The sequence below is a fragment of the Schistocerca piceifrons genome, chromosome 5, assembly GCF_021461385.2.
Source record: "Schistocerca piceifrons isolate TAMUIC-IGC-003096 chromosome 5, iqSchPice1.1, whole genome shotgun sequence".
NCBI classification, from domain to species: Eukaryota; Metazoa; Arthropoda; class Insecta; order Orthoptera; family Acrididae; genus Schistocerca; species Schistocerca piceifrons.
This window is the reverse complement of record NC_060142.1, coordinates 616,119,231-616,191,319: the sequence shown is the minus strand read 5'-3', so window position 1 is coordinate 616,191,319 and position 72,089 is coordinate 616,119,231. Positions and strand designations below refer to the sequence as shown.

The 72,089-nt window shown below is 40.5% G+C and overlaps 1 protein-coding gene across 1 annotated transcript; it reads right to left on the bottom strand.

Moving 5' to 3' along the window:
* Nucleotides 1–12,318: 12,318 nt before the first annotated feature.
* Nucleotides 12,319–66,782, bottom strand: LOC124799167 (luciferin sulfotransferase-like). Its single transcript, XM_047262705.1, has 7 exons — nucleotides 66,719–66,782; nucleotides 66,510–66,609; nucleotides 60,756–60,892; nucleotides 57,194–57,316; nucleotides 43,909–44,003; nucleotides 43,230–43,395; nucleotides 12,319–12,851 (listed from the first exon to the last, which is right to left on the bottom strand). Exons 1-7 carry the CDS (start codon nucleotides 66,780–66,782, stop codon nucleotides 12,319–12,321), a joined length of 1,218 nt encoding a protein of 405 aa, XP_047118661.1.
* Nucleotides 66,783–72,089: the final 5,307 nt, after the last annotated feature.

Genomic DNA, 72,089 nt, shown 5'->3' with positions numbered 1-72,089 from the left:
CCGCGAAGAAACCATGGGTAAAAGGAGAAATACTTGAGTCGATCGATGACAGGAGGAAGTGCAAAAACGTCCAGGGAAACTGAGGAACACAGAAATACTAGTCAATTAGGAATGACATGAACAGGAAGAACAGGGAAGCTAAGACGATATGACTTCCTGATAAATGTAAAGAAATCGAAAGGGACATAAATGTCGGAGCGACGGACTCAGCCTGTAGAAAAGTGAAACTAAAAGCAGGGTAGGTAACATTAAGAGTGAAATGGGCATTCTACAGTTAAATGCCCAGGTGAGAGCGGGTAGGTGGAAAGAATATCTGGTCAAGGGACGGAAGAAGATCTAGGAGTTGATACAGCAGTGATACGAGATCCAGTGTTGGGATCAGCTTTTAAAAGTGATTTGGAAGACATAAATCCAATAAATGAGTAGAGATAGATAACATTCCAACATAATTTCTAATATGATTTGGGGAAGTGGCAAAAAGAGACGGTTTACATTCGTGTGTAAAATGTATGAGAATGGCAATATACCATTTGCCTTTTGGGGAAAACATCATCCATACAATGTCGAAGATGCAAAAGCCGACAAGTGCAAGAATTGCCGCGCAATCAGCTTAACAGCTCATGCGTCCAAGCTGCTGAGAAGAATATTATGTAGAAGAATGGAAAAGAAAATTGAGAATGTGTTAGGTAACGAACGGTGTCGCTTTAGGAAAGTAAAGGCACCAGAGAAGCAGTTCTGACGTTCCGATTAATAATCGAAGCAAGACTGAAGGACAATCAAAACTATTTCATAGGTTTTGTCGACCTGCTGGAGCGTAAGAAAATGTAAAATTTTACAAAATATTCGAGCTTGTGAGAAAAACAGGGTCCGCTATAGGGAAGGACGGGTAACGTTCAATATGTACATGAGCCAAGAGGGAACAGTAAAAGTGGAAGACCAGGAAACGATGTGTTCAGATTAAAAAATCTGGGAGAGGGAATATACTCTCTCGCCCCTACTGTTTTATCAATACTTCGAAGAAGCAATGACGGAAATAAAAGAAAGGTTCAACTGTAAAACTAAACTCAGTCCTTAGTGAAAGTGAACTATCTAATGAGTGCAGAATATGGATTGAGAATAAATGGAAAAAAGGCAACATTAACAAAAACTAGCAAAAAGGAGAATAGCGAGTAGTTTCGTATCAAAAATGGTGATCACGAAATAGATGAAGTTCAGGAGTTCTGCTAACGTAGACAGAAAAATAATCAATGACGGACGGACTAAAGTGCAAATAAGAAGCACACTAGCAGCAGTGGCAAAAAGGATATTTCTGGCAAAGAAAAGTCTACTAGTATCAAACGCAAGCCTTAATTTGAGGAATAAGTAACTGATGTACGTTTGGAGCACAGCATTGTATGATAGTGAAACATGAACTGGGGGCAAACAGGAAAAGAAGGGAATCCAAGCATTTTAGGTGCGATGCTACACAAGAATGTTGAAAACTTGGTGAACTAATAAGGTAAGAAATGAAGAGAATTTCCGCAGATTCAGCGAGGAATGGAATATATGGAAAACATTCACCAAGAGAATGAACAAGACGGTAGGACATCTATTAAGACAACAAGGAGTAACTTGCATGGTACTAGAGGGAGCTGTAGAGGGTAAAACTGTAGAGGAAGACAGAGCATGGAAAACATTCAGCACATAATTGAGGAAATAGGCCCGCATGTACTACTCGGAGATGAAGAGATTGGCACAGACGAGGAACTCGTGGCAAGCCACATAAAAGAACCTATTACATTATTTAACTATTAGTTTTTAACAGTATGATAGTGGAAGAGGTTGCCACAGGCGCCAGGATAAATCTGCTGCAAGATAGTTTGGTGTAACCTGACGATGTCTACCTAACAGATCTGCAGAGCATTCTAAAATCTTGCTTGAGACGATACCCGATTTTCTTAGGATCATTCGTCTTTCACTCCGCAGCCGAATATTCAACGTTTCGGAACCACCAAAATGACTAAAATCCTGTGATGTACCGGATTTTGAATCCGCAATATAACTTGTAATGTGAGTGACGGATTGATAGGGGAACAGATTCCTAGCTGTAACTAAGCAGTCACTTAGTGGCATGTTTCCTCTGGCAGCCTTAGTCCAGTAGAACATGCAAGAGACACTCTTCGAAGTACGTCAAGTTGGAGGGAGGTAATAGCTGACGTGAAGTTGAGAGAGTGAGTGATAAGTCGTGCGTGGATAGCTCAGTTGGAAAGAGGCAGATAGTCTCCTTGTGGCACCCAATTTTAATCACCATTCGGTACATCAATAGGAAGAGCTAGCTAATATTAGCATCTTTTCGGTGACAAAATTGTTATACAGACCCAGTACAATCACGCAGCCTTCGTTGTATCAGCTATCTGCAGTAGCCAAAGTCTGTCGTACGTGCCGCGTACTCTTCACATTGGACATTATGCTAGGTGTTATATTGGTGAGAGTCTTAAAATGCGATTTAACGCACTCAATGTAGCAGAGCCCTCAGCATAGATCACGACGTTACCCACTCATGAGAAGTACGTTCCCTGGAGATTTATGTGATCGAAAGATAAAATCTTGACTAGACTTCGAGAAGAAAACTTGCGAAACTTGATGATCGATTTTTGAGCCGTCTGATATCAGTCTAAAATAAAAATTGTCTTAAATCTCACAGAGTTTTTGTTGCAGTACTTAGTCTCCCGTTTTGCTTACAAGTCCATGATTAACCACGGTTAATCAGCGTTACAATTCACTGTTTGATTCACACACCTCCCTTCCTCACGTTTCTTCGTTTTAGAAGAACTGCAGGGCAGAGTGAACGGATGTTGTTGAATATAATAACCGCAGTGCGCCTTTGCTTTAAAAGAAACGGAAAATATCGTACATTTACTGCACTACCTCATTGCCTGGATAACATTTCATGCTCTGGAAACTACTGGAATTTTTGCTGCACTTCACATCTCAGCTGAGTGAAGATGATGTTTCAAATTGGAGGCTGGAACGAGCAACAGCAGGTGCTGCAAGTACAAGTATCGTGAGGAACTGCACCAACCGAATAGTCTTATAATCTGATTAGCTCCTACGACGGAGTACTCGTACAGAGGAATCACTGTCCGGTTTAAGTTTCCATTCATATACGTGTATATTTACTAATGTACAATTCAGATTTCTATTATGATCGTTGGGAAAGCCCTGTCAGTAAAAAGCTATCAACACATAGTGAAAACTTTATATCACTTTTTGAATATTTGAATAACGAGAAAGAGCTGTAAGTACCGTTTGTATTCAGCTATCACTCAATAATCGAGCAGTAAACCGATTCGTGCTTAAGAGCCGATATGGATAGGTTGAACAGTAAACTTGGTATTAACATCCCGAAGAGACCAGTAGAATGGATTTCGTGGTTGCAAAAACGCCATTCTGCGAATACAGCAGAGAGTAATTTGTGCTTAACAAGAGTAGTTTTTGGTTTGTGAAACAATTATTTTACTTTGAACATGTGTGTTAGTGCTATAGTATCGGAGTTGTGCGTAATATGGGGGATTATTAATTTAACTTCTGATCCTTATAAACGTACTTGATATCTTGCAATTTCTGTGATCAGTTTTATCTGATGAAATTTTAAATTAAAAACCGATGCTATACCAAGATTTTCTGAATTTTTGTTTTAGAAGTGGTGTGCCTTAGTCAGCTGCTTAATAGTTCATTTACAGTCTCAGAGCAAGAACAGCAAACTCAAGTTGCAATTGCTACCGCTGTACAAGGACGAGAACATTACTTCCACACTACGGGTTGCTGGACATTTTCAGAGCTTCAGTGTTTTTGATGTGGCAAGGCACAATTAGGGGTGTTACACCTCCTCTACTCCAGTAGAAATGTACGAAGTTACGTGCAGTCTGCTGCGACAAGAGGGCCGCTCTGATGTGTATTTTACATACACGAGTGTAGCAGACAATTGTAGTACTGGAGATCACATGAGCAAGGAGATGACGTAATCTACATCAGATTGACTATATATCGAAGGTGGCAAGAAAATCTTGGCTATGGAGAACTGATGATCATTCAGTTTCATCGGGCCCTTGTCGGACTCCAACAATGGGTCGGACGTATTACTATGGATTTGGCGACATTAGTGTCGGAGGATGGCCGGATGCCCTTCGTGCCGCCACACCCTACCCCTTGGGATGGAATTAGTGTACCCCAGTTGTCTGCGTCTAGTGTAAACCAGGAAATAGTGCGAAGGTTTTTCAAATGTCTGCGAGTTGTGTAACTGAGGCGGGACATGGGGACCAGCACGGTATTTACCTAGCAGGATGTGGAAAACCGCCTAAGAACCACATCCAGGCTGGCCGGCAGACCAGCCTTCGTTGTTAATCCGCCGGGCGGATTCGATCCCAGTTCGGCGAGTCCAGGAAGCAGCGCATTAGCCTTCTCGGCTAACCTGGCGAGCAGAGAACTTATGATCAAGGTGCATGATTAAACCTGGAAGTCATCTATACTTAACAGTAGACTATTACTACTGCACATGTATGTTGATGAATTTCTTTAATATCCAGTGATTTAATTCGAGTTTCTCATAATGAGAAATGAGAACAAGCAGTTTCTATGTCCATAAAAAGTTTGTATGTCCATAAAAGGGAATTTGTGCTGCCAAGATCCCATTCAAAGACTGTTTATTATTGAATATTTCCACGAAGTGAGGCTGTCTTCTTCAAACCTGTAACATTATGCATTCACGTACAATTCATGTATCACCAACATTACTTTTAATAGACACCAAGCGTACTGTCATATCGCGGGCAGCCACGTCTGCAGAGTCGAGAATGGGACACGGAACTGTTGTGTTGTGGGTAGCTCTGCATATGAGTGGCATTGTTATTATGGACGTTCAAGTGTTGCTGCAAGTATAATTACAGTGAAGTACTGTGATATGGAAAGTGGATTCAGAGTAATGTACGTAAGGTAATAATGAAATATGAGTAGTGCCACCGATAAAGTGTTGGGGTGTTCGCTCGTTGCGTGTCGTACCGTGTAGGATCAATCATCTGGGCCGTGTTCGGTCTCCCAGAATGAACTAACGTGAATCAGTACAAATTCGTTACCACAGAAGAGTGCAATCAAGTGCCAGTGTCTTGTAGCGAGCGTGAGAACATGCGTTCCGTCATCGCGTTTCCACATCATCAACAATGAGCCGCGCTGCAATGGTTACGCACGCGCAAGTACACGTGAGAACTGAGAACTGAAAAATTAGCTCTATGAACAGTGCTATTTCATTACTAGTGTCAAGGAGGACTAGTACCAAAAGAAATCCGTGTATGCGTGGCTACTGTAAGAACTTTCACTCGATTATTCGGCTTCCGCATCAAAACAATCATCCGTACCATGTTCGGTTACGCGTACGTTCGTCCAAGTGATATTGTGGACAGATAATCATCTAGAGGTTGGCATCAAAACTCATGACTTAGAATGTAAGCAGTGCAACCTGTGATATCTTATCGTCTCAGAATGTAGATGTTTATACCAGATGTAGGATAGTGTTGTGCTTGACGTCGAGTGGCTCCCCTAAACCCACTCGCATAAGTAGATTCATAATTTCAGGCAAGCCAGCAACAATGTGGAGCAGAATAATACGACCGCCGAGGGATTATTAGGTGCGTGGTGTGGACACGGCGTACGATCCGAAGTGAGAAAAACAGTTTAAGGGTCCCCCATCCATTTGTAACCACGGGCGTGTTACATAGCGACGTGTTATAGGACCTGCAACTTCGGATAAGAAGTACCGTGTAATTAATTTGGACTTTGAACTATTTTTGTATAAACAATGACTGTTAATTTGGACTGTTGAGTGACGTCACGCGATCTTTAGGATGTGTTCGCCAAAGAACTAGTGACGCATTGTATATACTGGTCCGATCCATGACAGTGCAAAGAACTAGTGCTACAAAGTAAACATACTCGACGGTGGTGCGCTTTTGAAGACGTTAGCGGCACCTATGGGTAAGAGTTATAACTTTCTTGCAGGTATTACCCTATACGGCGTCAGCAGCGTCTAGGATCGACGCTGTAACGATTACCTCACGTTGCAGAGAAGGCGCAGCGCTGACAGCGGCACGGCGCTACGGAGCAACTGCGACTGCGAGGCCACCAGACAACGGAAAGTAAGTCGCGCATCACAACGTTACCTCACGGAACTGAAGCAACGCGAGTAATTAACTGGCAGCATAGATTGCGTTCTATAAGTACCTAATTACAAACTGTGACAGTTAAAATTGTTTTGTATCATTAATTAATATCAGGACACATTATCTACGTTGCCGGTATACAGTAAAATAAATGTCACTGTCAGACCCTGCTTACTTAGTAGTCAAATTTTTTAACAATAGTTAATACAATTGCAGAACTACACTCCTGGAAATTGAAATAAGAACACCGTGAATTCATTGTCCCAGGAAGGGGAAACTTTATTGACACATTCCTGGGGTCAGATACATCACATGATCACACTGACAGAACCACAGGCACATAGACACAGGCAACAGAGCATGCACAATGTCGGCACTAGTACAGTGTATATCCACCTTTCGCAGCAATGCAGGCTGCTATTCTCCCATGGAGACGATCGTAGAGATGCTGGATGTAGTCCTGTGGAACGGCTTGCCATGCCATTTCCACCTGGCGCCTCAGTTGGACCAGCGTTCGTGCTGGACGTGCAGACCGCGTGAGACGACGCTTCATCCAGTCCCAAACATGCTCAATGGGGGACAGATCCGGAGATCTTGCTGGCCAGGGTAGTTGACTTACACCTTCTAGAGCACGTTGGGTGGCACGGGATACATACGGACGTGCATTGTCCTGTTGGAACAGCAAGTTCCCTTGCCGGTCTAGGAATGGTAGAACGATGGGTTCGATGACGGTTTGGATGTACCGTGCACTATTCAGTGTCCCCTCGACGATCACCGTGGTGTACGGCCAGTGTAGGAGATCGCTCCCCACACCATGATGCCGGGTGTTGGCCCTGTGTGCCTCGGTCGTATGCAGTCCTGATTGTGGCGCTCACCTGCACGGCGCCAAACACGCATACGACCATCATTGGCACCAAGGCAGAAGCGACTCTCATCGCTGAAGACGACACGTCTCCATTCGTCCCTCTATTCACGGCTGTCGCGACACCACTGGAGGCGGGCTGCACGATGTTGGGGCGTGAGCGGAAGACGGCCTAACGGTGTGCGGGACCGTAGCCCAGCTTCATGGAGACGGTTGCGAATGGTCCTCGCCGATACCCCAGGAGCAACAGTGTCCCTAATTTGCTGGGAAGTGGCGGTGCGGTCCCCTACGGCACTGCGTAGGATCCTACGGTCTTGGCGTGCATCCGTGCGTCGCTGCGGTCCGGTCCCAGGTCGACGGGCACGTGCACCTTCCGCCGACCACTGGCGACAACATCGATGTACTGTGGAGACCTCACGCCCCACGTGTTGAACAATTCGGCGGTACGTCCACCCGGCCTCCCGCATGCCCACTATACGCCCTCGCTCAAAGTCCGTCAACTGCACATACGGTTCACGTCCACGCTGTCCCGGCATGCTACCAGTGTTAAAGACTGTGATGGAGCTCCGTATGCCACGGCAAACTGGCTGACACTGACGGCGGCGGTGCACAAATGCTGCGCAGCTAGCGCCATTCGACGGCCAACACCGCGGTTCCTGGTGTGTCCGCTGTGCCGTGCGTGTGATCATTGCTTGTACAGCCCTCTCGCAGTGTCCGGAGCAAGTATGGTGGGTCTGACACGCCGGTGTCAATGTGTTCTTTTTTCCATTTCCAGGAGTGTATATTTACGTTAGCTTATATTACTTTTTTTTTCTTTTGCGTGATTTTGTATATTATGTGTGCTTCTGAGCACGAATTACAGCATTGAATGCATACGGCGTTGTAGTTTGGTTTTAGTCATTGTCATCCATTCTGCGCTACGAGTGTTATTGTGATTTGTTAATTTCTTGCTTAAATGACTTTACGGTAGTTTAATATGGCAAATCATGAGGTTGGTGCAACTGCAGTAGACAGCGAGGTAGAAGACTCTTTAAGTGAAAGTAGTCAAGTGGAGACGAAAACAGAAGCAAGTAGTAGTGAAACGTCTAAGGATTCCGGTATAGATGACAGTAGTTTATCAACAGAGATGGGAAGTCAAAACGTGTTGTCGTCACTAATCATAGAGACGCCCAAGCCAGAAGAATGTAAACTTAGGTCTGACCTGTCCATCGTTGACATCCTCAAAACATTACTACATGATAACAAGCAATTAAAGGAAGATATTATGCGATCAGTAGACAACCAGAAACTGTTATTGAATGATAACCAACAATAAGAGGGGGATATTGCGATTGGTAGAGCATGAGAACAAACAATTAAGGGAAAATATTAAGCGATCGGTAGAGAATGGGAACAAAAATTAACGGAAGATATTATGCGCCAGAAGGAAGATAATAAGCGATTCGTAGAACAATAATCGAACGGCTCAGTAAAAAGATCGACGAGAGTAATGAGGCTCTAAAGAAGTTGGTTGAGTCAAGTCATCAAATGATAGACGAACTTAACGTTCGGTTTGAGGAGAGCGGTGCAGGCAGAACTAAACGTTTTGAAAAGGTAGAATCGGATGTCTAAGAAGTGATGGAAGAACTTACCTGAGAAGTTGAGGTTTACGACGAGCATTTCGAACAACTGCATGAGGAAGTGAAACACTGCAAACACAGGATATCACATGTTGTGCTGAACCAGGGTGCTTATGCACGGCGAGTACAAGAGGTGTACAGTGAGATAGGCAAGACTAAGGAACAGGTCGGTCAGCAGGTGAAGAGCGAAGGTAAATGACTATTACGTGATGGAAGCACTGCCAGAGGTAGCTTAATTAGTATACAAAATGATGTCTTCCTTGGCATAGGGAATTTTAAGAACTTCGAACCAAATGGAAGATGGCCTCCCAGAGATTTCTTAGATCAATTTAAGGGCGTGTTACTTGAATTATGGGACGAGGAAAGAAAGGTAGGCTTTGTTGCAGCAAGATTGGAAGGTGAAGCTGGTACTGGGGGTCTGAGAATAGGACATGAGTGTACAACCTTCGCTGAATTTGAAAACGAATTTTTGCAACAATACTGGTAGTGACGGAAGCAAAATGAAGTACATAACAGTCTACACCAAGGTAGAGGGTTTGAGAGAGGGAGTGACCAAAAATTAAAGTAACTTTTTCAAGATTATTATGAGGAGAACTTGTACTTAGATGAACTGTTGACGACAGAAGCAATAGTGTCTCTGATCGTAAGTAAACAACCAACTTGAGTTCAGAATAAGTTGCTAGAAATCCCTAGAGATAACAAAAAGGCAAAGAAGTCGGCATTAGATCAATTATATATGTATGAGTCACGAGGAACAGAGGGAGGAGAAGTTGATATAAGAGAATCGGGGAGCAACGAACACAACACAAATAACCATTCAAACAATAACAATAAACATAGTGGACGACTCTGGAACGACACTAACAGCAGGAGACATGGCGGTAGTTTCCATGTACATGGTGGTCACAGAGGACACTGTGGCGACTATGGTTATCAGAACTGAGGACACGATGTATCGGATGACCAGGTGCGCAACTGGAAACATAGCAAGTGGAAACTATGTATAACATATTTTGAGGATGTAATCAACAGCATACATCATGCCACAAGGGCAGGCACCATGTGGAAACATTTAACTATACCATGAGCAATGTTAATGACTGGGTGATATATGTGACGTGTTTGAATCTGTATATATGTCAGCTGCTGTTGTCCTTAAGTACAAACATTCATTTCTGGTTATTATGAGGTTTTTATGAGGACACTCTAATAGAGTACCATTTTTTGTACCATTCACTTAGTAACTACATTTAACTTACAGAAGTTCAATATATTCTTTTGTTATTAGCCTCTCTGTGTATTATGTCTTATAGAACATTGTAACGTCTATTGTAGTAGTAACAGACTATGAGAAAGTTGAATAGTCGTAGCTAGGACAACACTGAGAGCGTCATGAACCTGTTTCACGTAGGTCAGTGGACGGAGTACCGCGAGGCTAGAGTGGCGAGCTAATGAGTATACTGTTCACCTGCCTATCGGCGCAGCATCGACGCTGCAGTCACACCCACCCCTCTCAATGCTAAGGACGTTCCCTTGTGACGCAGTGTTGTGAGTAGTGAAATATTTATTTTTTGCTGGGTTTTGACAGCCTACTGCTGATTGATTTTCTCTAGTTTTTGTCCACCATCAGTGATATTGTCTACCTGGAGTAGCAGTGAACGCTTGTGTTCTTCTACAATTTTTTTAATTGTTTTATTTCTTTCTTCCAGGCGCTTGAATATTATACATAACCTATTGTATTTGTAATTGTAAACTTTTATATTTCAGGGACAATATTTCTGTGTCTTATTGTATTAGCCCTTTGCTTCTCCACTCTATAAACTGTGTTTTGCTATACAGGTTGCAATGTGGGTAGGGTTCTTTTATTATGTAAAATGTTGCGTATTTGAGAACTGTTCTTTATGTTTCCATGATTGTAACTCACGTCTGGTCCACAATGAGGCAATGGGTCTATACACGTGGGATGGAGCAGTAGAACCCCCCCGCCCCTTACACCATCTCTTTAACCTCCTGCAGTAGGGAATTATCTAGATTTCGATATTCTTTTCGACAATTCGAAAACTTTTTCGTGCGGGAATGTAAGCGCACTGTCATATCGCTGGATTAGCTGTGGAGTATCTTTGCGGGCAGCTGCGTCTGCAGAGTCGAGCATGGGACATAAAACTGTTATGTTGTGTTGTGGATAGCTCTGAATGTGAGAGGCATTGTTATTATGGAAGTTCAAATGTTGCTGCAAGTCTTGTTACAGTGGAGTACTGATATATGGAAAGTGAATACAGAGAAAAGTACGTAAAGTAGTAATGAAATATGAGTATTGCCGCCGATAAAGTGTTTGAGTTTTCACTAGTTGCGCGTCGTACTGTGCAACATGAATCATCCACGCCGCGTTCGGTTCCCATAATGAACTAATGTGAAATAGTAAAAATTAGTTACCACAAAAGAGTGCAATCAAGTGCCAGTGTCTTGTAGCGAGCGTGAGAACATTCCTTCGGTCATCACGTTTCCGCATCATCAACAATCAGATACGCCGCGACTATGAGAACTGAGAACTGAAAAATTAACTTTATGAGCAGTGTTATTTCATTACTAGTGTCAAGGAGGACTGGTACCAAAAGAAATCTGTGTATGCGTGGCGAGCGTAAGAACTTTCGTTAGGTTATTCGGTTTCCGCATCATTAACAATCATCCGCGCCGTGTTATGTTACGCGTACGTTCGACCAAGTGATATTGTGGACAGAGAATCATCTAGAAGTTGGCATCAAAACTTATGACTTAGAATGGAAACAGTGGAACCTGTGATTTCATATCGTCTCATAATATAGATGTTCATACCAGATTGGCTTCCCTAAACCCACTTGCATATGTAGATTCGTAATTCCAGGTAAGCCAGCAGCAGTGTGGAGCAGAATAATACGACCGTCGCGGGATTATCAGGTACGTGGTGCCGGCGGGGAGCACGGTCCGAAGTGAGAAACCAGTTTAAGGGTCCCCCAACCATTTGTACCCCCGGGCGTGTTACAAATCTAGTGACATTATGTATCTCATTTGTTAATCTGAAGGTAGGGGGTGCATAACTATAACATACTGACATTGTTGTACTATGTATGTGTAAACACATTTTATAGAGAGGCAAGATATTGTTCTATGATATTCAGTGTGATAATGCCTGATTTCACTAGAGAACTTTACTATAGAATGCCTTATAAGATACCGAATTATATTGCATATGAAGGCCTCAGCATATTTTCTCATTGAAAATCTATGTAATTTCTAATAAACTTCTACAGAGATAAATATAATATTATTCTAATGCAAAATGCAGCGTTTGGTGTAATTTTATTGTTATGACTTGAAACAGGAACAGTTTTCTTTTAAATAATAAAAGAGGAAAACTTGTATGAACAGGTCCATGAATATCAGATAAGTAGATTCATACAGCACATGTCATAAATGCACAAAAATATTACTGAGAATATACATTTGTTATATGTTGTCTAAGTAAATCTTGTAAGTGGATTATTTTTGTGGGATTTATTTAAGTATATACCTATGTCATACCCTGCATCGGCACCCTTTACCTTAAAACATAAGACTGATGAAGGAAAGTAAACAATGAGCAATGTCATATTACCAAAACTTTCGTCTCTCATGTCTTGTTCTCGTTACCATATATAAACAGTAATGACAGTGACTGAAGAATATGTTGTAAGCTTGGAGAAACGAGCGCATGAAACATAGGACGATAGCCATTGCGCGGAGGGGGCTGCGCGAACTGAATGTCATATGGAACAGCCCGCAGTGCTGAATCACATCCCTGGAGGGCTGAGTCCCTGCAGGCGGAGCCTGTTGGAGGTCGCGTTGACTGCCGCTGTGGGAGTTCCACCCGTCCCAGTTCACAGCGCGATAAATAGGGCGCGTCCGAAGGTGCCGGGCTTGGCAGACCACCAACGAGACGGCGGTCGGAGGTAGCGGCGGCGGAGGGCGCCAAGTAGGCGATGGGACCGTTCATTTTTATGGCTCGAGGGCGTTGCCGTGGAAACGGCTCGTGTAGCCGCCGCCTCCACTTTATGACCTTTGTTTCCGACCGGATGGCTGTGGGCGGATGAGTGAGGTAGCGAGGTGGATGCAGAATGACTAAAGGTGCTAAAGGGAAAAGTTTCCGATCTGTTACTGATCTGACTGCTGGGAAACAGCGTTTTCTAAAAAGTTGTTTGACTAATTGATACACAAAGACTCTCTTGAAAGCTTAACTTTTATGTAATTGATTACCTGGGACACAACTGGATTGTAACACACTTAACAAAGAGAATGGAAAAGGTGTGCTGAATAATTCCATGCTGTGAGGACAGAAAATTTTGGTGGTTGGGAATAAATCAAAAAGGGAGTCCCACAGAATCCAGTTTTGGGTCCAGTTCGATTTCTCACGTATGTGAAAGACCTGCCCCTTAACATTCAACGAGCAGAATTTATACTTTTTGCAGACAATGCCAGTGTTACAATGAATCCCACAAGAGCGAAAGCAACAGAAGGGATTGTTAATGATGTTTTTCCATGAAATATGCCGTAGTTCTCTGAAAATACACTACCCTAAAATTTGAAAAAACTGCTGTAGAACAAATATATCCATACCAACAATTCGTATAGCACTTCGACGCAAACTGTTGGGTACACATACTGATGAAAATTTGAAGTTAAAGGAACATATTACCGACAGTCTCAAACAATTACAATCAGTTGTTTTTGCTCTTTGTGTAATTGTTAGCCTTGGAAACAAACAAATAAATGTCCTGGCACATTTTAAATGTTTCCAGTTAGTACTGTCTTGCGGAATTATTTTACAAGCTTAAGTCATAAGTCAGAAAGGATATATTGATTGCACAAAAGAGATCAATAAGAATAATGTGTAGTGTTAATTTGCAGTTGACATGCACATGCCTCTTGAAGGAGATAGGCATTTTAATGGTAACATCATAATACATTTATTCGCCAATGAATTCCGTCATAAGCAATCCAATGGAGAACAGTTATGTCCAAACCTACATTACTAGAAGAGAAAATTACTTTCATCAAGCATTATTAAAGCTGGAGGGTAAGAAAGGAATCCAATATGCAGGAACAAAATATTTAAATTTTTTCCCAATATCATTAAGTATCTGACAGGTAACAAAGCAAATTTTATATCTAACTTTAGATAGTACCACCTGGAAAATATCTTCTATTCCTTAAACGAATTTTTGTTTAAAATCTGTTAGCTTTGAGAAACTGGATTTTAGTGTTGTTATAAGATTAGAGCTAAGAAATAATGCGTTGATTTACTTTAACTCTGATCACGTATACATAGCCTGTAAAGTGCCTCATTCCTCATCATTCTGAAACAAGTATCGTTCAGATGATCTATGCAATATGTAACGAATTTCCTTACTTGCTCATTTGCTATAACATTAAAGTGGTTTAGGTGTAAATGTACTTCGCTAAGCAGCATTTATCGATTAGTACTGCACTCATCCTCAAATTCTGTAATGAAAACGTAAGTTCTGGTACAGGGTATAGTTCAGCATTAGAAGTCACCCGCACTTCTAATAGTGAAACTATCGACAACGATCAAATATTTTACTGCTTAAAACTACCACAAGTCTAAGAAAGAATTTGAACCACGAATTAAGTTTGCTGAAGTACCTTGTTGTTTGCACGAATGTAATAACTGAGACAAAATATCCATGTGTAATGTTCATCATTATCATTGTAAACTGTTGTGTGAGCATGTACGGAAGCGAACAGAAGAGTTTGTCCCAGTTGGTCTTCGCCTCTAGTTGCCGCACTGCGCGAGAAACATCCTGCCATCCCACCACACTACCATCTCCCCTGCACCCCCCCCCCTCCCCCCCCCCACCCAATACATCCCACTTTGGAGCTCTCCTTGGGGAATATCATCCGGTTAGATAAGAGATTCCGGCTACCATGCAACACGATGGCCATCTGTTACCAATTCTGCTTCATGTATACGGGGCAGTCCGCGGAGCAGGTGCCGAAAGAAGAATAATACATTAGGGAGAGGCGTGAATAATGCATGGGCTGATCCGCACCTCGGCCCGTGACCTAACTTCAGAGGGTAGCCACACATCTCGCACAGCACAATCCCGGCCTTCCTCACCTCCAACTGCTGGACAAGGTATCAGGCCTTAGCAGCAACAGCGCGGCATCTACGGAGGAGAAGCATTAAAGATTCTCTTTGCAGTGACCGCTACATGACAGCTCTCAGGAAAAGCTGCAACAGGCATTGCAGTCAGTCGCACGAACCCAGTAAACAGGTTGACGTAGGTGATATCACAAACAGTAAGCATCCGAATGTTTTAACGCATTTATTACTGATTCATATCTCGGTGACGATTAAGCCATCAATTGAAGAAGTGGCTGCGGAAGAAAATGCACCTCCACCATACATCAAATTCTATGCATACTCTACTTCCATAAATAACAGCCTAGACTGTAATATTGTCCAACTTTTAGAGTAAAATTGTCTTTGATTGGTTTAATCATCGGATGAAGGTGAAGTTTTATGCGAATATATTAAGATTCATAAATTTATGTCGTGACAAGTTGTCACACGTGGCAGTCAGACTTGTGTGTATGTGGCGCATACAGGCAGGCATAAACAAATCAGGACATATGGGTAACTTGAAGACACTGACAGCTGTTAGAAGTCCGCGTTTTGCCATCTACCTGCCACGGACTACTCAGGATGATGAGGTGTGCTAACAACTCAGAAACCTAGGATTTTTTTAAAGCCACGAGCCCTTGGTGCTGATATTAATGATGCTCTGATTCCACAATAGGGGCAAGAATATGCAAACAACCATTGTGAGTACCTCAAAGCTAGTTATCTATTTGACAGTAACTTTCAAAACCGAATGTGTAAGATAGTTAATAGGTAAGGGCTAAAACTATTTTTACACTCACCACACGATGTATGCAATGGGGTCCAGAACTGTGACCTCCCAAGGGCTGTTTTTCAGCCTTAGACTTATTTTAAATCTCCTCAACCACAGAAATAGTTCTATAGTACCACATATCAAAATCTGGTGTGCTGATTTCTTTTTGTCAGAGGTACCGGTATGGCATAGCTATGCGTACCGTCACAAATTAAGATTTATATACAAACAGGGTGATTATAATTAAAGTTAAACTTTCAAACCGCCGTATAAATAACACCATTGGTCCGCATAACGTCAAATTGCAACGGGAAATTATCGGAGAAGGGGGAAGAAAAATAAAGTTACAAAATGTAACAATAGATGGCGCTTTAAGCATCGTCATTTAAGAGTGGTCGACTACAAACGAAAAATGAATCATACAGCAATGCGCAAGTGTCCGTCTGACGTTTAAGAAGCTGTATTACCCAGTGTGCATGGGTGTACAGGAGTGATACTGTTAGTTACGTAAGTCCAGCCACCACGTGAAGGTCGTATAACATAGGATGGGAAAAATCAGTTTTTGTTTGTCCTGAAGTCAAAAATCGCATAAAAATCATCAACCACATCGGTTTTTAATTTCCCTGAGGCCAAAAACCGAATAAAAAGCTTCTATGAAAATCAAATCGTGTTATTAATTTACATGTGACTGGCGCACAACATGTTCAGTATGCTGTTCACCGTTTTCTGCAACAAGGTGAAATCGAGAAACAGCTTGATCCACAATTGATCGAAGTGTTTCCGTGGTCACGTTCAGAATGTATTGCGCAATGCGTGCCTTCAGTGCAGCTAAGTTTGCAATCGGAACACTGAACACATCTCTCAGATAGCCCCATCGCCAGAAGTCACACGGATTAAGGTCAGATGATCGGGACGGCCAGGATTGGATTGGTTTGATTTGGGGGAAAAACCAAACAGCGAGGTCATCGGTCTCAGGGACGGCCAGGCTGTAGGGAAATGGCAGCTGATATTTATAGCATTTCCCGATTGGCTCTTCAGGAGCTGCTTAAGTGGATTTGCAATGCGCGGAGAGGCACCATCTTGCATAAAAATCATCCCATCCGCACTTCGACGCTGTTGTAGAGCTGCAATGACGTGGTTGCGCAAAAGACACTCAAGGCGCTTACCAGTGACGGTGCAGGTAACAGGAGTGGAAGCAACTGTCTCCTCGAAAAAATATTGCCTTATGATAAATGATGCCGCAAACCCGCACCACATAGTGACCTTATCAGGATGAAGTGGTTCTGACTGATTTGTGTGCGGATTTTCCGTTTCCCATATTCGACAATTTTATCGATTGATATATCCTGTCAGATGGAAGTGGGCTTCGTCTGTCCACTAAATCTTCCACAGCCAATCATTGTCCACTTCCATGCGAGCAAGGAATTCTAAAGCTAAGGTCCTTCTTGCTGGCAGGTCAACAGGAAGCAACTCGTGCATAGGGGTACATTTGAATGGATAGCAAAGAAGGATCTTTCATAGGATTTTACGCACCGTGGTCACGGGTATGTCCAACGTTCGGCCAATTCTCCGTGCACTACACGTCTGTACACCACCATTCGTCTCCTCCCGCATTGCTGTGGCCACTGCTTCCACAGACGTCGAATCAGTTCGTTTCCTCCCTGTAATAGGTTGCACACCAAAAGAACCCGTCCTTACGAATTTCCGAATCATTTTCTTCAGACCCACAGCCGTCATCGGACTAATGCCTTTTTTGAAACCCTTCAGTGGTAGGAAATTCAGCAGAGCGACGTGTGCGCAGTCATCATTCTTGCAATACAGCTTTACAAACAGAGTGCGATGCTGCATTGAGACAGTCACGGCACACGTCGCAGACGCGAAAGGAGGAAAAGCCATATACTCGGCGTGTTTATGCGAACTTCAATGGGTCGTGTGCGTGACAGGTGTTTCCATTTATGTATTCTGACATATACAGTGCCATCTATTGATCAATGTTTCACACAATTTTTTTCATCTGCCATAGGTTTTCCCGCTTTTTCGATAGTATTCCGTTAAAATTTGACCAGTGGTGTTATTTCTACAGCGTTTTGAAAGTTCAACTTTAATCATAATCACCCTGTATACTAACAATCATAAATTAAATCACGTAGGTTGACCCACATATCGTCAAACTATTATTTAATAGACTAATTAGGAAGTACAATTTCTAATAAATTAACAATAGGAAGATTTACGACAGGAATCAAAAAGGGCTACTGAAAGACAAATTTCAGATTCCATCAATCAATTTACTTAGAATGTCTCTACATGTTTCTCATTAGACATTAGGCACTCTTTGTCGTGGTGACCATCAATGAGTATTTAACACAAGATATAAATGTTGAAAGAGAAGACGTGTACCTCATTTGTTAAGATTACGTGTCTAGTTAGTGTTTAGCGAGGCACTAACCATAAATTGGGTGCTGTTACTGTGATTTTAAGGACACCACAGCTAGTTAGATCCTATTATTCCAATTAATTAGTTTCTATTGTAACTCACAGTATTGACATGATTTCCAGTTGACACCTGGAAATAATTCAAAAGTGTTGTACTATGTGTGATGGTTGCAGAAATATTTCAATAATCTATTTTGTATAGATGAAACGAAGTACCAACCCAGTTTCTTAAGTCATCAGAAGCACTATTCCTTCAAGCACACTCCTCTAGTTTTTGATTTTACGTAAGATGTAGGATATGAGAATGAATGTAGATTGAATTGTGTGACAGCCTGAATATTGAGTGTTTCTTATGGGTGATGGAGTTGCAAGTATTCAAGTCTGCGAATGAAGACAAGGTGGTCAATTTTTTTTCAGTGATGTTATAAGGTGTACCCTGTATTGCTATGACTGGCTAGTTGGCATAGTTTTGGGCTTAGAAAATATCCGGTGTCTCGCAGTTCTTAGAGAGTTTCATACACTTGAGGTCTTGTCATTCTTTTGAGATGCAAAAGAGTGTTTAAATACTTTCAACATTTCACTGCCCTGTCAGCAACTGTGTAAATATTAATTTTAATTTTCATAATTAACAGCCTCTGTTGCACCGTTTGCCTATAATTTACCTAGGTTTCAGCCGGATAACCCAACCTTCTTCAGAATAACAGTAACTACCGTCTTTCCATAGTAGACATCGTCAAACTAAAACGTGTATTCGTCATCAGCGTACTGGCATATCTCCCGGCGTGATGGTATGGGGTGCCATTGGTTACACGTCTCGGTCACCTCTTGTTCGTATAGACGGCACTTTGAATAGTGGACGTTACATTTCAGATGTGTTACGACCCGTGGCTCTACCCTTCATTCGATCCCTGCGAAAGCCTACATTTCAGCCGGATAATGCCCGACCGCATGTTGCAGGTCCTGTACGGGCCTTTCTGGATACAGAAAACGTTCGACTGCTGCCCTGGCCAGCACATTCTCCAGATCTCTTACCAATAGAAATCGTCTGGTCAATAGTGGCCGAGCAACTTGCTCGTCACAATACGCCAGTCACTACTCTTGATGAACTGTGGTATCGTGTTGAATATGCAGGGTCAGCTCTACCTGTACATGCCATCCAAGCTCTGTTTGACTCAATGCCGAGGCATGTCAAGGCGGTTATCACGGCCAGAGGTGGTTGTTCTCTGTACTGTTTTCTCAGGATCTATCCACCCAAATTGCGTGAAAATGTAATCACATGTCAGTTCCAGCATAATATATTTGGCCAAAGAATACCCGTTTATCATCTGCATTTATTCTTGGTGTAGCAATTTTAATGGCCAGTGGTGTATTATGTTCGATATCTCCTCCTAAACCATTAGATCAATGCCAACCATACATTGAACACTTACTACTTATTGTCTTTAAGGAAGTACTTTGTGTGTAAGAATCACTTATTGAGGTGGAGACACAAACCCCCAACAGAGGTGGAGATTGGTGTGAGAAGGCTTGGTACTGTCTTATATCTCGGTAGCCCTGGAACCCATTGTATTTTGGAAGGGTAGTATTGGAATGCGTTCGAGGTGTTATATATCGGGGCAGGTTTAACCTCCCCCATACTAATTGCTTAATGCGATATTATGACTGCGATCGTGCATGCCCAATGAATTTTAGTCCTGAACAGGCTATCGACTCAGAGGAAAATTTGACTGCTTAGTGGACAGACGTGAACAACAAGTTACTCAAAGAACAACAATTCTACTGGAGTACTTTCTACTTATAAGTATTTTTACTTAAAACGTAATTAACTGCCACCATTTACATAAACTACGAAACTTAAAGAGTCCACAACAAATCTGATTGACATAATAGTGAAATAATTTAATATTGTCGCCAGCTCAAAAGTGCACTGTCAGCTGTCTCATCAATAAAGCAGGCAGCAATTAATATGTAACCAATTAGCTGTATGTGTGGGAACAGGAGGTTGACACGTTTCTTAATGGACAACACGTTACGAAATAATAATACATGAAAAGGAAGCTTTCTTATATCACTAATACTCAGATAATTGGATAAGATGTTTAGACTCGTTAATGAATTGTAAACGACTGATTTGAGTTAGCTCTTGGTTACGACAGTAATTTTCGCAACATAAGTTCAGAGTCTACTTACGTGCAATGGATTCTGGGACTTGGCAAACTATGTGCTTTGAAAATATTACATTTATTATGAAAATTTACGGACTCAAATAAGCTTTTGGGTTTCAACAGAATGAAATCACCAAAACAAGAACGACGCCAGCACACAATAGGATCATCATAATGGACACAAACATGAAACAAATGAACTTAATGTATTCTTTTGTTTCACTCGCGGTTGCCAGAAATACTTTAATTTACTTTATCTTTACTCAATTAACAAGAATGATGTCACCTCTGAATATTTTTAAATACCTATACTAACTCTACGACTCTTACCCTCCCACTTATATTTCCCTATTGTATTCTATAAGTACTTCTTGTCTAAATTGTTTACAGCCGTTTTTGACTTCCACACGTGGCTATATTCCACTCAAATACATTCAGAAAAGGCTGAAAATACTTAGACCAATATTAGACGTTAACAAATTTCTCTTCTCCAGAAACACATCTCTTGTCATTGCTAGACTACATTTTATATCCTCTCTACTTTGGCCTCATCAGTAATTTATCTACCCTGACAACGAAACTCGTCTACTACATTAAGTCTGTCATTTCTTAACCTTATTCTCTCAGAACAATCGTATTTATTTCGACTGAATTCCATTATCTTTGCCTCGCTTTTATTGATGTTCGTCTATTAGCCCCTATTCAAGGCAGTCCGTTATGTTCAGCTGCGCTTACTAGTTATTGGTAACATCCAAGACTGAATTCTTCTCCCTGAAATTTAAATTCAACCCCAAATTTTATATTGGGTTTCCTTTACTGGTTGCTCACTTTAGCGATTGAATAATATCGGGGAATCGGGAATAGGCTACAACCCTACCTCACTCCCTTCTCAAACACTGAGTCCCTCTCATGCCCCTGGAGGTGTCTGTTTGATGTATAAGCTCTAAATAGGCTTTCACTCCCTGTATATTAACCCTTCTGAATTCATAATTTCAAAGACAGTTTTGGAGTCAACATTTTCAAAACTCTGCTCTAAACCTATAAATGGTGTATATGTATATTTGCCTTCTCCCAATCTAGCATCTAACATATATCATAGGTTGACTATAGCCTCGCGAGTTCCTACGTTTCTCAGGAATCAGAACTGATCTTCCCTGAGATTGAATTGTAACAGTTTTTTCGTTTTCTGTGAAGTATTCGTATTAGTATTTAGTAACCATGACTTACTGAACTGGAAGTCGGTAATATCTACATATGTGTGTACCTACCTCTTTAAAATTGGAATTATTATATTATAATCGAAGGCAGAGAGTACGTCCCCTGCCTCATACATATTGCACAGCAAAAGGAAGAGTTTTGTTATCGCTTACCCTCCATAGGCTGTGTTCTGAAGGGGTGACGTCTACTCACGGGATCTTGATTCGACTTAGGTCTGTCACTGCTCTATCAAATTCTTCTGTCAGTATCATATCTCCCATCACGTCATTCTCTATGAACTCTTTCTATAATAATGTCTTCAAGCGCCCTTCCCTTGTATAGAATCTCTCTACATTCCTTCCAACATTTAGCTTTCCCTTCTTTGCTCAGGACTTCTAACATACCAGCCTCATTCTGCATAAGCCTCTTCTGTTGCTCTCGGTAGATGGATGGGCTCCAAAACTGACTGAAAGATTTTATTTCTACTAATTCTCCCTTCCAGTATTGTGACCGAGTCCAGAGTTAGATTTAAAACACTTTAATTACACCCTTGGTGTAAGTTATTCATTGATGTGGCCAGTTTAGGGTCCCATATATAGTTCGAATTAAAGAAATTACATTGTTACCTAATACACTAGTTTATCGCTTGTTAAATTGTTCTATTACAGTAATTACACAACACAGATGAGTGGCTCAAAACGCTTCGCATGTGGCAAAACGTTACGTATCAGTTCGCCATATCACTGTCTTCATAACTTTTAAGGAACTCGAAACAATTAAGATAGAGCACAAAGTAAACAATAAGTCTGTCAACACTGCCCTGCAATTAGCCATTGTTCATAGAAGCCAATACTCATTGTGTTTCTATAGTAAGTTCTCACTTGGAATTAATCAGTAAGTACTGTCAAAGAAGTCATGAATGAAACCCACCAGTGGAGAATCAAAGTGTATGCCTTATTTGAGAATATTTGAGAATGTTAGTTACGGGGCTACAGGACATTGCTAATGACCAGAGACATAGCTGTTGCTAACTTTATTCTCAGCGACAGATACCCTGACCTCATATTTGCTAGAACTGTACAAATGTAATAAATGAATATTTCACATCAGGGACGATTCCAGAGCAGTTAAAACATGCAAGAGTTATACCTTTGCTTAGGAGAGGTAATGCAGAAGAAACAGAAAATTATTGGTCCATTTCCCTGCTGTTACCATTCTCAAAAGGAATAGAAGCAGTTATGGAAGACAGATTAATGAATTACCTGAATAGATACAATCTTTTAAGCAAATCAGAGTTTGCTTTCTGAAGTGGCAAAAATATGGAGTCAGCCATAGTAGAATTCACAAAAGTTGTAATTGCTGCTCTTGATAAAGATGACTGTGTCATGGTCATATTTTTGGATCTTTCTAAGGCCTTTGATACAATCCAAACAAGATTCTATTAAATAAATTAGAAGCATTAGGAATAAGAGGGGTAGCTAATAACTGGTTTCTATCATACCTAGCAGATAGGGTACAAAGAGCAGAGATAACACATAATTCAAATAGATCTAAATATTTAGTAAAACACATAGCAGAACGAAAATACATTAATACAGGGGTTCCACAAGGTAGCATATTTGGACCAATAGTATTCCTGATATACATCAATGACTTTCCTGGTAGTGTTTCTCATGGTGAAACTATTCTCTTCGCTGATGACAGTGATATTATAGACACTGAGAAAACAAGAGGACTCGTCGCAGAGAAAGCAAACGATACTCTCAAGGAAGTGTACAATTGGTCAATGAGCAACAAAGTGATATTGAACATAAAGGAAACTAAAGACATGAATTTCAATTTGAAGAGGGAAAATTAAAATGTTAAATTAAATATAGGTGGCACCTCTATAGACTGTGTCACAAATGCAAAACTTCTACGAATGAATACTGATTGTCAGTTGAAGTGGTGTGGACGCTCAAAGGTACTTGTAAACAGAATGCCATCAGCATATTATGCTCTTAGAATGGTATCATAAGTGTGTAACATTCAGTGTCTTTTAGTTATATACTATTCATATGTACACTTAGTTCTTAGCTAAGGCATCCTGATTTGGGGAACAAATGCACAAAATATGAACACAATTTTCAAACTTAAGTAAAGAGCCATAAGAATAATATCCAAAAACAGTAGTCAAACTCATTGTAAAGATCTGTTCAAAACATTGGAGATATTAACTGCACCATGTGAATAGATTTACAAGTCACTTTTTCACATCAAAAATAACATTGGTAAGTACTGCACAAACAGCTCTGCTAATGACCATGGAGCAAGAGCTAGACTCAGCCTACATTTACCAAGAAAAAATAAACATAAAGCTCAGAACAGCATTTTCTACCAAGGAATAGAACAGTACAACAAAATAGCAAAACAGGTTAAAGAAATAGCAAAAAAAAATTTTCTTAAAAAGACATCTGAAAAGTACCTGTATGTAATACATTATATACATTGGAAGACTACTTAGACAAAACAAAGTAGGGGTTTGGTAAAAAAAGTTATACAAATGTATAATAATAATGATTATAAAACATCCAACATTCCACATAACACTTTCACAGTATGTTTTTTCCTTCTTCTTTCCTTTTCTATAAATACTTACCCCCAAGCTATGCATATCACAACACTGACACCTCTTCCTCTTTCTGAGCTCAATATCTCACTCATTATAGAGGTATGCTGACTCAGTTTTAATGGGAAGTTGTATTACAGAAAGTGGCCTAGAGATCAGTTGTGTGTGTTTGTGTGTGTAGTGAGTGAAGTGTTATCAAACAATGTGTGTATAGTGTGTGCAGTGACTGATAGTGAGATATGAGTGCGTCATTATATTAATTAATAAGTTATTTGTAAAAACAGTATCGTATACCACGAGTAAATCTAATAATTGTCTCTAACTAGAAATCTGTAAATGTATGTGTACACGAATTAGCTTACTTTAAATTAGTCTAAATTTGTAAATACTTTGACATGTCCTATATACTGGTAAAAAGAAATCTACAGATGAATCAAGTTACTACTACTACTACTACTACTACTAGTTTCACGTATGAAAAGTATGTTGCATACTGCTCATTATTGACAGGAGCCATCTTAAACCTAATATTTTGAGTGTCATAAAATATTTGATTTTATGACACTCAAAACATTGAACTTTCTATGTAGTAAATTAATTTACAACTGCTACATGTCAAATAAAACACAAAAAGTATCAGATAATTTATAATGTTGAAGTTGAGAGTGTAGCAATAATTTTGACATAATTTGAAATAAGTTAGCAATGATCTAAAGTTTTAATGGTATTAATACAGATAATAATTAGTTTTGGACAATTGTAGATAACTTACAGAAGGGACTGAGATAAGTACTTTCAAATGACAGGGTTTAATATGCAGACATATATTTCCTACTGTTCATTAAAAATATAAGGTTAGTTTGTAGGAACCTCTTCAACTAATAATATTTTTAATTAATAAAATTGCTGAGAAAACTAATTCTATTGGTGCTACTGTATTATCAAGTACTATGCAATCAGCAGTGAAATTCAGTGGAACTAAACTTATTTACGAACATTAAATTACTATGCACTCCCTGGGTACTTTAGAAAAAATTTAGAAAATGTTGGGAGGTAGAGATATGTAGCAGATCACACTGCATACTAAACTTGCTTTGTCTAATCACTCCCCATCACTGACTGATCTGAGAGTACTGGAAAATAAGACAATGAGGAATCCAATGGTTCATTAGCCAACAGTTAAAGATAATCAAGTGAGATAATGAAAGGATATTACCACCAAAATTTTTTATCAATTACATGCAACAAAAATTTTTAAATACTCTGGCTGGCCACACAGTGATAATGTAATAAAATGCATAAAGCACAAAAATTTTTTTAAGACATTTAAGTGTACCTTACAATATCAAATGTCATATTGACTACACTGACATAAAGCCACAATTTTCTCCAATGTATTACTAAAAACATGTAGAAACAGCATCACATCCACAATGAGCGACTCACAGTTCTTCTTATCACTGGTGTTTCTCCAACTTAAACACACTGTAGCTACCATTTCCACTGAAACACTAACAGACTCAGCTGCCTGTACCAAATCCGACCACAAGTAACACGACTGACTGGCTGTACCAGTATCTATCACCATGCTACTCACTTAAAGATGTAAGAAAAACGCCATTAATGTCTATTTTGTTTTTTACACTGTACATGACAGAAAAATTCTGCTCAGTACATAATCACAGATTACTGTAACACACATTTTGCACATGGCAATCAGTTCTAAAATGTACACATTTGTTGTAAAAATGTTCTTGAATAAGAATACTATTGTTGCCCACATTTTCATATTTTAACTTACTACTGACCTAAACCGTAGCATATTTATGTCGAATCACTAAAGAAAGTGGAAATGGTTTCCTAATATTCTGTTCTTTTAGTTAATTACTCATCTTAGTTTAATGAACTTGAAAGTAAAACTTGCTCAGTCAAGTTTTTCAGAGTGCAATCAGCATTTCTAAAAAATAATGTTAAATCTATATGCTTAGTCTTTTTTTATAATCATTGTCCCTTTCATGGTAAAAATCTCTTAAGCTTTTTTTAACAAAAATTGTTTGTATCTAAACACATGTTCATTATCAACACAGTGCAATACTACTCTCAGCAAGGTATTTACATTGGTATCAAAATATTGTTCTTACTTCCCTGAAAATTCACTCAATTACTCCAATGTTAGTATCACACAAGCCACATAATTTACTTACATGTTGTTTAGCACACCAGGACACCTACATTACTCTGCTTCTGTTTACAGTTCACCTTTAAAATTTACAAATGTCTATTAGTTCACACCATGTCAATTCATTACATCATATTCCTCATTTCATTGTTACTTTATCACTTTGTTATCTCTTTATGTAGCACTAACACTTTAATTCATTGTTACCTTACTTAATCAACTAAGGAAGAAACCACCTGCCATGCTTCTTGCCAAAATACTTCAAAGAATGACACACCACAGCAGCTTCCCATTATTGTATTTAGAAGAACTTCACTCTTCTTCACTTAATAGACATTCAGTGTTTACCACTTCTGTAACTGTACTGTCATATGACGCATCATTGCGACTTAAAGTCATAGAAAACTCTCTGTCTCATTACTTTCCAAACACAATCACAGACACATGCTCTTTAAGAAATTTTCTTTTTCTCTTCACTAAAAAAAATCTCTGCATTACGAAGACTCTGACACAAATTAACTTTTATAAACACTTACTCTAAAGATAAACATTGCACTTAAAATTACAAATACACTCTAAATGATATTCCCTCCTTTCAGTACTGTTGTTATACCAGTTCTTTACAAAATATATGCGCACTGATTAGTCCAGATCTCATATTAGATTGTATTGTATGTTAACCAGGGACCCAGAAACGACGGAGAGGCTCCGTCCCCGCCACATCCACAGTGGTCCGCAACACCACGACGACTACTGCAGTCCACTTCACCCCTCCGCCGTCATTCCAGATCCTACCCCACTATCGATGCTCCATAGAGCAAATTGTTATCACTCATGTTTCCACCAAACTTTCTGAATTGTGTCAAGGTGGATGAATCTTCTATCCACTGCATTTGAAAATGGACTGTACAAAAGTTTATCTCTCTTTCTGAACAAGCAGACGAATCTGGCCATGGAAAACACGTATGACAGTTGCTTCAAGGCAGCAGCATGTGAACAAAGTACGACAATTGTTCCAAAGAGGAAAATTTGAGAAAAAGAACTTGACAGGGTATTCGCCAAACGATAGATTTTGCAACTATGCTACAAGACAGCCATCAGTTAGGGAGCAGAACCCCAACTTTCGGGGAGCAGAGCCTCGATTTTTGAGGAGCAGAAACTTTGGTTTTGGGGAGCAGAACCCTTGATTTTTGGGAGCAAAACATATGTCACTGAAGCTATATGGATCCATAATATCTGGCGTTGAACCCGAGATAGACGACGAACAAAAAAAAAGAAAAATACGAAAGTACAAACAAGTTACTGGTAATTTGAGAGTCCTGGAAAAGAAGAATCGAAATACCCACCTAGGGTAGGGCACCGCTCGCTGGGTAGTGGGTCTGCGAAAGGTCAGAAGACTCCATATCTAAGTTCTCTATTCATGTTTCAGCAAGTATTTAGTCTAACAGCCAAATTAAAGTTTCTTGATTCCAAAAAATATTCTCTCTTTTCCAAATCCATCCTCAAACACACCTCACCACCTAGCCATATTCCATAACTTACTGCCCTTTATTCGTGTCTCTCCCAGTATCATATTTTTCACCTGACCTAAATCATTAGCATAGTGTATTGATTATCTGTAGACCAATATTCTTTCAAAAATAATAACTTGAATCCGTCCCAAGAACTACAAGATTTAGCCACCTCTGCTGCCCTACCATATGAGTCTTCGTTTAGAAATTCCCTCACAAAAGACGTTTTTTCCCCTATCTCTCCATACATCGCGCAAGCTGTTGAATTCTCCAATGAAATTAAGACTGTGCCACATGGTTCAAAATCATTAAATTTCTTACAACTCACAGACAAATTTACCCTAGACACAGCATACTCACCATGTGAAACACTGTTTACCACAGACTTTCTTTCCCATATCCACAAATTTAGAATCGATTTCCTCATTAGCCTTTTCTATTACAGATTGCAGCCACACACTTATCCTCCGATTCCGAAGGCCAGTACTTATATCTCACCCCGCAAATCAATTTCAATTTGGGATAATTTGACTTTCAAGGTATTCCCTATCGTCACAACAAAATTTCTTGGATTTCATTAAGTTACTATCACACTTTTGCTCATCAAATTCCACCATCCTTTCACATAATATGATTGGCAGTACAATTATCCTTTACCAATTTACACTTCTAGTTCTCATATTGAGTTACCTTGTCAATTCTACTTTGTAACTTAAGTCGTACAACATTACCTTTTTCGTTTAAATTAAAAGTACTAGCACTAATTACACCAATTTCTTACTTTACAATTCGAATCTAATCTTTATTACAGATAACCCTTTTCATTTAATTTTTTATATAATATTGCTTTCTTATATTTTAGTACTCAAGTCCGATTTTATCCCACCACTGTCTTCCTTAATGTCATCAACCGATAGTTTACATAGTTCACTCAAAGCTTTGAACAACAACTCATTACCACTAGCCCTTGCTGTATATAGTTTCCTGATAGCTCTTTTCTCTCAGCTCTCCCTTACTTATAACTCTTGCTCCCTGCCCACCTTTTTTGTCAATATCATGTTCAATAAGTGAAGTCCTAGGCATCTAATCTATTAATGAACTATTGTCCGTTTCGCGGTACAAAGTTAAATGTAGCCAAAATCGAAACCCACAGTCATCTAATGGTTCACTCTTAACTATTGTCATGTTATTATATATATAATTTAATTCATACTCCTTGTTGTCAAACGCTGGTCACAACGTTTCAATTTAACGTCCAGCAACTGTTCCACACCACCAAACACTTTGTCTTTTCTCTCCTTTCCATTCGTTTTGACAAAGATAAACTACCACAGGAAAACTAAAACACTTACCTTAACACTATTTCCGCTACCACCTCTGGCTCTGCTGCAAATTGCGAAGAACTTGAGCCGATTACCAGCCGGTGTCGTTCGTAGCCGTGTCGTCGTCTGTTGATGTTCCATGTTAATCCGCTAGGTGCCGATGAGACGATATTCTTCAGTCGCTTGCTGCTTTGACGACTAGACCCATCCCAACGACCAGTTGTTGTGTAGCGACGTATGACGCCGGCACATAACTCGTACTCTGATTGGTTGTTGTATCTTAAAACATTAACTGCGTCTACTGTTAGCAGTTTTTGTTGTATACCGCCGTAATACTCCTAAAATCAATGTTTATGAACACTGTGCACTGTTAATGCTTCAGTGTTAGTTATTCTAAACAATGTCAATTACAGTAATCATTGTTTATCGGTTATCACTGTAAGGCCCGTAATCTTCAGGCATTTGCAGTTCGTTAACAAGTTAACACGGTGTTTACAAGTGTAAAGTATAAAGTGTTCCGGAAGCTCACGGTATAAATCGGAACATGCCTGCTTCCTTCTGCATAAGCCACTTCTGTTCTTCTCGGTAGCTGCACTGTTCCAAAACTGGCTGAAAGGCGTTATTTCTACGGATACTCCATAAGAGGTAGATTTAAAGCACTTTAATTGCACTCTTGGTGAGAATTATTCACTGATATCACCAGTTTCGGGACTCACACATAGTTCGAATTAAAGGAAAGCACATTGTTGTCTACTGCACGTTTCATAGACTACTAAAGTGTACTAGTGCAGAAATCACACAACAGAGACAAGTGATTCGAAATGATTCACATGTGGCAAAAGTTTTCCATATCGGTTCACCATATCACTGTCCTCATATACTATTAGTGAACTCTAAACGATTAAGATACCGCACAAAAATATTCATACAATCCGTCAACAGTGCCCTATTAACCAGTCTCTGTACATAGGAGTCAACAATTAACATGTACCTCTAATAAGTTCTCACTCAGAATTAATTAGTAAGTACTGTCACAGAAGTCATGAATTAAATCCAGGAGTGAAAACAACTAACTTTAGGCAATATATGTGAACTTTTCAGAATGTTAGTTATCGAACTACAGAACATTGCTTACGACAAGGAGTTGTAGCTCCCTTTACTCTCAACCATAGACTGTCAGACCGCAGATATTCTAGGTGTACACATAGTTTAACCTATGAAAAATACAATTTCCTACCTTATTATTTATGACAGCCGTCTTAAATAAAATGTTTTATAAATCTCAATTTCTGAACTTTCTAATTGATGAATTAATTAGCAGATAGAGCTTATCAAATAGAACAAAAGAAATCAGCCAAATTGCACTGTGTAGGTTCGGAATGCAAGAATAATTTAGACCTAATTTGTAACTGAAGTTAGCAATGGTTTAAAGTTTAATGTTTATCATTTTAGATACCTTTCGGAAAAGTTGGAGATACATACTCTCAAACGATATGCGTTATTATGCAGAATATGTTTTCTACCGCTCATTAAATATGTAAGGACGTATTGTATGAACCTTTTAAATTAACATCTTTTATATTTAACAACATTTCTCAGTTTACTAATTAGTTCACTGCAAATATATTAGCAAGTAATATGTAATGAGCAATGAAATTCAGTTCAAACCAGTTTATTTATGAATTTGAAATTACTATTGACTCACTGGGTATTAGGTACGCTATCATATTGTCATTTCACAGCTTAGAAAAGAAATTTAAAAAAAATTGCGAAGCAGGAAAACATAGCTGATGAAGCAGGATACTTAACTTCCTTCGGCTCAACTGGTTTCCCATCTGAGCTCTTGTTACTCATACAGTTGCTTCTCTTTTCGGTAAAGTCCTCTTCAGTTTTCTGGTTGGCTGTGTCAATATTTCCCCTAAACTCTTAATTTTGGTATGTGCGAATTCCTACTTAGCCATTTGCGCTTCCTGCCAATACCGTTTGTTCTCGTTCGCCTGTTTCATTTGCCGCATTTTTATATTTTCTCCTTTCATCTGTTAAATTCATTATCTGTAGTGTTACCAAGCGATCTCTACTAGGTCTTGTATTTTTACTTATTCGACCCTCTGCTGCCTTCACTATTTCATCTTTGAAGCTACGTATTCGTCTTCTGCTGTACTCCCTCCCTGTATTATAGTCAACAGTTGGCAAATGCTCTTAGAATCTCAACAACCTTCATTTCTTTCAACTTATCCAGAGCCCATCTATTTAATCACCTACATTTCTATAATTTCTTCAGTTTCAAGCCACCGTTCATATCTGGAAATTCTTATTATTTCAAATGTTGATCCAACGTCGCTGTCCTACCATTACGTAATCAGTCCGAAAGCTTCTGATATCTCCAGTTCTCTTCCACGTATGCTTCCTTCTTTCATGAATCGTAGGCCAAATGTTAGTGGTGATTAAATTATTTTCAGTAACAAAATTCTACCTGGTGGCTTTCGCTTTCATTCTTTGCCCGCTTTCCATATTTACCCACTATACCTCCTTTTTTTCCTTTTCCTAATATTGAATTCCAGTCGTAATAAAATTTTCGTCTCACTTAAGTACCTGAATAATTTCTTGTATCTCATCAATAATTTCTTGAATCTCTTCATCATCAGTGGAGCTAGTTGGCTTATAAACTTGTATTACTGTGTTGGATGTGGGTTCTGTGTCTGTCTTAGCTACGATAATGCTTTGACTCTGCTGTTCATAGTAGCTTATTCACTAATTCCCATTGTATCTTACTTCAATCTATGCATTTCCTTTTTTGAATTTTGCAACCTATCTGCCCATATGACATCTAACATTCCATTATCCGATCCGTAGAACGCCAGTGTTATTTTTCCTGATGACGACGGACTCCTGAGTAGTCTTTGTCGGCAGAGGTGAACGAAGAACTATTGTACCTCAGGAATAATTTTTCAAAGAGGATGCCATCAACATTTCACCATATAAGAGAGGTACATGCTCTCGAAAATAACTACGGCTGTGACTTCCAGCCGGCAGCTGTGGCCGAGCGGTTCTAGGCGCTTCAGTCCGGAACCGCGCGACTGCTACGGTCGCAGGTTCGAATCCTGCCTCGGGCATGGATGTGTACGATATCCTTAGGTTAGTTAGGTTTAAATAGTTCTAATTCTAGGTGACTGATGACCTCAGATGTTAAGTCTCATAGTGCACAGAGCCATCTGAACCATTTTGTGGTTTCCACTTGCTTTCAGCCGTTAGTTGTACGAGCACAATAAGGCCATTTTGGCTGTTGTTACAAGGCCAGTACAGTCATTCATCCAGACTGCCGCCACTGCAACTATTGAAAATGGTGCTTCCCCTCTTCAGAAACCACACGTTGGTCTTTCTACAGAGACCCATCCGTTGTTGTTGCATCTACGATACGGATCTTCGTACCGCTGAGGAGGGCAAGCAAGATTAGGTACTTATAATTTTCACTAGTTTTTCGTATTATTCAAGTAATGTCACTCAAATTATGCCACTGCGTAATGTCTCACAGGTTTCCTAACGTGAACTAAAATAATACAACTTCACAATGCGTTGCGGATGTCAAGCCATCGACTTCGTTGCCGTCTACAACTATCCCAGTCCTCCACGTAATATTGCGGACACGTGTTGATTCGCAATGATAAGTTATGGAAAAGGATCTTGATGTTAATGGACCCTTTTACATCTGTCCAACATGCTACTGATGTGTCGACAGTAACAACTGTTTCTCACAAAGGCCACACAGTGCACGCCATTTGTGTGCGTTATCTCTTACGTGTCGCGCCAGTGGACGTCTCCTGAACACTCTGCTGTGACGTCATATTCGAGTCCAGGGAAAGCACTGTTCCACAGGTCTTTACTCCCAGCCAACGATATTGCTTTTCTTAAGTTTCCCTAACAGCATTAACCCAGAATGGATATAAAAGCCGGCCGGGGTGGCCGAGCGGCTCTAGGCGCTACAGTTTGGAACCACGCGAATGCTACGGTCGCAGGTTCGAATCCTGCCTCGGGAATGGATGTGTTTGATGTCCTTAGGTTAGTTAGGTATAAGTAGTTCTAAGTTCTAGGGAACTGATGACCTCAGAAGTTAAGTCCCATAGTGTTCTGAGCCATTTGAACCATTTTTTGGATAAAAAATAATTCATATCCACTCAGCCTCATAAATTAAAGATAACTGCAGAATGTGGTGCCACACAACGTTGCACTACACAAAACTGACGCTAATAGCATATGTACATAGGAAACACATACTACACAGTCACGGTATACGTGATAAGTTGAGAAAAACATCCCGAAATACATGTGCTACAAAACGCCACTGTTTCCTGCGCATGTATCCCGACATCAGTATGGGATATGACCACGATCAACACGCACACAATCCCCACAACGGGTTGGCATACTCTGGATCAGGTGGTCGAGCAGCTGCTGGGGTAGAGCCTCCCATTTTTGCAGCTGTGCCTGTTGGAGCTCCTGCAGAGTCCTAGGGGTTTGAAGAAGTGCAGCGATACGTCGACCGATAGCATCCCAGACGTGCTCGATGGGGTTTAGGTCTGGAGAATATGCATTCGCCTGATATCTTCTGTTTCAAGGTGCTCCTCCACGACGGAAGCTCGGTGGGGCCGTACGTTATAATTCGTCAGAGGAAGGTGTGACCCACTGCACGCCTGAAAAGGCGGACATACTGAAGCAAAATGACGTCCCGATAAACCTGACCAGTTACAATTCCTCTGTCAAGGACACGCAGTGGTGTACGTGCACCAATCATAATCTCACCCCACACAATCAAACCACGACCTCCATAGAGGCCCCTTTCAAGGACATTAAAGGATTGGTATGAAGTTCCTGGTTCACGCCAGATGAAAATCTGGCGATAATCACTGTTCACACTATACGCGGACTAGTCCGCGAACATAACCTGTGACCACTGTTCCAATGGCCATGTACTGTGTTCTTTACACCAGGCTTTACGGGCTCTCCTGTGACCAGTAATCAGTGGAATGCACCTAGCAGGTCTCTGGGTGAATAAACCATGTCTGTTCAGTCGTCAGTAGACTTGTGTCTGGAGACAACCGTTGCATTGGCTGCGGTGAGGTCTCGAGCAAGGCTACCTGCAGTAACCGGTGGCCGTCTGTGGCACTGATGGTGAGATATCGGTCTTCTTGTCGTGTTGTACACTGTGGACGTCCCGTACTGTAGCGCCTGGACACGTTTTCTGTCTGCTAGAAGAGTGGCCATAATCTCGAGATCACAATTTGTGGCACACAGAGGGCCCATGCTGTGATCTACTGTGTTTGACCAGTCTCCAGTCGCACTAGTATTCTATCCCTCATAACGTCCTGAATATGTCCTTTGAGCCATTTTCAACACACAGTCACCATTAGCACGTATGAGAACGTCTGAACCCTTACTCGCTGCTCAGTACTGTGACATGCACCAACATACCTCCGCGTATGTGAACTGCTGCCAGCGCCACCGTGCGACGACCGCAGGTGAAATGCACCGCATGGTCATACCCCGAGGTGATATGAACCCGCACACCGCCCACCAGAGCGTTGTTTCACCATGTATCAGCATCATCCTTAATTTAGAGCATGAGTGTAGTTTACAGCACATATAACATTACTAATTAAAACACATTATCTAAAAATTTGCAGAATGAAAGAAATACATCATATTTACAATAAACGCAAAGCACGAAAATGTTAGGTAGCACATATGTATTATAGTGTCACACGACTACGGCAGAGCAGAGAGAGAGGAGAAGAGATAATGAACAATGACAACAAGCAGGAGAATATGGATAGAAAGAGAATGAGAGGGGTGGGGGGAGATGGACAGAGGGAGAAGGAGGAGATGGACAGAGAGCAGAGGAACGATGAGGTGAACAGAGGTAGAAGACTGTTGATTATGGACAGAAAAGTGCTATGTGGAGATGTGTGTAAAGTGTGACATAAGCGTACGTTGCCAAAACCATGTGTAAAAGCTAGTCAGGAAAAAATGAGATTACGTCATTAGAGCAAACACATCTCCACTGCCAGATACTAAAGTACTACAAATTTCATGTTGAGTGCTTGTTTAAAATAGGGAACATTACATCTGAAATACAAGTAGCCTACATGTAGCCTCTTTGACTCGGCTTACTGATGAGAATTCTCCGTCTTTTGATTACTCTGCTTTCGCCACAGATAATATCCACGGATGCTAAAGATCTCTTGTGACGTAGTCGAATGATGGATGAACGTGGAATCCTAATGCAAGATGACACTGATATTTCAAACCTCCATGGGCTAAACGGTGTTGGCTGTCCTGCAGTGTATCAAAATAGTTCATCATCGACCATCGTCGTTATTTTGGAAGTCTTCAGTAGATAAAATTGTTCAATCTGGCACACGTAGAGGACCTGGATAAACTAAAAGAACCAGAGGTGGTACAGAGATTCAGGGAGAGCATAAGGGAGCAATTGACAGGAATGGGGGAAATAAATACAGTAGAAGAAGAATGGGTAGCTTTGAGGGATGAAGTAGTGAAGGCAGCAGAGGATCAAGTAGGTAAAAAGACGAGGGCTAGTAGAAATCCTTGGGTAACAGAAGAAATATTGAATTTAATTGATGAAAGGAGAACATATAAAAATGCAGTAAGTGAAACAGGCAAAAAGGAATACAAACGTCTCAAAAATGAAATCGACAGGAAGTGCAAAATGGCTAAGCAGGGATGGCTAGAGAACTAATGTAAGGATGTAGAGGCCTATCTCACTAGGGGTAAGATAGATACCGCCTACAGGAAAATTAAAGAGACCTTTGGAGATAAGAGAACGACTTGTATGAATATCAAGAGCTCAGATGGAAACCCAGTTCTAAGCAAAGATGGGAAAGCAGAAAGGTGGAAGGAGTATATAGAGGGTCTATACAAGGGCGATGTACTTGAGGACAATATTATGGAAATGGAAGAGGATGTAGATAAAGATGAAATGGGAGATATGATACTGCGTGAAGAGTTTGACAGAGCACTGAAAGACCTGAGTCGAAACAAGGCCCCCGGAGTAGACAATATTCCATTGGAACTACTGACGGCCGTGGGAGAGCCAGTCCTGACAAAACTCTACCATCTGGTGAGCAAGGTGTATGAAACAGGCGAAATACCCACAGACTTCAAGAAGAATATAATAATTCCAATCCCTAAGAAAGCAGGTGTTGACAGATGTGAAAATTACCGAACTGTCAGCTTAATAAGTCACAGCTGCAAAATACTAACACGAATTCTTTACAGACGAATGGAAAAACTAGTAGAAGCTAACCTCGGGGAAGATCAGTTTGGATTCCGTAGAAACACTGGAACACGTGAGGCAATACTGACCTTACGACTTATCTTAGAAGAAAGATTAAGGAAAGGCAAACCTACGTTTCTAGCACTTGTAGACTTAGAGAAAGCTTTTGACAATGTTGACTGGAATACTCTCTTTCAAATTCCAAAGGTGGCAGGGGTAAAATACAGGGAGCGAAAGGCTATTTACAATTTGTACAGAAACCAGATGGCAGTTATAAGAGTCGAGGGACATGAAAGGGAAGCAGTGGTTGGGAAGGGAGTAAGACAGGGTTGTAGCCTCTCCCCGATGTTGTTCAATCTGTATATTGAGCAAGCAGTAAAGGAAACAAAAGAAAAATTCGGAGTAGGTATTAAAATTCATGGAGAAGAAATAAAAACTTTGAGGTTCGCCGATGACATTGTAATTCTGTCAGAGACAGCAAAGGACTTGGAAGAGCAGTTGAATGGAATGGACAGTGTCTTGAAAGGAGGATATAAGATGAACATCAACAAAAGCAAAACAAGGATAATGGAATGTAGTCTAATTAAGTCGGGTGATGCTGAGGGAATTAGATTAGGAAATGAGGCACTTAAAGTAGTAAAGGAGTTTTGCTATTTGGGGAGCAAAATAACTGATGATGGTCGAAGTAGAGAGGATATAAAATGTAGGCTGGCAATGGCAAGGAAAGCGTTTCTGAAGAAGAGAAATTTGTTAACATCCAGTATTGATTTAAGTGTTAGGAAGTCATTTCTGAAAGTATTCGTATGGAGTGTAGCCATGTATGGAAGTGAAACATGGACGATAAATAGTTTGGACAAGAAGAGAATAGAAGCTTTCGAAATGTGGTGCTACAGAAGAATGCTGAAGATTAGATGGGTAGATCACATAACTAATGAGGAAGTATTGAATAGGATTGGGGAGAAGAGAAGTTTGTGGCACAACTTGACCAGAAGAAGGGATCGGTTGGTATGACATGTTCTGAGGCATCAAGGGATCACCAATTTAGTATTGGAGGGCAGCGTGGAGGGTAAAAATCGTAGAGGGAGCCCAAGAGATGAATACACTAAGCAGATTCAGAAGGATGTGGGTTGCAGTAGGTACTGGGAAATGAAAAGGCTTGCACAGGATAGAGTAGCATGGAGGGCTGCATCAAACCAGTCTCAGGACTGAAGACCACAACAACAACAACGCAGAGTGCTAGTTTGGATCAAAAGGAAATGCGAAAAATGCTCGAATATCGTTGAAATAATTTTAAAACGCTAGATGTAAAGAGACTTAATGATTGAATTAAATTTTAAATGCCGGGGGGAGCAGAGTGGCGAATATTTCTTGCAACATCCACAAGACACCGTCACACAAAATGCACAAGCCGTGCGAATTTCGCCGAAGACGGTATTTATACATTGTGGTATAACCATCAGGTGCTGTTAGGGTAAGTGTATAACAAATGCGTAAATTATATTAAAGATGTTTAGGCTACGAGGAGTGAGATCACTGAAACACCGAATACAAATCGTCCATAGAAACCACACAGAGAACACACTGGGAACGTGACATAGAACAGCAACTTCTGACAGGTGTGCTGGCTATCTCGTATAGTACAGTAACAGGGAGAGGGTTTATGGATACTCCAATGTACTATCTGTAATCGCTTCTGCTAGAGAATGACAGTTACAATGATGACGATCGTCAAAGATATACTTGAGAAAGCAATTTACACATACTAAAGCCAATTTATTTTCCTACCATTTGATTAAGAGGAAGATGCAGTCCATATTATTCAAAAATATGTTCAAATGCGTGTGAATTCCTAATAGCAAAACTCCTGTGGTCATCGGTCCCTAGACTTACATACCACTTAAACTAACTTATGCTACAGGGTGTCCAGAAAAGGACTCCCCGATTTCAAAATTAAATATCTCGAAAACAAAGATCGATAGAGAAATGCAGTAAACGGTATGTTTATTGTGAAAGCTGTAAGAAGTTTATACAGCAGTTTGAAATAACAGTTACAAAAGCTGCTAACAGATGGCGCTGTAATCGCCATACGTAACGCCTAGTATAAATAGTGATCCAAAGCCCAGAGCGATCAGTTTCACTATTGAAACGTGAAAGGAGGTTAGAGTACCGAAGGAAGAGATTAAAACCATATACTCCATTGAACAACGCGTTTTTCTGGTGCTACAGTACCACAGGTTAGAAGAGAGTCCTACGGCAACAAGGCGAAGTTTTCAAGCGCGATTTAATGATCCAAAAGGACCCGATTCGAAAACCATTCGTACGCTCCTCGCAAAATTCCAACGAACAGGCAGCGTAACTGATGATCTAGTGGGGCATGTTGGCCGCAAGCAAACCGCAGTTACGCCTGGAAATATCGCCACAGTTTCTGGAATTATTCAGCGAAATCCAATGTCATACGTCCGTAGAATTGCTTGTGAGACTGGTTTGAAGCGTTCCAGCACGCAGAAAATACTGAGAAAGAGCCTACACATGTTTGCATTCAGAATTCAAACGCACCAGGCCATACCCGTACGACATGTGCAACAAAGGGTAGCCTTTGCTAATCAGGTGCTCACAATGATTGATAGTGAAGGATTTGATTTTGGCTGCATCTGGTTTACAGATGAAGCACACTTCCACTTGAATGGATACGTGAATAAGCAGAACTGGCGATTTTGGAGTTCCGAAAAGCCATATTGGTGTGAAGCGGAACCCCTGTATTCTCCCAAAGTTACTGTGTGGGCGGCAGTATGCAGCAGAAGCATTATTGGCCCCTTTTTCATTCGAGAAATGGTCACTGGTGCACGTTACGTTGCGATTTTGGAACATTTTGTCGCCACACAACAAGCGTCAGAGGATCGACCGGGTACTGAATGGTTTATGCAAGATGGAGCCCGACCACATCGGACCGAACAAGTGTTTCGCTTTCTTGAGGAATACTTCGGGAATCGAGTCATTGCTTTGGAATAGCCCAAATTTACCGCTGCAGGCATGGATTGGCCTCCATTTTCGCCGGATTTGACTCCCTGTGACTTTCTTTTGTGGGTTCACAACGAAAGACATGGTCTACCCAAAGCATCCCGCCACGCTGGACGAGCTTGAATCGGCGATCTCTGTGGCATGTGAATCCATTTCGGTTGAGACACTACGAAATGTGATGGCGAAATTCATTCTTCGTTTGTGCCACCTCTGTAATGCCAATGGTGAACATTTTGAAAACATTGTGATGTGATTGTTTGCCAAGATGGTTTTCATACGATTATTTCACATACGTATGCTGATATGAGATGTACAGCGTACACCGCCATCTGTTAGCAGCTTTTGTAACTATTATTTCAAACTGCTGTATAAACTTCTTACAGCTTTCACAATAAACATACCGTTTGCTGCATTCCTCTATCGATCTTTGTTTACGAGATATTTAATTTCGAAACCAGGGAGCCCTTTTCTGGACACCCTGTAAGAACAACACACACACCCATGCCCGAGGGAGGACTCGAACTTCGGGCGGGAACGGCAGCGCTTTTTGTAACATGGCGCCTCAAGCCGTGCGGCCACTCTACGCGACAGTATTATTCCCTTAAAGAGTACTCCCGTTCTAGGTCTCATTCATCTCGAAACGCAGAAGATAGGAAAAGAACGAAATTCTTCCACTCTTAACTCACTTCTCGTCACCCTGTAAAACTCCGGGATGGAGGAGCTTTACCTCAGCTGTCTACGTGGAGTGTTATTCAGATATTTATGTTTTCTAAATGCCTAGAAATGGTGCAACTGAAGTGGGACTTGGCCGCCAGCCCGGTAATCACGCAGTGGGGTGTGGAAAACTGTCAAAAGGAGCTGGCCGGCGCAGAGACCTCGTCGTTAATCCGCTGACCGGATTCGACACGGGACCGGTGCACCTCCCCGTAACGGAAGCAGCGCTTCAACATCACTGCTGTCCAGGCTGGTTTCGCTTCTTGATGCACCTACCATTTAAATTACTAAGTCAAGAAGGAGTTTCCAAGGTCTGGTTGATTGCATAACCTGTAATCATCCGAAAAGGCTTGGAGAAGATTCCATTGGTTGATGTGTGGTACATATCAGTCTGTAATCTTAAGTATTTAGGAAAAATGACTGTGGATGTAAGAAGATCCCAGCATCGATAGGAGTGCGTAAGAGAGTGACAAACAGGTGACATACAAATGTAAACGAAAGCTTTTGATATTAATGTCGAATATATGGTGATCGTCTTTGTTGACCTGATAGAGGACTATCTGTCAGTGAAATGTGAGTGAGGGTATAGAGGGGGTGATGTACAAAACTAATCGAAAGAGACCTATTAGATAGGGATGCAAGTATACAGGGTGGTCCATTGATAGTGACCGTGCGTAATATCTCACGAAATAAGCAGCAAACGAAAAGACTACAAAGAACGAAACTCGTTTAGCTTGAAGGGGTAAACCAGATGGCGCTATTGTTGGCCCGCTAGATGACAATGTCATAGGTCAAATGGATATCAACTTCGTTTTTTCAAAGAGGAACGACCATTTTTATTACATATTTGTGTAGTACGTAAAGAAATATGATTGTTTTAGTTGTACCACATTTTTCGCTTTGTGATAGATCGCGCTGTAATACTCACTAACGTGTAAGTACGTGGTGTCACGTAACATTCCGCCAGTGGGGACGGTAGTTGCTTCGTGATACATTACCCGTGTTAAAATCTACCCTTTACCAATTACGGAAACGTCGATATCGTGTTGATATATGGCTATTGTGATCAAAATGCCCAACGGGCGTGTGCTATGTATGCTGCACGGTATCCTGGACGACATCATCCAAGTTTCCGGACCGTTCGCCAGGTAGTTACGTTGTTTAAAGAAACAGGAAGTGTTCAGTCACATGCGAAACATCAACTACGACCTGCAGCAAATGATGATGCCCAATTAGTTCTTTTAGCTGCTGCCGCGGATAATCCGCACATCTGTAACAGACAAATTGCGCGAGAATCGGGAATCTCAAAAACGTCGGTGTCGAGAATGCTCCTACATCAACATCGACTACACCCGTACCATATTTCTATGCGCCAGGAATTGCATGGCGGCGACTTTGAACGTCGTGTACAGTTCTGCCACTTGGCACTAAATAAATTACGGGACGATGACAGACTTTTTGCATGCGTTCTATTTAGCGACGAAGCGTCATTCACCAACAGCGGTAACGTAAACCGGCGTAATATGCACTATTGGGCAACAGAAAATCTACGATGGCTGCGACAAGTGGAACATCAGCGGCATTGGCGGGTTAATGTATGGTGCGGCGTTATGAGAGGAATGATACTTGGCTTCCATTTTATCGATGGCAGTCCAAATGCCGCAATGTATGCTGATTTCCTACGTAATTTTCTACCGATGTTACTACAAGATGTTTCACTGCATGACAGAATGGCGATGTACTTCCAACATGTTGGATGTCCGGCATATAGCTCGCGTGCGTTGAAGCAGAATTGAACAGCATATTTCATGACAGGTGGATTGGTCGTCGAAGCATCACACCATGGCCCGCACGTTCACCGGATCTGACGTCCCCGGATTTCTTTCTGAGGGGAAAGTTGAAGTATGTTTACTATCGTGATCCACCGACAACGCCTGACGACATGTGTCAGCGCATTGTCAATGCATGTGCGTACATTACGGAAGGCGAACTACTCGCTGTAGAGAGGACTGTCGTTACACGCATTGCCAAATGCATTGAGGTTGATGGACATCATTTTGAGAATTTATTACATTAATGTGGTATTTACAGATAATCACGCTGTAACAGCATGCGTTCTCAGAAATGATAAGTTCACAAAGGCATATGTATCATATTGGAACAACCGAAATAAAATGTTCAAACGTAGTTACATTCTGTATTTTAATTTAAAAACCCTACCTGTTACCAACTGTTCGTCTAAAATTGTGAGCCATACGTTTGTGACTATTACAGCACCATCTATCACAAAGACAAAAAAGTGGTCCAACTAAAATATTCATATTTCTTTACGTACTACACGAATATGTAATAAAAATGGGGGTTGCCATTTAAAAAAAGCACAGTTGACATCCGTTTGACCTATGGCAGCGCCATCTAGCGGGCCACCCACAGCGCCATCTGGTTTCCCCCTTCAAGCTAGACAAGTTTCGTTCTTTCTAGTTTTTTCGTTTAATGTTAATTTCGTGAGATATTTTGTCCGGTCACGATCAGCGGACCACCCTGTATATGTGCAACGTTTTATGGTCAGATAGTATGTGAACAAAATTTCTACAGTTGAGGACGCTTTTCGCGGGGTGTTCCGTTGGATCCTCTGCAATTTTATTTGCAATATACAACACAAAGGTGGGGTAGGTTAACTAAGCATATTATACCACTATTAACAAACATGTGGAGTTTTAGCGAAACGAAGGTAATTATTAGCCAAATCTTGAAATTTTGCAAAAATATATCAGTCATGTGAAAAGAGTTTTCTTTGTAAGATCAAAGGCGATCGAGGTTCATAAAGTAATGGATCCATTAATCTCATAATGGTCTGCTGTTAAGATAAGCACGATTACATGACGCCCGTCTTTTAAGAGAACAAGAAGATGTGAACGGGTTATTCTGGAGGTATAGATGCCACCACTAATTGCTTCCATATTGGCTGGAGATAGCGTCTAGTGGAAGTATGAAAAGTAGAGGAAAAAAGAACAAGTAGTAGGTTTCTCAGCAATATTTCTGCAAAACTTTTTACAAAAACATGTGGCCGAAGTATATCACAGAGAGCCATGGTAGTCAGTGTCCCGCAAATGCCGTTTACTCCAAGCGTCGAAGCGTTCGATAAGGTCTGGCTCGAGTTCATTGGGCGCTTGGCCGACTTCGCCTTTACGGATAAAGTCGATGACTTCATTGTCTGGCCCTGTGTTATGAAAGTTAACTGAGCTGTTGTTCTTCATGCTCTCGAAGGACAGATAGTGTGCCAAAGCCGTCACCTGATCTTCTTTCAGTGTCCGACCGAGGAAGAGTGACATTTTGTTGATGACAGAGCAGATATCCTGTGAATTGAAAACACATTCAGTAAATAATTATTTGAAATTATTCAACAACAGTAATGGAAATGTCCGCTAGTTAAATTCACATTATGGAGAGAAAAGTGTCTGTTATTAGAACTAGAAGTGATTTAAACTTTAGCTCCTTAACGTAGAAGCGTAAACATTCGTTTGCAAAAGACAGTCGTAACTCATCAAGACAGCAGTTTGCGGATGGAAAGGTGTAGAAATAAACGAAGTTAAAACATTGACTTTATGAGTGGCAATCGAATGACGTGACCAACTGTATTACAAGACAAGTTTCTTGTTACTGACGAATTTCAAGCAAAAACAAAACTCTTTTTTCTGTGTCATTAAGTGCGTACCACATGTTGATCAATTTTTATCAAATTTGGAACAGGCACTTTTATTGGATCATTATTTCTGTGGTTTGGTCACAAGAACTGTAACTCCGGCGGATATATTCATACCTTACATAAACTTTGGAATAAGTGAAAACGTGTTTCAGTTGTACTTTACCTTTTTCATATCTTCGAAGGAATTAATTAACACATTAGGCTCATCCCTTAGCTTCCAGAAGTCTAGGACGTGTCTCCAGTATGGACCATAAGCCACTGAAAGAATATTACAGGCATGTAAAACTCCTTTGATGGTTATAATAGTTAAAATACATTAAATGATGTTTCAAAGAAAATGATAGACTAACGTACGTCCTAATTCAGCAGTGTATTTTTCTGCGTGCTAAAGACATTACCTAAGCAGTTTACCTCTGGTGTCTCGCGACCTGCAGAAGATATCGACCCAAGATTGTGATGCTATATGCCAGTTTGAGTTTTTGGTAGTATAGTAACCGTTTGTGAAATGTTCAAATATAGAGTACTTATACAAAAAAGAGACAAATAAATAAATAAAAAAACGGAGGAAGAGAGAAAAAGAATGAGAGATTACTGTCTGAGTAAAACTGCTAGTAAGCAAAAACGGCGAATGTCTTCTTCTGTGGGTTATCAGCTTCTTTCATTGTCACATAAACATTCTCTGACGTCGTGGTACGTACAGTCTGCCACTAATATTATCCTCCTAGCAGCGCAACTTCTGACAGATAATTATCACTGCTCAATATTTTAATTAACATATCAAACCTTTCAACCCTCCGATATCTTGCGAAAATATATATAAATAGTGTACGTTCTAGTCCTCCTTGCACGATATACGTTTTCCACCATTCTCTACTTTTAGCACGTTTGTGTTGCTATATAACAATTGTGCAATTTTGCCTTACCTCTAGTCTTACAGCTTACAATTTATTCTCTTATTATTCAATTTACTAGTTCTATGAATTTAGTCTTTAATGCATTCTGTTCTTAGACATATCATAACTGTATTTTGTTTCCTTCTTACTAATTTCCTACTATGGTGTGAGCTCCTGTGGGGGCGATACAGAATGTAAAATCAAAAACTAACAATTAAATATTAGAATCTATTATAGCCTTAAATTAATTAGGAAGCTTTATTGTTACTACGTACCAAAACTGAAATTTCATGCGTTCTGTTGATGACTGGACTACGATTTGGCTGGACTACATGCGCTTTCACCATCAGCACAGCCACCCCACCACACGGATTAACTCTTTACGTCCCATTTTGCTACTATTATCTGAATGCTGAAACTTCAAAAGCATATGGAAGACTATAGGACCAAAGAGTAGGATTTTCAATCCTGCACTTACTCGTTGAATCACGATAATCGTTGACCAATTCAACGATGGTACATCGAACGTCTGACAGTGTCCGAAACCTGAGCTCGTCCATTCTGCCACTCAGGTCATTAATTGACGACATCACTTCCCCGCTCACTTTACTACTTAATGCTTTTATCTACTGCTGACTTTATACCAGACCATTATGTGCCAGATTTATTCTTGTATACAAGTTAAGTGAAGTAAGAGCTCTATGCCACCCACTTCATTTGATTAAAGTGTTCAATCCCTTGTACTTCCTGTGTATACGGCTAAAACATCATATTAGTTTTACCCCAATGCAAGTACAACTGTTGTTTGAGTAGTGTTGCAAGCTTCCAGCCTGTTCCGTAATTGTAATAGTAGATTAAATCACATCAAAACATGTTGGCTTTAGCTTCACCTTTGCAGTAGGAAGTAAATTCTGATACTTGGGTTCCTGTCAGGGCAGAATTCATACTGGCAGGTTTCCACCTCCGGCAAGAACTTAGTTGTGCCTGTGGGAGATAACTGCGGCTATTGTACCAAAGCTGAGACTGTCGTTTCACATCCTTTGGTTTATCTATATATATTAAACATTGTTATTACTTCCACATTCTAATCTCGTTCTGTACATCCTGTCCTTTTCAATATCCTCCGTACCAAATGACAAAGTCATATGCTTTCGTTCTCCTTTCTTAGCAACCTCGTGCCTCTTCCACATAAAAAATATATTTCACATGAAGCAATTGACCATAATTATATTCAGTGTTCAGTTATCCACAGAACTGTTTCTCTTTCTTTAAAGTGCTTCCTGGATGTTAATATTCTGATACTTCTTTCTCGCTTACATGTGCTGTTCTCCATCACTAAAGTATCTGGATTTTTGAATCGGTATACTTGCTCCGTTTAGCAGTGCCAGTTATTAAACTTACTGTATGCTTGACTACCTTCTTATTTACTTTGCTTTTATATTTTTGACTTTTTGCATTTTCATTCCTATATTATCAGTTCAACTAAAGAATCACTTTAACAACTTAAGTCAATTCAAACCTTTTATCATCACCATATACTCCTACGTTTCCATGGGAATACTTCAATATCTCTTCTCTGCGTATTCAAGATGCATCAGTTCGAGTTGTTCGTTGACCAACACACTAAAAATCCTGCACGTTTTCAAGAAGAGATGGATAATCTGACTGCTAGTGAAGCATTCACAATGCTATACTGTGCGATGTCACATACTTCGGTAAATACGTCGACACACTTTTATACACTGCAGGGTGCCTACTACATTGTCAGCTCTATCTCAGTCCATCGTTTGCAGTCCTAAGGATCTTGCCTCGGTTGCACGAAGATATTCAAGTACGAAGAGGTGTCGTACACATTTCTTCTCTTGCCTTACCATACGTGCTGCCTCATAAACAAGCGAACTCTTCCTCCTTACGAAATGGATATCCTGTCATGTTTCAACGGAACGTTAGTCTTGAAGATCAAACTATTACACACTTGTAACGTTCACGGTAGCGTAACCGTACTCGTATTAAACACTTCATTTTGTCCGTAGCATCATGCCACCACCAAAGCAATGTCTTTTATGCATAATGTAACCCGAGCACCTACCATATAGTTAGGAATTATTCTTTAAGACGATCCGTTATTGGTGTTTACACTGAAACGGGGTTTGTTGATGTCAATATCCAAGCGGCAATTTCATGAGGCCCCATCGTGAGACAAACACAACTGTGACGTTTCGTTCTGATTCTTCTTGTACATTGAAAATCGCCGTCAGTTCTGTTTGTATGAGACTCACATACTTGATCAACATCCTCGACTGGGTCACACGTGTATTCCTTTAGTCTATTAGACTATTGTATAGAAACCAGATGGCAGTTATAAGAATCGAGGGGCACGAAAGGGAAACAGTGGTTGGGAAGGGAGTGAGACAGGGTTGTAGCCTCTCCCCGATGTTATTCGACCTGTATATTGAGCAAGCAGTAAAGGAAACATAAGAAAAATTCGGGGTAGTTGAACGGAATGGACAGTGTCTTGAAAGGAGGATATAAGATGAACATCAACAAAAGCAAAACGAGGATAATGGAATGTAGTCGAGTTAACTCGTGTGATGCTGCGGGAATTAGATTGGGAAATCAGACACTTAAAGTAGTAGAGGAGTTTTGCTATTTGGGGAGCACAATAACTCATGGTGGTCGAAGTAGAGAGGATATAAAATGTAGACTAGCAATGCCAAGGAAAGCGTTATTGAAGAAGAGAAATTTGTTAACATCGAGTATAGATTTATGTGTCAGGAAGTCGTTTCTGAAAGTATTTGTAAGGAGTGTAGCCATGTATGGAAGTGAAACATGGACGATGATAGTTTGGACAAGAAGAGAATAGAAGCTTTAAAAATGTGGTGCTACAGAAGATTGCTGAAGATTAGGTGAGTAGACCAAATAACTAATGGGGAGGTATGGAATAGAATTGGGGAGAAGAGGAGTTTGTGGAACAATTTGACAAGAAGAAGGGACCGGTTGGTAAGACATGTTCTGAGACATCTAGGGATCACAAATTTAGCATTAGAAGGCAGCGTGGAGAGTAAAAATCGTAGAGGGAGACCAAGAGATGAATACACAAAGCAGATTCAGAAGGATGTAGGTTGCAGTAAGTACTGGGAGATGAAGAAGCTTGCACACAATAGGGTAGCATGGAGAGCTGCATCAAACCAGTCTCAGGACTGAAGACCACAACAAAACAAAACAACAAGCATTGTTCCATGTAGCTCTTCGCTTTATCCCATTATCCTCCCAAAGAACCGAAGACCGTGATGACTGGGTGTTGTGAGACGTCCTTAGGTTAGTTAGGTGTAAGCAGTTCTAAGTTCTAGGGGACTGATGACCGTAGATGTTAAGTCCCATAGTGCTCAGAGCCATTTGAACTATTTTTTTTGGCGGGCCACTGGGCCATCTTACCGCTAAATGTGAGGAGGGTGCGATATGGATATTCTATTGTGCGGTAAGACCGAATTTCCTATACGAAATAGATACAGGACTAGTTACGAGTTTTTTATATGGAACTACGACATGTGCTAGCTGCTCGGACATCAGAACACTGTGACAAATTTGCATACGTTCCCAGGTTTTCGTCAGGCAGTATCCGGCTACAACTTTTGTTTGATAAAGTATGAAAGTAATATCTCTAACTCCCCTTCATTGGTGTATATGTTTTCATTCATGGAATGTTGAAGCAGAAATTACCTTAGCTGTGCGGACAATCTCTGCGCGCCTAACAGCCTATGCACATTCGCACCGAATGCCACCTGTCCGCAGTCCCTGTACATTGACTCCATGTTTGCTACTCTGAGATTCCCACAGGAGATCGGACGTATTTGAACATCCGCACTGAAGAAGGTGGATCCACTGCCAAGGTAGATATATCAGTTACATGAATGCTTGGTGTCTGTTCTTTCAGGATTGTTCAATTCTTTTGCGAAGAGTTTGATCTTCAAAATTAACAAGCCTTTTATCATTGTACCCGAATTTTCAGGCGCTTTAGGATGCCGTTAGATAAGTATATCATTCTGTTTATAAAATCATACATGCTTCTCTATTGATAACGAGTTAAGATTCCTCAGCACGTACCTAAATACGTACCCCTTAGCCTACTGTCATTTGCCGAAAACCTCGTTCAGGAAACAAAAGGGATGGAACGTCTTGTGTGTCTCATCCTTTGATGTTTCTATCTGCACATCATGAGAAATATTTCGTTAAGTTTTTGGTACGATAACTATTCATCGCTTCACTAACGGACCTTTTCACAGAATTCTATGGAAGGGACTCCGCATCATGAACACTTCTACTTGATACATGGTGTTAGTTACTTCGACAACCATTTCCCTCAACTTGAACCCCAATTTTTCTACGTGTTCATGTGCAGAGCTGAAAGTCCGAAGTTACACTTTCATATATGACTCAACTGAAGCTATGCACTCGTAGTTTATTGTATATGTAAATTCTGATACTTGTTCTTCGAAAATCATTTTTTGCTCATTGTCACTGTCACCAGCGCCAATATTAACACCATTAGAGGGGACAGTTTTTTATGTTTCCATCAGATAAAATGCACTTCGACACGAGCGGACTTTCCAACTACAGGGTGGCGCATTTAGAACTAGTCCCCTCCACTCTGAATGCGAATGCAATGCTTAGACTTCTGAAATAAACAGTGGCAGCAATGGACAATTTTTATACAATAACCGATTGTTAGCATTCTTCTGTCAGCATTTCAATTTATTTCTTCAGTGAAATTAGACTTTTTCTTTGAACTCTGCAAAATGACTGCCTCGGTAGAGGAAAGAGAGGGGGAGATTGTTGTTTAACGTCCCGTCAACAACGAGGTCATTAGAGACGGAGCACAAGCTCGGATTACGGAAGGATGTGGAAGGAAATCGGCGGTGCCCTTTCAAGGGAACCATCCGGGCATTTGCCTGGAGTGATCTAGGGAAATCACGGAAAACCTAAATCAGGATGGCCGGACGCGGGATTGAACCGTCGTCCTCCCGAATGAGAGTCCGGTGTGCTAACCACTGCGCCACCTCGCTCGGTGGTAGAGGAAAGAGTTGAGGTTGTGGAAGGATATGTGAAAACAAGTTCGATGAAGGAAACTCGCGAAACTTTTTAGGTCAAGGGTTCAGATGGAGGAATATCAGCACATAGAGCGATATAGAGTCTGGATAAAAATTGCCCGTGAATTGGCCCAGCAGGGGCATGTGAGTAGAGGGAGTTCCCGGTGGATATCGAAAAGTCTTAATTTCAAGTCATATCATATGACGGATGTGAAGCAATTTCTGGATTATGACCCTCACAAAGGTGCAGATTACTTAAAGAGGTTTCTGAAGAATATTGACGATGGTTTGTTAGACCCCTTTCTTTGTATCATGAAAGATGAAGGTCGGTTTCGCCGTTCAGCTCATGTGGATTCAAACGACACGAGGTACTGGGTAACGGAGAACCCCAAAACTGTGTGTCAGCACCCTCTCCATGATGAAAAACAAAATATAGGTGTTTGGTACGATGTAACAGGAACGCACGTCATTCGACCGATATTTTTTCACACTGTCCTAAATGTGGCTGCATGTAGGGGTATTTTTGATACATTTTGTGCTCAGCACATTGGATAAGAAAGACAGTGCTGCTTCTTCCAGCAAGATGGCGCAATATGCTACACCTCTAAGGTATCATTGGGGAAGAGCCCATGATGTATTCGCTGTGGAACGAACTGTCAGCAAACGTTTATGGCTACCACGATTGCCGGATCTAACAAGCAGTCTTTTTTTACTGTAGGAACACTTGAAGAGCAGCGTCTGTGAAACAGATTCACACATAATATGGGAACGTTAATGCATCTTCAATCGTGAAGATGCCTCCATCGTTATCCGATCCTTACACTGGGTGTATCTGAATATACTTATACGTGCACAGCGGCGTACTCATATTGTATCGCATTACTTTCAACATTTGGTATACAGGTATTTTTAGTTGTAATTTTCATTGTCACTAATTGCAAGTCCATTTCCGCTCTTCGTTTCTGTAATTTCACAGCATTTCTCTTACACTTACACGAGCTATTTTTATCTGCGGAACACTGTAATTAGTTTTCAGATACAGCACTTGGAATGGTTTCGCTGGATGTCTTACCTCGCTTGCAACTAGCGAAACTGTAATAATGGTTGCTGTATATGTGGATGGTCAACGGCATGAGGATGAAGAAGGCAATGGAAACCAAAGCTTTAAAGAAACATGTCTCTACAGGTCTGTATTTTAAAAATCTCTACACTGGAAAAAAGATTTCGAAATAGTACCCCATTCGAATCCATGGGAGGGGACTACCGAGGGGGGGGGGGGGGTAATCTTGAGAAAAAAAATTGAGTAACCAACCAGAGGATAACGTTCTACGAATTGGGGCGTGGAAAGTCAGAAGCAGGAACGTAGTAAGGAAGCTAGAAAGGAAATGTCAGCAGCAGCAAAAATAGTATAACGGTAGTATCATTCATCGTGAACAAAACAAATAGGGATGAGAGTGTTTTACTGTGAACAGTTCAGTGACAGGGTTGTTTTTTTCACAATCAGTGGCAAACCAACACCGACAAAGATAGTTCAGGTATACATGCCGACGTCGCAAGCCGACAATGATGAGAGAGAGCAAGTATATGCCGATACTGAAAGTGTAATACGGAACGTAAAGTGAGATGAAAATCTAATAGTCATAGGGGGAATGGAATGATGTTATAAGGAAAGGAACAGAAGGAAGAGTGACTGAAGAATATGAGCTTGGGACAGGGAATGAGAGAGGAGAAAGTCTGATTGAGTTCTGCAATAAATTTCAACATGTTATAGCGAGTAATCTGTTCAGGCATTACAAGCGGAGGTGGTATTTTTGGAAAAGGCGGTGTGATGCACAAAGATTCAGTTAGATTACCTCGTGGTCAGACAGAGCTTCCGAAATCAAAGATTGTAAGACCTACCCAGGAGTATATCACAACGTAGTGATGAAGAAGTAGGCTGAGGTTTAAGACATTAGTCAAGAAGGTCCAAAAGATGAAGAAGTGGGATACGGAACGACTAAGGAATGAAGAGTTACGCTTGAAGTTCTCTAAAGCGATAGACACAGCAATGAGATATTGTTCAATAGGCAATAAAGTTCACGAGGAATGGAAGTCTCTAAAAAAAGTTAATCACAAAATGTGGAAAGAAAAACATAGGTGCAGAGAAGGTAACTGCTCAGAAAATATGGGGTACAGAAGAAATACTTCAGTTGATCGATGGAAGAGGCAAGTACAAAAATGTTAAGGGAAATTCAGGAATACTGAAACACAAGTTCCGCAGGAATGAAATAAATAGGAAGTGCAGGGACGCTTAGACGAGATGGCTGCATGAAAAGTGAGAAGAAACCGAAAAAGAAATGATTGTCCGAAGGTTTGACTCAGCATATAAGAAATTCAAAACAACCATCCGTGAAACTAAAAGCAAGGATATTAACATTAAAAGTGGAATGGGAATTCCACTGTTAAACGCAGAGGAGAGAGCGGGCAAATGGAAAGTGAACACTGACGGCCTCAAAGAGGAGGAAGATTTGTCTGATGTGATAGGAGGAGGAACAGGAGTCGATTTAGAAGAGATAGAGGATCCAGTGTTGGAGCGAGAATTTAAAAGAACATTGGAGGACTTAAAATCAACTAAGACATTCTATCAGAATTTCTAAAATAATTGGGGAAGTCGCAACAAAAAGACTATTCACGTTGGTTTGCAGAATGTATGAGTCTGGCGACTTACCCATCTCACTGTCAGAAAAATTTAATCCACACAGTTCCGAAGATGGCAAGAATTGACAAGTGCGAGAATTATAGCGCAATAAGCTTAACACATCATGCATCCAAGTATCGGCCAAGATTGATATATAGAAGAGTGAGAAAGAAAATTGAAGATACGTTAGATGACGATTAGTTTGGCCTTCGGAAAAGTGAAAACACCAGAAGGGCAGTTGTGACGTTGCGGTTGATATTGGAAGCAAGACTAAAGAAATATCAAGACACGTTCATGGGATTTGTCGCCCTAGGAAAAGCGTTCGATACTGTAAAATGATGGAAGATGTTCTAAATTCTGAGAAAGTTTGGGGTAAGCTTTAGATAGAGTATGTAATATACTTGTACAATATGTACAAGATCCAAGAGAGAATAATAAGAGTGGATGACCTAGAACTAAGTGCTCGGATTAAAAACGGTTTAATACGAAAGGGTTTAAGACTGGGACATAGTCTTTCAACCGAACTGTACAATCTGTACATCAAAGAAGCAATGAAGTATACAAAGGAAAGGTTTAGAAGTGGGATTAAAATTCATGGTGTAAGGATATTAATGATACGATTCGCTGATAACATTGCTATCCTGAGTGAAAATGAAGAGGAGTTACATAATCTGCTGAACGGAATGAACAGTCTCATGAATACAGAATACGGATTGAGAGTAAATTGAAGAAAGACGAAAGTAATGAGAAGTAGCAGAAATGAGAACAGCGGGAAACTTAACATCAGCTTTGATGGTCACGAAGTAGATGACGTTAAGGAATTGTGCTATCTAGGCAACAAAATGACCAATGACGGATGGGGCGAGGAGGACATTAAAACAAGACTAGCACTGGCAAAAGGTGCATTCCTGGCCAAGAGAGGTCTATTAGCACTAAATATAGGCCTTAATTTAAGAAAGAAATTTCTGAGAATGTTTATCTGAACACAACATTCTATGGTAGTGAAACATGGACTGTGGGAAAACGGAGCAGAAAAGAATCGAAACATTTGAGATGTGGTACGACAGATGAATGTTGAAAATTTGGTGGAATGATAAGGTAAGGAATGAGAAGGCACTGCTGAAAATAAGAGAGGAAAGGAATATGAGGAAGACACTGACAGGGAGAAGAGACAGGAAGGCAGGATATCTGCTGAGACATAAGAGGATAATCATGGAACTAGAGGGAGCTGATTCCAAATTCCTAGGCAGTATGTTTCATACGACGGTGTGGATTCATTAGCGTCGTAGCTAGAACAGCTTCTTTGCGTTCTCTGTCAGTTGCAGTCTTCTTTCTTGTCCTCTTTTTGAAGTCCAAGTAGCCTGTCGCAATAGCGTCTTAATAATTCGTACGTGTGCACGGCGGGTCGGACACTGGCGATCCGTGAATGCAGCTCTATACCGCTGTACTGTTTTTACAGCATTTCTTGTACGTTCACCATTTAAAGGTAGCATATACAACCTCTACCCAGTGGCGTACATGTCTGCACGCAACGAATGTTGAAGCAAAAATGAGCGGCCTGCAATGCAGACAAGTAAACAGACAAATGTGTTGACTTTCTGACTCAGCGTAGCACTAGAGCACTGCTGGCGGAGTTTGCACCGCTGATGCCGACTTCGACCATAGATCTGTCACACTCTGGGACATTTCTCGAATTTTTTAAGTCAACTTTCATTCTCAACATTAACAAACGCTATATCAATGTAATTTTCTTCGCAGGTGCTTTCGAAGGCAGCTATAAAACGTATACGACTCCACTTTAAAAACTAAAAAAAAGCCTTCTTGCTTCAGTATTTATGTTAATACCTGTGCTAAGAGTATTAAGCAAACAAACAATCAAAAACAGCCGAAATTCGTTTCAATATGTGTAAATAAAAGTGCTGTTACGTCTCACGTGACTGAATTCCGTACAGGAGCAGATAAAAAAGTGAAGCACGCAGAAGGGGAGGAGAAACGAAATGACACTTATTTGTTTGGGAGTGTAAGTGATGTTCTTTCAATGAATAAAAATCTAGTCGGATACACAAAGAGAGTGAAACTAAGATTCTATTTAACAGTACAAGGTTGCACCTCTTCTGGCATATATCTGTTGTAATCTCTCCTGAGACAATCTAACGAACAAATGTTGTAACTAGTCCTGGATACTGGGACTGGAAACGAGGTGACATCTGAGGTGATGTAACACAGGGTCTGTCGGAGATCTTGTTAGGCACCTCAATGTCTCAACATCATGCAAAAAATTCACAGAGACACATGCCTTGTGTCGTAGAACATTGTACAGTAGAAGAACGTCCTCAGGTTACTGTCGAATTAGTTAACGTATGACGAAGCACGCTGTCTGCGCCATACCGTTGTGCCATCAGAGTTCTTCAGTCACTACCAGTCGAGATGTGACGTCATACCCGATGCAGCCCAATCCATGACGACTGGAGTAACACTGTTATGTCTCTCCAAAACACTAAAAGAATGGGACCTCTCCCCAGGTTGCCACCATACTCGCTGGATATGGTTTCCAGAGGCAGTGCGAAACCGTCATGCATTACTGAACACAATGCGACGTCATTCAGCAGAATTTCACCCTTCCTGCTCACGACACCAACAGAAATGCAGTCGTTTGCTTTGTGTTAACGGGAAACTACGCATGAGATGGTAATCACCTAGTCCGGGTGGTGGCTGTGTCTGACCAATGGTAGAGGATGACGCAGAATTAGCAAGAAGTTCTTACTTCTTAAATAGCAGGCCCAGCTGTAAGGGTTTACGATGTAATTGGCGCCCGATATGGCGATCTTCCCTTGTGCGGCTCATACAGCAATAATGCCTGCCATTACGTTCCCAAGTAGTCCGAAACCACGTCACATTCCAATTCCTCAAAAAAGTGCATGCTTTGATCAGTCGGCCAAATGGAGACTCATAGTCAAGCATTTCCAGCCTGTGTGAACCGCTGATAACGCTTTACCGCTGGAGTACGTCTCTGTGATTGCACAGTGATTGCTCAGCATCTGTTGCTGTCAGCGGCCCTTATACACTACTGACCATTAAAATTGCTACACAACGAAGATGACGTGCTACAGACGCGAAATTTAACCGGCAGGAAGAAAATGCTCTGATATGGAAATCATTAGCTTTACAGAGCATTCACACAAGATTGGCGCCGGTGGCGACACCTGCAACGTGCTGACATGAGGAAAGTATCCAACCAATTTTTCATATACAAACAGCAGTTGACCGGCGTTGCCTGGTGAAACGTTGTCGTGAAGCCTCGTGTAAGGAGCAGAAATGCGTGCCATTACGTTTCCGACTTTGATAAAGGTCGGATTGTAGCCTATCGCGATTGCGGTCTATCGTATCGCGACATTGCTGCTCGCGTTGGTCGAGATCCAATGACTGTTAGCAGAATATGGAATCGGTGGGTTCAGGAGGGTAATACGGAACTCCGTGATGGATCCCAACGGCCTCGTATCACTAGCAGTCGAGATGACAGGCATCTTATCCGCATGGCTGTAACGCATCGTGCAGCCACGTCTCGGCCCCAGACTCAACAGATGGGGACGTTTGCAAGACAACAACCATCTGCACGAACAGTACGACGACGTTGGCAGCAGCATGGACTATCAACTCGGAGATTATGGCTGCGGTTACCCATGACGCTGCATCACATACAGGAGCGCCTGCGATTGTGTATTCAACGACCAACCTGGGTGCACGAATGGCAAAACGTTATTTTTTCGGATTAATCCAGGTTCTGTTAACAGCATCATGATGGTCGCACCCGTGTTTGGCGACATCGTGGTGAACGCACACTGGAAGCGTGTATTCGTCATCGCCATACTGGCGTATCGCCTAGCATGATGATATGGGGTGCCATTGGTTAATCGTCTCGGTCACCTCATGTTCACATTAACGGCACTTTGAACAGTGGACGTTACATTTCAGATGTGTTACGACCCGTGGTTCTACCCTTCATTCGATTCCTGCGAAACCCTACATTTCAGCAGGATAATGCACGACCGCATGTTGCAGGTCCTGTACGGGCCTTTCTGGATACAGAAAAGGTTCGACTGCTGCCCTGGCCAGCACATTCTCCACATCTCTCACCAACTGAAAACGTCTGGTCAACGGTGGCCGAGTAACTGGCTCGTCACAATACGCCAGTCGCTACTCTTGATGAACTGTTGTATCGTGTTGAAGCTGCATGGGCAGCTGTACCTATACACACCATCCAAGTTCTGTTTGTCTCAATGCCCTGGCGTACCAAGGCCTTTATTACGGCCGGAGGTGGTTGTTCTGGGTACTGGTTTCTCAGCATCTTTGCACCCAAATTGCGTGAAAATGTAATCACATGTCAGTTCTAGTATAATATATTTGTCCAATGAATACCCGTTTATCATCTGCATTTCTTCTTGGAGTAGCAATTTTAATGGCCAGTACTGTATATCCTCCTTGGCCTGATAATAATACCAAACAGAGGAAAGCTAATGAACTCTTGTGGCCATTCTAGTTGTCAGAGTGAAATAGAACTCTAATCATTCCCATACCCGCTGATGATCTTTACGTGTACGAAGTTACACTGACATCCGATCACGTTTCCTAGAAGCCTCATTTATTGCGAGATAAAATTATAGACCTACAGGATAAACTAGAGCACAGAGAGTCGGAAGACTCTCTGTTGCCCGAATGAGTAAAATAAGTGATTACATGAAAATCTACATTATAGAGCTGATACGAGTATTAGGCAACATGTAGATTACTTACCATTGCCTGAAAGAAAAATTTCAACAAAGGTTTTGATGTTTCCTCTGTAGCCGTGCATCAGCCTATGATGATAGTAGTAAGAAATTGCTACATCCTTTGGATTACGGACAACGTAAATTATTTGGAAGAAAGAGGAAAAGTGTTAGATTACACCGTTAAGGTACACCTCACAACAAAAATACACACTGTCCAGTCACAATAACGCGACCACCTGTGAGAGGAAAGAATGATCACCTTTTGCAGCGTGAGACGTGCAGAAAGAGGGTCAGTGAGGTCCTGAAATGTACAGACAGGTTTGCGGAGGCCTGCCGACTATGTTAGCATGGCCAGCTGCTCTAGGTTGCTCGTTTGATGGTCTATGACTCTGACAATCCTAACGACATGGTCCATAGATTATCGTTTGTCTTTAAATCGAAGGAATCTCGTGGCCATGGAGTACGATAAGCTCATCCCAGTGCTCCAAGAACCACTCATTGACCCGTTTCATTGTCCTCCTGGTAGGCGCCATCTTTCCAAGTAAAATCAAACTGCATATAGGAGTTGACCTGGTGCCCAAGGATAGATGTGTTGATTCATCGTGCCTTCCAGAATTATGGGGTCCCCACAGAATGCCCCACACCGTAACACTCCATCCCGCTTGCAGGCTGTTTGCTTTAAGACGTCTGACAACGCACACGCCCGTGGCCATCTGTCTGGTGGAGCACGGAACGTGATTCATCTCAAAAAACAACGTGTTGCCACCCAGTAGACTTCCAGCTGTCGTATTGGCTGTAAGTTCCAGCTGCATCAATGAACAGCAGTTCAACATGGGTGCATGAGCCATGCGCCTGTACAGAGAGCCACACGTAGCGAAGTTCGCTGAATTGTCATTGAGGAGACACTGTTGGTAGTCCGTCGGTTCAGATGGGCAGTAGTTGCTAGTCTATTCCCTGTACATATCTGTACGGCCGTCGTTCAGTCCTGTCATCTACGGCACGTATTTCACCGTAGTTGACCACCGTTGCCTCATCGCCAGTTTTGGATAACGCCATTTGGCCATGCACGGTATACTTTAACCTAGGCGGCACGTGAACGGTTTACAAACTTACCCGTTTCGGAAATGCTTCCACACTTATCCTGAACGCCAAAGAACATGCCGGTTAGGACGTCAGATAAATCGCCCAATTTGCACTTGACTACAAAGACTGCATTCTTTTCTCCGTCACGCCACTCGGTTTATAGACCCTCCACTAATAATACTCGGACCTTTTGTTTGTGAGTGGTTATTGCACCTTGAATTCGAATACAGTCTGCAGTCACATTATGTGACTGGACCGTGTGTTTGCGCAAGTGATACAATAAGCCGTAAAACTGCTGGCAGAGAAACTTGTTTCTTAGCTTTAAATCTCATTCTACAAAAATATTGCACCTATGACATCATAAAACATCTTCGAACTTTGGGCATAGCTAATGAAGTGTTGTAATCCATCTATCAAAACGGGGTTCGAACACAACAGTGGTTTTCTTACTTGCTTATTTCTTTCCCGATGAGGCCGTTTCAATTGGGAATGCACCTTTGCTGCAGTCACAGTTGATTAGTTAGCAGTACTTCCTGTGCTTCATATAATATGCTTGTGACAAGAGAAATCACGTAAAAAACAGTTTGTAGTTACCTTGTTTACAAAAATTATTCACGTGTACCTAAATTCAATGTATATCTTGTGCGTTAAAGAGCATTCCGCTCTCATTTAAGTATATGGCCGAAAGAGTCCGCTTTCAGGAACTGTTAAAAGAACCCTGTCGTCCAGGACAGCGTTCCACAAAGAGTGCAGATTCACCACTAGATGGGGAAACTCACTAGCGTCTATTGTCTATTGAGGCCAAAACACTGTAGTTTGCGAATAAGACAGATGAGAACCTACGTGCTAGGGAAAAGCAGTAGAAGCCGTGTGTGGCCGACGAAACATAGCATTGGTAAATATGGCGGACCTAACATCGGCCATAAAGGGCAACATTTATGGAAATTATTTAATTCTGTAGTAATCCAGGGAATGATGCCACAGTAATTTTAATGCTCCACGCTTCATAAATTCTCGTGGTGATCCCAATAAAACTTGAATATTATCATATCTATAATAGTTTAAAATTTACTGTTAAAGTGCAATTTTGTAACAAAGACCTCAATGCTAAAATCCGAACGCTTTGGTCGATCTCAACGATCTACATTTCATATAGAAGCGGATCATTAAAATGACAAATATTGTAAATATCAACACTGTAACTTTATTTGTTTAAAAGGTAGAGAAAATTCTAACTACCATTATTTTCACCTAAGCATGAGATCATCATTTCCTCCACATAAAACGGATTGAAAGATGGCAGTATGACATCTTATTGAATCATTAGGTAGTAGAAAATTTGTTGTTAAATGTAGTGCATAGTAGTTACTTTCATTCTTTATTTATTTATCAGAAAACACATTGGTGCAAGGCAACTGGCCGTGGCATTCAAGTCTAAGAGGAAGTTGTATTGGTTTAATGTAAAAGAATTTAACGTTTATTATGTAATGGGTATTGTTGTTAATTTATGCCGCGCGGGATTACCCGAGCGGCCTGAGGCGCTACAATCATGGACTGTGCGGCTGGTCCCGGCGGCGGTTCGAGTCCTCCCTCGGGCATGGGTGTGTGTGATTGTCCTTAGAATAATTTAGGTTAAGTAGTGTGTAAGCTTAGGGACTGATGACCTTAGCAGTTCAGTTCCATAAGATTTGACACACATTTTTTTTGTTACATTATTTAGAAAGTGAAAATGTCAAGTCCTGATTATTTAAATACATTAAAATGTAAAATGATGTAGAATAAGCTGCACCCAAACAGATGGACGGCTTCAGGAAAGGGAACTGCCCTAGTCAGTTGAGCGAGGATATTCGGCGCGCGGGAAATGCGGCCGGGAACTGGCAGAGGGACAGTGCTGAAGGAGACGCGAAATCGGACAGTTCGGCTGGACACACCAAAGGAGATGCGAAAGCAGACGGCCGGTCTTTAGGCAGCTAGGAAGTGAAACGACTTAGAAAATTTCACGTCGTGTTGCACCGCGGGACTTAGTCTCTGAGTGGCGAGCAGCGCAGCAACGTAGATAACTTGTATTTCGAGATTAGATTGTGAATGATCGAACAGTGTCAAATGGATGTGTGCTCATCTGTAACAGTAACTCTAAATACGACCACTTTCGCTATTAGTTTGCTTTCTGAATAAACATTATTCTAATCAAATCGCAACTGTGTGGCCTACATCATTTATGAGTCGTTAATTTAGTTCCCGACGTTATTGTTACTATTATTATATGTTACATTAACATGGTATTTCGCAAACCTGCCGTCAGCCAGACCATTTAACCAAAGGGTTACAAGTGTCTAATTAAGGGGTGTAGTGCGACATGTGCGGTTCAACCCTTAGACGAGTATCAACCAAGAAATTTCGACGAAGAGGAACCGCATGTGAGCCCGAACATCTTCGCAATGTTAGCTCTCAATCTGCAATATATGGCCTTCAAATGACCAGCGTCGTGAAGAAACGCTCTACCTTCGGCTTCACAGTCCACAGCTGAGCAGGCAGCAGATCCACAGGCAGGTGACTCTTGATGAACCGTGGTCGCTTCAGGCAGTCGATCATTTGCAGAGGATGTGACGTCTTCTGATCCCTCAGCAAGGCGCATTTAACCCTGTGCATTTGAAGGGCATTCCCCGTTTTCAAATTCACATGACCGTGAAACAAACGTTGGTATCAGTGGACAATTATCCTAAACCAAACATTCAATGCAAAATTCGTTTAGCAGCAGCAAAAGAGATAGAGTAAAATACTTCATTTTAAAAACGAAAGTAATTCCGCCAATGATATGATTGGTGGTTCATATCTGTTAAAATTACTTACCTGCAGACAAATCCTTGTTTGTGCTATAGAGAAAAAAAATGGCCTCAAATCACAAAAAGTCATTGATTTATTTCATTAGTTACTGAGTCTAACTAAACTGGAACATTTGTTGATAACAAGTTTATCTTGTACGTTGTTATGAAGGATATGGCTAGCAGCTACTATTGGCACATAGAGAACTCAAATTCGAAAGGACTAGCAGAAAAAGAATGCTCACTTTACACCCACGAGCATGACACAACCAGAGATTCTTTTTTATCAATGTTTTTTCTATTTGTCTGAGCTGCCCATTTTAAACGAAGTATGCAGAGTGCATATTATTTGCAGTGTTATGCTACTATTTGTGAAACTGAAGGATCTAACGAGAACATAATCTGAAACTCTTAGGTTGCACATAGTGAAAATCGTTTGATTTAGTGCCTTGATTCAATATAATCCTGCAAAATCGTTCATGCATATGCAGGAACCCACAAAAAGTTTAACAGTTGTATTCTAAAAGCTTCTTTATATTTGTTACAAATTTCACACCAAAAGCGTCGCAGTGACACGTTTAAAATATGTTTACACTGTCGGTAATGATTGGAAGAGTAATTCGCCATGTTGCGTCTTTCTGGATTAGTGGCTAGAAATGACTACAACTGAAAATTTTTATTCTACTGAGCATGTACGGAGCAAAGATCACAGCCGCCACACATAGTTTCACGTCTTACCTGTGATAAACATTGGGCGAATCGCTCGAAATGAAGAAATATCTTTCTCGTGGCCCTTATTTGAATTTTGACTGTTAGATTAAATTTGAAACTTTTCACTATTTTATACAATACATCCTCATTTGTAATACACAATGGTATGGAATTCATTAGCCATTACTTTTACTTACTGTCTTTTTCAACACGCATTTCGGTTTAATGTCCATTCCAATGTTAATCACCAAATACTCATTTGTTCTCAGTTATTTTCATGTGGTGGCTTTCTGTGACCAGTTTTATGTAGCAAAAGAAGTAACCACGGTACAGAATTCTGAGGTGATGTTTTCTATCTAATGTTTATTATCGCCTCTTAAATTAGTAATATCAGATGCACATGACGCTGAGGTCACATTCAACTATCACGAGACTAATGTTTGAAGAATGCTTCCGAATATCATGGTTGTTCTGTCAATCCAAATACATTGGAAAGTTCATCGAATACTGAATTTCAGTTAATATAGTTTTCTTACTGACATCCGACCTGAATCTCCAATTAAATTGTATCTGTTGAAAGACATATGGTGCATTCTCAATATATACTTTCCTACAGGTACCAAAAACCCTCTGTTTCTAAATGATCTGTGCGAAGCTTAAATATATACAATGGTTCTTACACAGGCAATTAGTTCTGAATACATTGCGACTGCCAATGAACAGTGAGTTTAAAACAGCTCTGAGCATCCGATTACAGATGTAAGTAAGTGTGAATAAATGCAGTGATACGGCCAAGTCCTGACCGAACCTTAAGTGCTGGTCATACATGACATATTTCATGAATGAGGGGTATCCATGTAGAAGTATGAGAGTAGTCTCCCGTAATATGTACGCCCATGATATTGAGAGAGTTGTTATTGTAGACTTTAAAATCATATTATTCTGTTCCAGAGATCTGTCTATCAAATTATGAAGATAGCTACTGATTATTGTGTTTATGTGCAGATATATAATATTTCCCAAAATCACACACGCACACAGAAAAACATACACAAAGACACACACACATACACACACACACACACACACACACACACAAGAGAGGCAATTCTAAATTTCCTAAAACATAATGCGAGCAAAACAAGTTTTTCAATTTTCATTGATGGATCATTATTTCGGAAATGCCCATGAGGAAAGACACTTAAATAAACTTGAATTTTAACAAATGTCTCCCTTCCAATCCCATCATAATGTTCAGAATCAACTGAGAACTGTCAGACACACAATGCAAAACGCAGAAAATAATTACTTAAACAAAATTAAATTTTAAATATAAGACGTTTCTAAATTAGACTTTGTTAAATGAAGTGTCCTAGAACCATGCATATTCCTAGCCCAATAGAGATATTTATGAAAGTTTGTGATTGTAGATTTTTAACAAAACTGAAAATACCTGTAAGACCTACAACATAATAAATGTAGATTATTCAGTTCATAGCTGACGCAAGAATAGTTCACCTCCCGATTATTTTCTACTGCATGCACACCACGTTTTTCGATATAAATGTTATGGGTATTTTCATAAGTATTAAAGCTTTGCAATCAGAGATTTTTAGAACTACCTCTAATGGAGTCGGAATCTGTACGGGGCTAGGAGAAATTGTTTTACACCTTTTAGTCAGATTTAAACAAGTGTTATATTAAAAATTAATTTTTGTTTCAATAATTGTTATTAATCGTTACAATGTACCTTGTTCTTATTTCCCATACACATTTGTTCAAAGAAGTACTGCATTTTTAATGCAGAACTTTCAACATCTACAAAATACATTAATCTCTCGCTTGTTTGCCACTCGTTTTATTTACGAGAGAAATAGGTGTTACCTTCGTTTCATGAGAGTGTTAACACGTTATAGGCATGCGTTTGAAGCTTTAGCACTAGAACAAAAATGCTGTACCCAAGATTTAATTCTTGTTTCACTGTCTTGTAAATGTATCGTATGTCCTACAATATGGACTTTGAAATTTTGGAAGGTTTTTGGAATTTCGATGTGATAAGTGTCATAGATAAGTCAAATACAGACGTCCTGAGTCCGGTTTAGCTCTTTCTGGTGTACACTGTTAATTATAATCTTATTAAATAACTAAAGACCTAACTATTAAACCATGACTGAACGCCAGTCTATATGTCCTTCATCGCTACAATATTTTTGTAGACTACGTGATAAGGGAAGACGGTTTTCTCTGTATTCTTAAACTCTGTTATATTTCCGGAACCCCATGAACTAGTGACTGGGGTTAACGTTAGGCATATTCTTACTATTATCAGTACTGTAACTCCGTAAAAGAATACGGTAAACATCGAATGGCATTTCGAGTTACTTATCATGGAAAATTCGTTGAGAACGCGATCTCAGTAACGTAAGAAACTCTTAATATTAATACCTACAGTGATAAATTTTCTTTATTTGTACCGTCTGGTTACGACCGCACTTGGCGTTCATGTTCACGCCTTACAGCCGTTATTGCATTAACTGGTCAGCTCACTGAACCACAAGTTATCCTAACATAATCTGGAGCTGACTGCGTGGCGTAGTGGAACCCGAGCGCGTTATACAACGAAAGCGAGACATTACAACCAAACGTTTGGTACAGAAAGTTGACATTAATCAAATAGAAAATCTATTTCATATTTTTGCGTTTACACCAAACTTAACCGATTATCAAAACAAAAGTTGCTATCTTTTGCCTGCAATGCTTCGGAATACACCCACTGTTGTTACGCTCTGGTTTTAATGTTCACTAAACAATCTCTTCCAAGACGCGAAAGAGGAAACGATTATTCCACTTATTTTTTTTAAAAAATATCGAAGAGTGTAAAAGATGTGGCAGCTTCCTTCGCTTACTAGTTTGTAGTCTGTACAGCAAGAAACATGCTAGGATGAATCTTAGATGGCTAATACTATTAATCTTCCTTAGGTGCCTACAACCAGAGAGCGGACCTACTTGTGAAGGGGCAAAGTAATGTGAAGTCTATTTTTGTTTCCGCAAGTGCATTAAAACTCTTGAGTTGGTAGAATATGATCTCATAAAGTAAACCACTTCCACAACTTCATCAAGAGCCATTTTTAATTCAGCACTCAGAGTGCGAGAAGAGGGGCTAGCCCGTTGAAGTGGCGAGGGGTCCAGGTTATGTACGGCGCTGCCTTCATATGGTAAATGCAGGAAAGACGCTAAAGAGCTTAGCAAAAATATTGCTCCAGCAACTCAAAATACGCACAACGAATGAATAGCCACGTCGAGATAATTAACTTGCTGCATAATACGTAAACTCACTTCCCTTCCACAGAAATTTAAAAGCCAAGTGATTCATTACCTTCTGTACTGCTTTATTACTATTGCGCATACGTATAAGCGCACGTGTTAATCAAATTAGTATTATTTACGCCCCTGGTAGCATATCACTACAGCAACAGTAGAGCTACTTAGACTACAGGTCGTCGTGAAAGAGCTTTCCTTTCAGTATTCGGGAATTCTTCGGCTGGACGATTTCAAAGAAACATCAATGAAAAAAAGAAGCATCTACGCCCATATTCTGCGAGCCACTGTATGGTGTGTGGTGGAGGTAAACCTGCCCTATTCCTAGTCATTTCCTTTCCCGTTCCACTCGCAAATACTGAGAGGGAAAACGAATGTCTACATGCCTCCGTAGAAGTACTAATGTCTCGTACCTTATTTTCGTGGTCCTTGCACAAAATCCATGTCGTCTGTTTTAGAACTGTGTTGGAGTCAGCTTCAAAAAATGATTCTCTAAATTTTTTCAACAGCGTACCCGTAAAAGAATGTCGCCTTTCGTCTAGGGACTCTCATTTAAGTTCCCGAAGCACCTCCGTAATACTTGAATGTTTTTCGAAGCTGCCGGTAACAAATGTAACAGAAAGCCTCTGAATTGCTTCGACATCTTCCTTTAGACCAACTTATGACAACCCCAATCAATCAGTCAGTACTTAAGAATTGGTCGCACTGACGTCGTATCTGCGGTCTCCTTCACAGGTCAACCACACTTCCCCAAAAATCTTCCAATAAAAAGGATCGATCACCCGTCTCCCCTGCCACAGTTGTTATGAGATCGTTCCGTTTCATATCTCTTTGTAGCGATATGCTTAGATATTTAAAACAAAGTCACTTTGTCAAGCAGGACGCTACTATCAGTGTTTTCGAACATCATGGGTTTATTTTTGCTACTCATTGTTATTAACTTACATCTTTCTACATTTAAAGCTCTGTCATGTTCTCAGAACAAATGAAAAGTGAAATACATTTTCTCAGCCCCCATCATTCTCCTCCTCACACCAGAATAAGAGATAACAAGAGAAAGCGTGTTGTAACGCACAATGCACGTGCAGTTCCCATTTCGGATACTCACTTGATTCGTTCCCAGTCCGGTGCTGTGCTGTGTGTCTCAATTAAGCGTCATCAGAGAAGCATGTTGTGATTTATAATAAAGGGATGTAGCTTCACGTTTCAATTACAATGAAAGTTTTAAACTGAAGTACTATTTACACCCCCTCCTTTTCAGATGATCCATCAAAATGAACGGCGTTCCAACAATAAGAACTGCGTAAAGCTTATAATTTCATAACAAGAGTTTGGAAAGGCACAACTGTAACTTTGTCACAATCAGAAAGCTCAGCAGCAGCACACTGCAGAACATAGAATACTTACTCAAAAAATGGGAAACGGTCGCGCTGCAAGGTTCTCCTAGCTGTCACAAAATCCAAATTGTTCTCTATGAGCCATACCATCTCCTGTGTCCACGTCGTTCCTGAAACATTTGTGGACCTTACAAGTGCAGTGAAAAACATAAATTCTCGGGAGTTATAAATATAGTAATTCTTCTAAAGTAATGTTTAAAACTGATTCTTGCGACTGACCTGATTTGGGATAAGAAATTACCCATATATCATCCGGGTACACTTTAAAATTTTTTATTTCCATTGCATATTGTTTAAAATGTTTCTGTAGAATGCATCCAGAAGGATAAACACGAACTGAACCCTTTTCGTAACAAGAGTCACAGTTTTCGATTAAGTGATAAAAACTGACGTCCTTCACCGTCTCGAAGTGAAAAGTCATCCTACAGACAAAGGAAAACTAGGTTAACTTGTTTTTTTTTATATTGAAGCCTCAAATTCTAGAAAAGAGATATTCATTTAATTGAATAAATTATGTAAGTATTTTTATAATAAAACGAAATATTTGTAATGAATATTGCATGTTTTTCCCAGGGATTATATATTACTGAACTCCAAGAGTGAACAGCAAGATTTAACGTAACAAAAAACGTTGTTTTGCCGGTTACTGAATCAATAGACTACTTTGAATAGTTTATGGGAAAATACTGTGCAATTTAATTAAGTATATGTATTAAAAACGAAACAGGTTAAGGATACCATTACTTCAGCATGTAACACTTGGGACCACTGCTGTCGAACATTCTATACAAATTACGTATGATTCTGTTGTAATGGAAGGGGAGGATAATTGTAAAGGTTGGTGGAATTATTTTTTATTGCCGCTTTGGATAGCTAATTACTTTTGTCTTCCTCACACAAGCGCACACACACACACACACACACACACACACACACACACACATACACACACAAACACACACACACACACACACACACACACACACACACACACACACAATGTGTGAGACACACATCGGAAAAATTTAAAAATCCCATCCAGAAGACATTCAAATTTTCAGCTGTCCACAATCTTGTGTTTGTAGTTTTGAAAACACTAACTGTTGTTTTCGTCGTTTTGTATATAATGACAGTGAAGAAAATGGGAAACCAGAAACCGAAGTGCAACAGTTTGAGTACACAGACCTCAACATAAACACACACAGAATACTCCACATAGAATTAATTAATTTTAGGCCGAAACGTAACGCTCCCAGTACAAACTTTCGATGTAAATAACTGTTCTATATTATCTGTTACATGACTGCAGATGACTAACTGTGTAAGGCAAATAACTGCAATTCAAAACACAAGAAACACAGCACGTGGTGGCAATTCTATATACTAAATCTTGTCTGTGTTTGAAATTTGTGATAAGCCTTTTTAACAAACCGGGTAGTGATGAACATATTTGTTGCTTTTTAGTACAAAGAATATAAAAACCCATGGAAGAATCTGTAAATTCAGAGAAACATATCTGGTTACAGGAACGACCTGGGATCCTATGCAAAGTCAAAAGTCTATTTAATGCAAATGAAGAACGTGAGCTGCACATATAAATTTGAAATGTCGACTTAAACAAGAGAGTTAATGATATTGTCTTGTTCCACAGACCTTACCTTGTTGTATGTTATCAGCTGTTCCTCCAACTTACACTCCCACACTCGAAATAATGAGGATTGTATGTCAAGAGCATGTTGTTATATAACGTCCGGTGATAAGAACACCACATGACCTGAACACTGCAGCAGACAATAAAAGACGTATTTGCTGCTGCAAGAAGGCAGTGCTTTTATGACCAACACCAATCTTGCGTTCATATTACTACTCAGGGGTGTTACGCAATGTAGTCGTACAAAATCTGTCCCATGCGGGACTACATGAATACGGTCACAGCGCACGGAACCGTAAATCACTGAAACCATTTTCATTTGAGCTGTACGTCTAAGAACTAGAAGCATTTACTTACACTTTCTCCGATAGGAAAGCAAAAAAGTATGTGGTATGCAGATAGAATAGCTAAGTCTCTGGATAAAATTAAAACCATATGGTCAGTCGTAAAGGAAGTTGCTGGTCGGCAGGGACAGGTCGAGGATATAGAATCAGTGCGTAGTGGGAATGTCCGCGTTACTGATAAGTCGCATATATGTACAGTATTTAATAATCACTTTCTGAATATAGCAGGTGAACTAAATAGAAACCTAGTCCCAACAGGGAATCATATAGCGCTCATAGAAATAAGTGTTCCGAGACTGTTACCTGAAATGCTCCTCCATGATACTCACAAGAGGGAGATTGAGATAATAAGTAAATCACTAAAGACCAAGAACTCTCATGGATATGACGGGGTATCTAGCAGAATACTGAAGTATTGTTCTATGTATGTTAGCCCAGTTCTCAGCCATATCTGTAACTTTTCCTTTAGGAGTGGTCGGTTTCCTGACCGATTAAAGTACTCGGTAATGAAGCCACTTTATAAAAAGGGAGACTTTGATAATGTTGACAATTTTAGACCTATTTCTATGCCATCGGTGTTTGCTAAAGTTATCGAGAAGGTTGTATATACAAGGTTACTGGAGCATTTAAATTCACATAATTTGCTGTCAAATGTTCAGTTTGGTTTTAGTAATGTTTTAACAACTGAAAATGCTATATTCTCTTTTTTCTGTGAGGTTTTGGACGGATTAAATAAAGGGTTGCGAACGCTAGGTGATTTCTTTGATTTAACGAAGGCTTTTGGCTGTGTTGATCACAAAATATTTCTGCAGAAATTGGACCATTATGGAGTAAGGGGAGTAGCTTACAATTGGTTTGCCTCTTACTTTAAGAACAGAAAGCAGAGGGTAATTTTCTGCAATATTGAGAGTGGTAGTGATGTTCAGTCCCAATGGGGCACTTTTAAGTGGGGCGTTTCCCAAGGGTCGATGCTGGAGCCACTGCTGTTTCTTATTTATATAAATGATATGCCTTCTAGTATTACAGGAGATTCAAAAATATTTCTGTTTGCTGATGACACCAGCTAAATCACAGTAAGACTCAGTTTTTACAGTTTCTAACTCACAATTCAACAAGAACCGATATTTTGATCAGACAGAATAGGCATATTATAAGCAAGACGGAACAGTTCAAGTTCCTAAGCGTTCGGATAGATGGTAAGCTGTTGTGGAAAGCCAATGTCCAGGATCTTGTTCAGAAGCTAAATGCTGCTTTATTTACCATTAGAACAGTATCTGAAATAAGTGACACTTCAACACAAAAAGTAGTCTACTTCGCATATTTTCATACGCTTATGTCGTATGGTATTATTTTTTGGGGTAATTCTTCTGATTCAAAAAGGGTGTTTTAGGCTCAAAAACGGGCTGTGCGAGCTATATGTGGTGTAAGTTCGAGAACCTCTTGTCGACCCCTATTCAAAAATCTGGGAATTCTGACATTGCCCTCACAGTATACATTTTCTTTAATGTCGTTTGTTGTTAGCAATATTAGCCTATTCCCAAGAGTTAGCAGCTTTCACTCAGTTAAAACTAGGCAGAAATCAAATCTGCATGTAGAATGCACTTCCTTGACTCTTGTGCAGAAAGGAGTGCAGTATTCTGCTGCATCCATTTTCAATAAGCTACCACAAGAACTCAAAAATCTTAGCAGTAGCCCAAACTCTTTTAAGTCTAAACTGAAGAGTTTCTTCATGGTTAACTCCTTCTATTCTGTCGAGGAGCTCCTGGAAGAGCTAAAAAATTAAACAAATTTCAGTGTTATATTGTTGATTTTCTTCATTTAAACTTACGACTTGTCACCTGAATATGTTTTTTTATATTTCATTTTATCTGTTTCTAATATCGTGTTATAATTTCATGTATCGATTCGTTCCATGACCATGGAGACTTCTCCTTAATTTGGTCCCACGGAACAATAAATAAATAAATAAAAATAAAAATAAATCGCCAGTTTTCCACACGGGGAAAAGATGAGAAAATGAAAGATTACTAAGTATTTGACTTTTCCTGCTCAGACATTTATCTTAAACGCCTTGACTGAATTCTGGTAATTCTCTTAATTAGGTCGTGTTCTTTCATCGTTATCGTAGCTAACGTCTTGTGTAACGAAAAAACTCTTGGGAATTCCGTGTGAAAATCATCAACACATGTTTTAATAAGGGAAATAAATTTCTGAAAGGTACTTCTGGAGAACAGCATTGTACAGAAATAACTCACGTAATATGGGAAAACCGAATAAATGGTAATAGAAGCGTATGAGATGTCGTGTTACAGAAACGTGCTGAACCGTGTGTTCACTGATAAGGAAAGATGAAGTTGTCCGGGAAATAATTAAGGAAAACCAAGTACAGAAATAGTGAGAAAAAGCCAGATTAATATGCCGACCACGTCGAGGCATGAGATAAGGCTAGGAAGGAAAAGAAAACTATGGTCTAGGATTTTAAATTTATCGTGGACGATTATTCGATTTACTCACATCTTCACTAAAAAATGAATGGAGATCAAATAAATTTTTTTGGTTGTAGTACACTTCAAACATGGGAAAGTAATTTAAAAATTTCGTAGAACTACATTGATAATTTCTATCTTCAATAATAATAGGGCAACTGAACTACAATGAAGTGAGACAGAAATAGGTACACCTGCCTAATATCGCATAGGGGCCCCGCGAACAAGCAATTGCACCGCAACACGACATGGCACTGACTCGACTAGTCTGAAGTACTGCTGGAGGGAACTGATGCCATGAAACCCGCAGGGCGATCCATAAATCCGTGAGAGGACGAGGGGTTGGAGATCTTTTGCAACAGCACGTTGCGAGGCATCCATGATATCCTCAAAAATAATGTTAATGTAGGGGGAGTTTGGTGGCCAGATGAAGTATTTTAACTCAGAAGAGTGTTCCTAGAGCCACTCTGTAGCTATTCTGGGCGTGTGGGATGTCGCATTGTCCTGCTGGAATTGCCCAAGTATGTCGGAATGCACAATGGACATGAATGGATGTAGGTGATCAGATACGATGGTTACGTACGTGTCAACTGTCAGAGTCGTATCTAGACGAGTCAGTGGTCTCATTTCACTCCAACTGCACACGCCTCAAAGTATGACTGAGCTCCACCAGTTTTAACAGTCCCCTCTGACATGCAGGATCTACCGAGTCATGAGATGTCTCCATACCCATACACGTCCATCCACTGGATACTACTCTAAACTAAGCTCGTCCGACCAGGCAACGTGTTTACGGTCATCAAGAGTCCAAAGTCGGTGTTGACAGGCCCGAACGAGGTGTAAAGCTTTGTTTCGTACAGTCGTCAAGGTTACACGAGTGGACCTTCTGCTCCGAAAGTCTACATCGATGACGGTTCATTGAATGGTTCGCACGCTGACACTTGTTGATGACCCAGCACTGAAATCTGCAGCACTTTGCGGAAGCGTTGAAGTTTTGTCACGTTGAACGATTCTCTATAGTCGTTGTTCGTCCAATTTTTTCTGGATGTTTTTCGGCCGCAGTGATATCGGAAACTGTGTTTTATCGGATTCGTGATATTCACGGTACA

What these genes read in the sequence shown, in the direction of transcription:
- LOC124799167 (XM_047262705.1), bottom strand. Translation starts at nt 66,782, where the DNA reads ATGGAAATAAAAAATTTTAAAGTGTACCCGGATGATATATGGGTAATT. An exon ending in AATTTCTTATCCCAAATCAG is followed by an intron (nt 66,610 to 66,718) that starts GTCAGTCGCAAG and finishes CAAATGTTTCAG; the next exon opens with GAACGACGTGGACACAGGAG. An exon ending in TGAAGTCATCGACTTTATCC is followed by an intron (nt 12,852 to 43,229) that starts GTAAAGGCGAAG and finishes GTTTCCCAGCAG; the next exon opens with TCAGATCAGTAACAGATCGG.